The sequence below is a fragment of the Ochotona curzoniae genome, unplaced genomic scaffold (genome assembly GCF_017591425.1).
Source record: "Ochotona curzoniae isolate NIBS_2020 unplaced genomic scaffold, NIBS_Ocur_1.0 scaffold_1037, whole genome shotgun sequence".
NCBI lineage: Eukaryota > Metazoa > Chordata > Mammalia > Lagomorpha > Ochotonidae > Ochotona > Ochotona curzoniae.
In genome coordinates, this window is record NW_024467083.1 from 24,677,699 (window position 1) to 24,748,574 (window position 70,876).

Consider the following 70,876-nt stretch of genomic DNA (forward strand, 5'->3'; position numbering starts at 1 on the left):
TCTGACCACCCATACACTGATCACATCACCCATATTCTCTAGACCTCTAGAATCTTCCACAAGTCATTCTATACATGCGCAAGCATCTGTCACGTGAAGCCATGTCGATGGCAGTGAGTTTCTCTGGTATCCACTTCTTTCTGTGACGGGAGGTTTTATTACAATCTTAAGTTGCCCTCTCTGACGTTCATTCTCGACTTTTTAAAATGACAAAAGCATCTCACAGTCACCATGACAAGATAATAGCATCGATCTTGGAACTAAAACCTGTGCGCCTGTCCAAAGAGCACCTATTTCTTAACCCTCTCACCTTGAGGGGCTGAGGGATCTCCCACGCCAGGCTGTCCAGCACCGCCAGTTGGCTGAGGGGAGAGAGCGGCGCACACCTCAGCAGCCTGCGATCGTGTCTGCTCGGTGACAGACTGTGCAATCGGCCCCGCGAATTCCGTGGTTCCACCTGCCCCAGTTGCTGCCCCATGCCTCCCGCCCCAGAGATTCCCCGGCAGCGCCAGGCCGGGTGCGGACCCGACTGCAGGGTCCGCAACTCCGGACCAAGATGCCTGCAGCTTCTGGGTCCTCCAGGTGGATGGCCGTCGCCGCCCCGGAAACGTCCGGCTCCCCGGAGGCCCCGCCCCGGCCGGCAGCTTAACTCACCAACCCGGCCCGCCACACCCCTCACTTTATATTTGATTTCTGCGCGGGCCAAGTCATACGGAGGCTGTGATTGGTTGGAGCGGAGAAAATCCCCTATGTGATTGGCTGATCAAAGAAAGGGCGGGGACTAAGGCCAAGGGCCGCGAGTCACGGAGAGCGGGTTCGCAGGAGCTGAATAATGATTGGTTCCTGAGTAGGCCCCTGATTAGTAGTTCCTCCCTAGGGGCGGGGCAAAAGGCGGAAGTGGGTCGTGGGGTGCGGTGTTGTGGAAGGGGAGACGAGGTGCGTGATGGAAGGGGTGAGGTGCCCGGAGCACGGTAAGGCGCCGGGGTCTGGTGTCCGTCGGGGCTTGTCGACCTGGTTTGGCTGTAATCGTTATCGACCTTCTCGTCTCCTCAGGGACTCTGTGCTTTCTGAAGACCGGCGTCCGCGACGGCCCTAATAAAGGAAAGAGCTTCTACGTGTGCCGGACGGACTCGTGCGGTTTCGTGCAGCCGACAGAGTAGGTGTCGAGCTGGACACCGCAGCCCGTGACCCCCGGAGCATCCCCCTGGGGCCCCTAAAGCAGGCCGGAGGTGCCGGACAGTCCCGGCCCCGGGACCGAGCTGCCTCCCCTTCCTGCCCGGGTCGCGGGGTCCCCACCTGTGAGACGGGGTCTCCGCCGTGGCTGGATCCCCTCCTCCCCTGTCCGCCGGGCAGTCCTTCGCCACTCGCACGTGCTGTGGGACGACTCCCCACATCCTCTGTCCAAGGGAGCACCCGCAGCGGGCATGGTGGGCATGGTGGGCATGGTGGGCAAGCAAGTGTCCTGTTTTCCAGTGCTTTGGACCTGGCTGTTTTGTTTTGATTGTCTAATGTTTCAGGTTACAGCGCTGCAGCTTAGATAGTTAGACATTTGGTCTTTTTTGTTTGTTTAAGATTTATTTATTTTTATTGGAAACTCAGATATACAGAGAGGAGGAGAGACGGACAGGAAGATCTGTCCGTTGATTCACTCCCCAAGTGGCTGCAACAGCCAGTACTGCGCTGATCTGAAGCCAGGAGCCTCTCCAGGGTCTCCCACAAGGATGCAAGGTCCCAAGGCTTTGGGCCGTTCTAGGCTGTTCTCCCAGGCCACAAGTAGGGGAGCTGGATGGGAAGTGGGTCTGCTGGGATTAGAACCGGCGCCCATATGGGATGCTGGCAAGTGCTAGGCGAGGACTTCAGCCATTAGGCTACCGCGCTGGACCCAATCTTTATTTTTAAATGAAAATTCTCTACATCTAAATGGAATGAGATGACTAATACAAGGAAACTGATGTGAGCAGTTTGCCTTGAAGGAAGCCTCTGAGATCCGATCCAGGACTCCGGCTTTGCAGGCATGATAACTGAGAGCCGGAAATGTTCACTATCCTCGTGTCAGTGTGAAAAGTGGCCTGATCTTAGCAGGTGTTTGTGTTTTACAGTATCAGTGTCTACATTCTCTGTATGAAGCTAAAACTTTCCCATCATTTTCCATGTGGTGTGCAGAGCACATTTGAACATTAGTACTAGAAAGTCTTTTTTAAATACATTTTTAAAATATCTCTTCCCTCCTCTGGTTCACTCCATAGTGGTCCAAGTGGCTGGTGCTGGCCAGGGAGAACTCAGGAGCTTCGCTTGAGTCTCCTGTGTTGAATGTTGGGCCGTCATCCACTACTTTCCCAGGTACATTAACAGGTGGCCAGAATCAATGTGAAGTGCCTGGAACTTGAACTTGCACCCACATGGCATGCCAGCGCTGCAGGTGGCTGTTTAACTCACTAGCCTCACAACCCCAACAAGGTTTAACTTCTGATGTTTTCTTGACATGAGTTATACAGTTTGGACATTTGCGTTTTGCTTTGAAAAGGAGTGCAAATTTTTGCATTTTCCAGATCTAGAAAATAAATTTCTAGAGAAAATGTTTTCTTAGTACTGGAATTTTTTAAAGATTTATTATTTGAAAGAAATAGCCAGGATCCAAATTAATTAAATTCAAGATGATCTTCAGTGAAGCCGTGTCACATGTTAAAGAGACATTGATCAGAAGCTACTCAGGCTGTCTACAGTGACAGCACATCCTTGTATGAGCACTTGCTCTTTTCTAAGTGTGCACAGCCTCTTCAGCACCCTGCTCAAGTTTGGGGAGATAAGCATGTTGAGGTTGACAGTCATTAAGCGTTAATGGTGGCCCAAGCTTTCGCTTTGCATTAAGAAAAAAACATGTTGGGCCCGGCGCGGTGGCGCAAGTGGTTAAGTCCTCGCCTTGCACGCCCGGGATCCCATATGGGCGCCAGTTCTAATCCTGGCAGCCCCGCTTCCCTTCCAGCTCCCTGCCTGTGGCCCGGGAAAGCAGACGAGGACAGCCCAAAGCTTTGGGACCCTGCACCCGCGTGGGAGACCCTGAAGAGGCTCCTGGCTTCGGATCGGCATAGCATCGGCCGTTGCGCTCACTTGGGGAGTGAATCATCAGATGGAAGATCTTCCTCTCTGTCTCTCCTCTCTGTATATCTGCCTTTCCAATAAAAAAAAATAATAAAAATAAATCTTTAAAAAAAAAAGAAAAAAAACATGTTCTGAGGGACTGTCAGCTGCCTGAAGGTTGCCGTCCTGTCTCAGGTAACGCACGCAATAAGTTTCTTTTTCTTAATGATTCAAAATGTGCAGCTGTGCTGTGAAATGTGGCCTCTCCCCAAAGCCGTTCATGTGTGTGTATGGCTGTACGTGCGTGCAGTCGGGCTTCGCTGGGAGGCAGTTGTTTGAGAAACTTGACCTCTTTGGATTCTATCTGACAACCAGCATCTAGGCCCACAAGGCCGTCCCAGGTCCCAGGCTAGTGTTCTAGACTTCGCTCAGACTTACTCTCCCGTGCTCGACTTAAGTACATTTTCTCAAAATGAGCTGGGAGGGAGTAGTCTGGTGAGTAGCCTGTCCTTAGAGGCAGGTGCAGGACTAGCACTGCGCGACAGCTGAGGACAGCGGAAGGGCCGACAGAGAACTCGTGAGCCAGCCCCGAGATGCCACAGTATTGGGGTCCCATCTCACAGTATAATAGCTTCACAGTTTTGAGTCATTAAGAAAAAAGGCAGTGCCCTGTTCCACTTGAGGCAATGGGAGAAGCTGACAGCAATGAGCCCAGACCTCGGCAGAGCACTCGCAGGCCTCACTGTCCAGCTTGTGGGCCTTGGACGCAGACTCGGGGTCAGAGCCAGCGTTTGGGTTTGACTTGAGGACGTTATTTCTGTTCTCTGCCTCCTAAAACCAAATGTTTTTCTTTTGCACCCCTACTCTAGCGTCCAGGTCTCCCACTGCCTATTGCATGAGGACTTCGTGGTGGAGCTGCAGGGTTTGTTGTCATCAAAAGACAAGAAAGAGTACAGGTACGTGTCTTTGGAATATGTATATGATTGATATATGTATGTGTATATATATATCTCAATTTATATTATATATCGATAATATATTTTATATATATATATATGTCAATGCATGTGCTTTTTTTTCCAGTTCCCTGAAAGAGTTGTAGGTACATATGTTTCAGAGTTTTTTTTTTTTTGAAAGTTAACACCTTTTCAGTTCCCTCATTGCTGGGCAACTAGTTCATCTGAGAAGTGAGTCACTGGTTAATTTCTGAGAAAGTAGCTTCAGCGTGTCCCACTCCAGCTTTCAAGTGGTCAATAGTGGCAACCCACTAACAACTAGCTCGCCAGCTTTCAGATTCCGGCAGAAGAGCGGAGGCAGGGTGTAGAAAGGACCAACAGCCGTGAAGGACTCAGGGGGCCCTGGGCACCCTTGCTTCAGCGACAGCTTGGGGTGCACACGTTCCCAGGCGGGAGTCCCAGCTGCTCCGTGTCCGGTGCAGCTTCCTGCTAAGGCAGTCCTAGGAGACAGCAGAACAAGGCTTACCTCGCTGGGGCGCTCCTCCACTGGGGGAACACTGGGCGAATTCTGGGCTCTTGGCTGTGACCTGTGGCAGGTCTGGCTGTCAGGAGTGTTGGGGAGATCTCTGTCTCTCTGCCTTCTGAAATTTATTTAAAATAAAATAAATACAAATTGTAAGAAAACTGGAGAAGATGACTGTCCCTTCCTTTAATAGGGGACTTGGAAAGGGCAGGGAATTCTGCATGAATAAAAGCTGTTATTCATCATGGGTATTGAAAGACGGGTGGGAGTCCCCTCAAGTTACAGAAGCATCGTCTTGTACCAAGTTGTGTGTCTGCATGTACATGTTCCGCACAGTTTTCCCGTGTTTTTTCATGTCTCTACCAGGACAGTTACTCAGTTCCACAGCCCTGGCTCATTTCTGCCCCCACTCCTGGCAACCATGTGTCTGATTGCATTTCTGAAGTTTTGTCCTTTCAAAATTGTTACATAAATGGACTTATACAGTCTAACTCTTTGGCTTTTTTTTTTTTTTCTTTTTGGTAATTAAAAAAGTGTCCTTGTTTGTCTTTTTAAATTATTGAATTCCTTAGAAGAGTTATTTGTATATTCTCTGTACAATTCTTCGGCAGATGTTTGTATTGTGAATATTTTGTATTCATTTATCTTTCTTTTTTTTTTTTTTTGGTTTAAAAATGTACCTGAAGGCTGCTGCAGTGGCATAGTATGCTAAGCCTCTGCCTGTAGCACTGGTATCCCATAACGACACCAGTTCAAGTCCTGGCTGCTTCACTTCCAATCTAGCTCCCTCCTGATGTGCCTGGGAAAGCAGCAGAGACTGGCTCAGTTCTCTGGGGGTTCCTAAGCCCACATGGGAGATTCAAAGGAGGCTCCTGGCTTCAGATTGCCTCAGCTCTGGCCATTGTGGCCATGTGGGAAGCGAACCAGTGCATGGAAAATCTCTGTCTCTTCACCTCTTTCTTTTTGAAAGTCAGAGTTTATTCCCTAAATGGCTAAAGCGATTGGGACTGGGTCAAGCAATTTGCCCAGATCTCCTACATGGGTGCAGGGGCCCAAGTACTGGGGTCATCGTCTCTGCCTCTTTCCCAGGTGTTTAAGCGGGGAGCTGAATCAGAATTGGAGCAGCCAGGACTTGAACCTCTGCCCTTTTGGGATGTTGGTGTCTCAGGTGGCAGCTTTTCCCACACACCACAGGACTGGTCCCGATTTTCACTTTATTAGTTTTGAAGGAGTTTCTAAGTTTCCTTTCTGAAAAATCTTTGGTTACCTCAAGTCATAGATGCTTCCAGTACATCTCCTACAAGTCTTACAGATTTTTGTGTTTTTGCTTTTGTATTCACATTTATGTGCCTTAGATGAACTTTGTGTACTGAATGAGCTAGGGCTTCATTTATTTTCCATGTTATCAGGGTCTCGCTTTTCTATGTTTTGAAGACTTTTCTTTTTCTATTGAAATATATGACATCTTTGTAAAAAGGCAATTGATCCTGTATGTGTGTCTGTTTGTGGGATTGGTAATCTATTGCTTTTATCCATTTGCATGTTCTTAATACAAGTAATCAGATGAAATAGCATGAGTCTTCCAACTTTATTCTTTTTTATGATTGTGTTGGCTATTCTATGATTTTTTTTTTTAAGATTTATGTATGTATTTGAGAAAGAGTGACAGAGAAAGGAGGAGATGGAGAAAGAGATCTTCCATTTGTTAGTTTAACCCTGCAACAGCCAGAGCAGAGCCAAGCTGAAACCAAGAACGTGGAACTCCATCCAGGTCCCCCGCATGGGTGGCAGAGGCCCGAGTTCTTAGGCTGTCTTTTGTTGCCTTCCCAGGCACATAACAGGGAACCGGATTGGAGGGAGAGCAGCCAGGATTCAGTGTCCGCGGGATGCTGGCGTCAACAGCTGGTGGCTTAATCTTCCATATCATAATTCTGACCCACAAATAAAGAGATAACTAAAAATGTATATATTTGTATTAAATAGATAAGCCAAGGGGGTGATCTGTATTTTAAAACAGGAAAAAAAGAAAAAGGATTCGCTAAATATATTTCTTTCAGCCCAAATCTAAAACACTGTTAATAATAGATACCTACTGGAGATTTGAAAAGATTATTTTAGGACAAATAAAATTCAGTTCCTACCATACAGAAAATTTAAAAAACAAACATATACCTTGGTCGGAGGCGCATGTTGTGACTTAAACAGAAAGGAACAAACTTGGGAGCGACCGTCCTCAGCCGACAGTAAGGGTGTGTAGCCTTATACTCTGGAGCATGGGTGAATTTGTGTGCTTTTATGGGTTTTAGTGTATTTTTACACCCTGCAGTTAATACCATGTGTTTAGTTTACAGCCACGAGACAGGTGAAGCAGAGTAATACATGTAACATGGTGTAATCTGAAGCAGAGGCCGGCTGTTTGTTCCCTTGTTGTAGTTCTCAGGTTTAGACACCAGGTGGTATCACTCACCAGCATTTGAGCAGCTCTCAGCGTGGCCGTCTGCCCAGGCAAAGGTGAAAACTGGGATGGTCTGTAGAACCAGAAGGAAGAGACTGAAATGAAAGATGTGGTACACTCAGGGGTCACATGTTAACGGATTGTCATCCAGGTCCTCAATTCATGTTGTCTCTTTCTTTCTCTCATATTTAAGATATGAGGCCCATGAATAATTAAGACATGTTTTAGTGTTGTTATTTTTGGTCTCGATAAATTTGTTTTTAATTTTTTTTTCTGAGAAGCAGAGAGACGTATCCTCTGGCCTACTTCTCAGATGTCTGCCACAGTCGGAGCTGCGTTAGGCTGTGGCCACAAACCTGGATCTCAGTTCAAGTCTCCTACAGGGTGGCAGGGACCCAGTGACTTGAGTCATCACTGTCCCCTCCAAGATGTTCATCAGCACAAAGCTGCAGTTAGGTGCAGAGCCAGTCCTCACACCCAGGGGTGCCGGTGTGGGGTGCAAGCCTCCGCGGCCACAGCCCTGCTGCCACAACCAGATAGTGGGGTACTCGGGGTATGTATTTTTAAATTATTACATTTTAAGATATTTACTCATTTTAAAAGATTTCTTTGGAAATATGAGTGTTACAGAGAGGGGAAAGCAGAGAGACATGACTGGCCACGACTGAGCCAGGCCAAAGCTGGGAGCTTCCTTTAGGTCTCCCACATGAGTGATGGGTGAGCCTTGGCTGCTTTCCCCAGGCCATTATCAGGGAGCTGGATTGAAAATGGAGCAGCTGCAGCTTTACCTACCATGCTGCAATGCAGGTGCCTTAATTATTTATTTTTTGAGAGGCAATGAGAGGGAAATTGAATGAAAGTTCCACTGATTTATTCCCAAAATGTCCACCCATCCAAAGCCAGAAAACTCCTTTCATGTCTCCCACATGGATGATAAAAACGCAATTACTTGAATCAACATTACTGCCTGGCAAGGTCTGCGTTAGCACAACACTTATATTAGAAGTCGAAGCAAGAAATTAAGCTCAGATTCTCCAGTATGGGACACAGGCCTCTCAACTGACATCTTAACATCAGATAGTTTAATAACCCCTAAATAGTTTAATAACACAGCAAGTTTTGCATGTCTAGAAAACTTGTGTTGTTGGTTACTGGGTGAAATTGATGTACAGATTTTGTAGCCGCAGTATAACAGGTTGATGATAGAAGGGCGTTCAGGGATGGGCCAGACCTGTGCAGAAGCACCTCAGGCCCCACCAGTGTGTGAAGAATAGTGCTTAGTGAAGCCAGGACTTGGTGGTGTACAGTGTCACAAGTGGTGCTGTGCAGCCAATGTGATCCCTGCACATAATGGATTGGTTTGTGTAATTAACATTTTTCCTGGTTGCCTCTTGTCTCTTAGTTTCACATATAGTATTTTTGCCATTTCTTAGTTAAACTGACCAAATTTGTATTTTCACTTCAGAATTGTATGTCATACTATAAAAAGCCTTCCCTTTCGATATACAAAAAGATTGATCTCCTCTGTTCTGTTTTGTTTGTTCGTTTGTTTCCCCTGGAGCATTAGTTTTTTATTTGAATGGGAGAGGGACTTGAAAGGGAGAGGGAGAGGGAAAAAGAGGGAGGGAGATCTTCCAACTAATTGATCACTCCTGAAATGGCCACAACGGCTCTGGCTGGTCCAGGCCAAAGCTAAGATCCAGGTTCACAGTCCTAGACTCCCCTGTGGATGATGGGGACCCACGTACTCATCCATCACCCTGCCCCTCAGGTGTGCATTAACATGAAGCTGGAATTAGAAGCAGACCCAGGCCTGGAACTCTGGCTGTGCTGGTTGTGGGCTTCCCAGATGTTCTTTTTTTTAAAAAAAAAAAAAAAAGATTTATTTTATTTTTATTGGAAAGGCGGATATACAGAGAGGAGAGAGACAGAGAGGAAGATCTTCCATCTGATGAATTACTCCCCAAGTGAGCGCAACGGCCAATGCTATGCCGATCCAAAGCCAGGAGCTTCTTCTGGGTCTCCCACGTGGGTGCAAGGTCCCAAAGCTTTGGGCCATCCTCGACTGCCTTCCTGGGCCACAGGCAGGGAGCTGGATGGGAAGAGGGGCTGCCGGGATTAGAACCAGGGCCCATTTGGGATCCCGGGCGTGAAAGGCGAGGATCTTAACCACTGCGCCATCGCTCTGGGCCCCCAGGCGTTCTTAACCACAGCACTAAACATGTTCATCCCCCTGACACACACATCACTTAGAATCTGCTCTTCACATTTACTTTTTTATTTCATCTTGAATTTGAACATGAAAGACTGAGGTAGAGAGCTAGCCTTTTGTTTTTCCGATGCTGGAGTGTGTAAGGCATGGACTTGTAACTGTAAGGGCCCTTAGACGCAAATGGGCTAAGAGTTAGCCTTACCGATGGTAGGGAACAGGTTGATCTCACCTTACACTCTCTAAACTGAATATGTAATTTGTTGGTTTGGGAGACAGTGATCTGCTGGTTCATTCCCAAACATCTACCACAGCCAGCACTGGGTCAGGCTGAAGCTTAGGACCTGGGAAGTCTACCTAGGTCTCTGTCACCGGTGGTTGCAGCTACTTGAGTTATTACCTGCTGCTTGCCTGGGTGCACATTAGCAGGAAGCTGAAATCAGAACCGAAACCCAGGCGCTCCAAGATGAAATGCGGGCATTCCAACCGACGGCGTAACCACCAGGCCAACGGCTGCTACTGATTGTTTTTATTTTCACATGTGTTTACTATTTACTCATTACAATGACCATATGAAATTGCAGCTATTAATCTTTTATCCTTTTACAGAAAAGAGATTTTGAGTAAAGTGATATTTCAGAGCTAATTTTACAGTGGGGGTGGGATTTGAACCAAGGGAGAACAGTGCCGGAGCCTGGGAGGTTCCCAGCCTGCAGTTGTGGGGATGGTGCTGGTATCCCTTGGTTACCGACAGTGAGAAAGGAGGGGTTTTATTCTGGTAAAGGAGACAGGATTGATCTGGTTTACCCATCATTGTTATTTATAATCTGTGTTCTGGAAAATAATTAACATCCTGGAGACATTATGCAGGTCTTCATAGTAGAATCAATATTTACTTTCACGGTGAGAATATATTTCCACTGCCATCTTTGTTGATTTATAATTTAATAAACATAATGGAAGCATATAATGCTAAAAACAGAGAAGCCTGACCAGATTGATTTCAATTAAAAATATCAGTAAAGAGAATTTTTAGCTCCGTCCCTAGTACATAGCCTAGTACATAGCAGATGCTCAGAATGAAGTATTTTCTTCGTTCTCCCAGTCTCCGTGGCCTCGGCTATAAAATAGGTACTGCTCGTAAAATGGTCTCAGAACAGATTTGAGTACCCAGTATGCATCAAACAGCCACAGCATTTGATCTTGACTTATTTTTATAAGTAGCAGTATTCTCTAATGGTAGCCAGGACTTTGAATTTTATGCATTTAAAGAATTTCAGAAATTTGTGTTATATGTGCTCAACTTAATATCCTACTACAGTAAGAAAAATGACAGAGATTAGTACCTTTTTTTTTTTTATCATGAACTTGAAAGGGGGAATTGTATGAGAGGGAGAGGATGGATGCTTTCTTTTCAGCTTCAGGGAAAACTGGAACATTTGGGGCAAGTTTATGTCTGCTTACCTGCCTCGGTGCAGTGAAGACTGCAGAGTGGGGGACCGGAAACCCACGCAGGATCCGTCTAGGGATAGGACGCAGATTAGTGTGATTTATATTGTGCATCACGGAACATTTAAGAAGTTAGAAAATGAAGCTCTAAGGAACGCAGAAGGAAGGAACTTATGTAGCTAAAAGCTGAAGGAGTTAGAGAATCGTGCAAAGACAGCTATTAAAATCCAGATGCTGACCTGGTGGATAAAAGCAGAAAGCACACATTCACAATATGAAAAATTAGAAAGTCTTCTGCAGTTGTGTTGAAACATGTGAAACGACATGTACGCAATGTTATTTTTTTGTGACTTTGCTTTCAACAGTAAAATATTGGAAACAGTACAACTTTGGGATCTGGTTAAAAATAATGCAACATCCATTAATAGAAAATTTTATATCTGTGAGATGTATATGTATGAGGAAGCTTTTTTTTTTTTTGGTAAATGTGCTTACAGAACAATACCAAGGCATATTCATAAATTAAATGGAGTGGGGAAAAAAAAAAAAGAAAACCAGAGACGTGGTATTGTTGCATAGCAGGATCAGTCGCTGCTCTTGACTCCGGCATCCGTATCAGAGTGTCTGAGTCCCAGCTGCTCTGTTTTGGATCCAGCCTCTGCTGGTGCTCCTGGCCCGAGCACGTAGGGCTCTGCCACCCCTGCGCACAGCTGGCTGGAGCTCCGTGCTCCTGGCTTTGGCCTGGCGCAGTCCTGGCCATTGTGGCTATTTGGTAGTGAACTAGCAGATGGTTATCTCTTTTATTCTTCGTCTCTGTCACTTGCCTTTCAAACTTTTAAAAATAAGAGGCAAGATATTTGATATAGTTTGGTCATTCACTATCCAGAATGTCTGGGATCGAAAGTGCTTTTTGGATTTCAGGTTTTGAAATTGTTTTGCATGTGACTACATAGGGAGACATCCTGGCTTGGGGATGATATCTAAATCTGAACATAAAACTCATTGTTTCATGTACGTTTTATACACATGGTCGAAAGGAACTGTGTTCAGTATCTGTAATAATTTTGTGTAGGAAACAAACTTTTATGGTACAGCACTCTTCCCTTGGGGATCACGTGATGTGTAGAAGATTTCAGGTTTTGGAGCATTTTGGATTTTGGAGTTGCAGAATAGGTCTGCTCAGCTTGTAATACATTTATTATCCGTTTGCAAGGAGGAGGAAGAAATCCTGAATATGTATTTATATTTATTATAGATTGATATATTAAATATTAATATAGTGATATAATATATAATATATTAAATATATTATGTATATTTATATATATTCAGGCTTGAATATGCACTTAGACATCTCTGGTAAGGCAAGCAAAAAGCTGATAAGAGTGGCTGCAAGTTGAGAGGAAGGTTGAAGGCCCAGTGCAGTAGCCTAGCGGCTGAAGTCCTCGCCTAGCACTCGCCGGGATCCCAAATGGGCACCGGTTCTAATCCTAGCAGCCCTGCTTCCCATCCAGCTCCCTGCTTGTGGCCTGGGAAAGCAGCCTAGTATGGCCCAAAGCCTTGGGACCCTGCACCCTTGTGGGAGACCTGGAGGAAGTTCCTGGCTCCTGGCTTCAGGTCAGTGCAGTACTGGCCGTAGTGGTCACTTGGGGAGTGAATCGTTGGATGGAAGATCTTCCTCTCTGTCTCATCTTTCTGTATATCTGAGTCTCCAATAAAAATAAATAAATCTTTTTTTCTTTTAAAAGGGAGATTGATCAGGCGGATAGCCTTTTACTACTTATTGTATATGTCTTAATTAACTACATTATCTCTACAAATTGTATTTTTTTTTAAGATTTATTTTTATTGGGCAGGCAGGTTTGCAGAGAGAGACGGGGAGTGAGTTCTGGCCCCCACACGGGAGACCTGGCCAGCGGTGGTTGCAGGCGTTTGCAGAGTAAGCCAGCAGATGGGCATTCTCTTTGTCTCTCAGCTAACTCTGTCAGTTTGTGCAGAATAGCTGAAGCAGAGACAGTGGTGAGCAGTGGCTGCCAGCGCCAGAAAGGCAAGCAGAATCAGCACTGTTTGTCCTTGGGGAAGGGCTACACACTACCTATAAATTGATGTTGCCAAAAAGTTCCAGCCAAACTAAGCCAAAATACTAAGCTGAAATCTGGTTAAACCTCTAGATCCAATTACTAGTTTATGGGAAATGCAAACAGAAGAACACATAGAATGAAACACTGGAAATTTAATCTGAAAAATGTTGTCGGGGGGGGCGGAGAACAGAATAGTACAAAACAAACTGCCTCCTTCAACAATAAGTTACTGCAGAGAAAAACGGAGGGGAAATTTAACAGACCTAGGAGTGTTATTAATCAACTGCAGTTTGTGAATCTTATTCAGATGTTGATTAAAGCAAAAAAAAAGACTGATGACATTTATTAATCTACTCATAATTCGTACACTAACTGGTGCTTACCAGTGTCTGTAGTAGCAGGACCCTTTGATCTAATCCAGCCACTGGATGGGCTGTAAGCATCCTACCTAACACCTCAGCCACTCGGTCTCAACACCCATCCCTTGGTCATCAGAATAAGCAGAAAAGGCCTGTACCCACTCTCTAGTTTTGGTGCCATCTTTATCCTTTGACTTCCTAGCCTTTACACACGCCCTGTGTGGTAAGACTTACCTTATGTACCTAAAAGAGTAATTGGTTTCAAATGACATTCTGATGACAGAATCAAATAATTGGCAGATGTTTTGTTGGGTTAATGGCAAGCCTATCTTTTGTGGGTTTTTTTCACACCATTGGTTACTTGTGTTTTTTCTTTGCTAGGTTGTTCTTCCGATGCACCAGGAGTAAAGCTGAGGGGAAGCACTGGTGTGGAAGTGTTCCATGGCAGGTAGGAAGTACTCCTCTATTTTCAAATCTGCTGAGATTGTTTAAAATGTGGCATCACCTGAAAAGTCCTTCATGCCTGTGCAAACAGCTGGGGCTCCGTTAGTCCCTGGAAGTTTTCTTTAAGCAAGTTAGACCCCTTTGGGACTATTATTTCATAGAACCAAGATTTACCTTTTTTGCCTCATATTTTCAGTTAATGATTTTTCAAGGATTTAAAGGCAGTCATTTTTAGGAAAGATTTCTTGACCAACTCTAGCATCTTGTTTTTAGACCTGTATCTACTTGATATTGGTATGAATTAATTCATAAGCTGCTAGAATGTTAGAACTAGGAGAGACTGTAGGTACACAGTACATGAACAAGTATAAGCCTAGTACGTGGCAAGACCTTCTTGGTCAGAGGTATGGCTTAAGCTTGTGATTCTAGATCCCCTCCGTGAAATCCCCCTCAAGCCAAAACCAAAGCTAGCGTAATAGGACAGTAGTTAGGGTTGGGGCAAAGTTTGTTCCGAAAGAACAGTTTTCCTGGAAGATGTCAATTGTGGCTGTTGGGTTAGTTAGTTAAAGCACTTTGTTTTGGTCTCTGCTTTTGCTTGAGATCTGGAAAAACATGATCATGGTCCAAACAGGAACCAAGAATGGAAAACACTGTTAAGAAACTAATACTTTGGGGCCCGGTGTGGTAGCCTAGCAGCTAAAACCCTCACCTTGCACATGCCAGGATCCCATATGGGCGCTAGTTCTAATCCCGACAACCCTGCTTCCCATCCAGCTCCCTGCTTATGGCATGGGAAAGCAGTCAAGGATGGTCCTAAGCCTGGGTACCCTGCACCCTTGTGGGAGACCCAGAAGAGGCTCCTTACTCCTGGCTTCGGATCGGCACAGCTCTGGCCATTGTGGCTAGCTGGGGAGTGAATCAACAAACAGAAGATCCTTCTCTCCTTCTCTCCTCTCTGTACATCTGACTTTCCAATTAATTAATTAATATAAAACTCCAGCATTAAAGAAAAAAAAACCAACAGTTTATAAATTGGGCATCTAGTAACTTCTAGATGCAGAAGTATTGGGCTACTTTTAATGTGTTTCCATCTGCTCTTAATGTATTCTACTGTATATTCATTTCATTAAGACCCTAATTATTATATTTATTTCCATTGTCTTTAGGATCCTAACTACAAAGAACATTCTGTGAGCAGTAAGCCTCAGCATGCCCCGGAGCCATGCCGTCATCCTCTCCAACAGCCAAGGAACCCATTCAAGGTGCTGGACAAGAATCAAGAGCCGGCGCTCTGGAAACAGTTCCTCGAAGGGGACGCTGAGGACAAGGCGGCGGAGAAGCCCAAGGAGAGGAGTGAGGAACTCTTAGGGCACAAGAAGGAGCAGAAGCCTGGGTCTAACTGCCAGGCGGGGACAGCTCTGTCTTCTGGCGTGCTGCTGAAGAAACCGCAGCCTGCAGCTGCGGGGCAGAAGCAAGCCGAGAGAAAGGAGTTGCCGCGTGTAGCCAAGGAGACTGAAAGCACACACCAAAGAAACTTGCCCGAAATGAAACCCAAACAGCATCAGAGGAGTGAGTTAAGCAGACCATCTGCCTCTCAGGAAAGACCAAACTGTGAGAGTCAAGGTAGCCAGAAAGGGTCAGGAGCTCCGGGAGTGAAGGAGACCGAGCCTTTACCTCGGAACGTACCCCGACCGGACACAGCAGGGCAGCCCTGGAGAGGGGGCTCCCTCGGCAAGGAGCAGCCCGCAACGCCGGCGACGGCAGGGGCGAAGGGTGTGGGAAACACTGCAGTGCAGTCTCACCAGAAAGGGCTCTCCTTGGCACCTTCGCAGCCACCGTCCAAGTGTCCAGGGGCCACTTCCAAAGGGCGGGCAGCCCCGGGGCCGTCCCCAGGAGAGGGGCGTGCAGCTGCCACAAGCAGCGAGGATAGTGAGGGTGATGATGATCCTGTGAGCAGCTCTCATCCAGGCCGCCCTCTGCTCCTCGGTTCGACCCTGAACTCTGAGAAGGAGCAGAGCCTTCCACTGCCTGCTCCAGGGGTGCACAGCAAGCCCCCTCCTGCCTCAGTCGTCCCCAAGAAGGTGGAACCCTCCGACCCTGCAGCCCAGCGCAGGCGCCTGACGACGCAACTGAAACAAAAGAAGGTAAGATTGCATATGTGTTTTGTGTCTGAGGTCAGAGCACTGTCTGCTGTGCTCAGACAGGAGCCCCTCTGCAAGAGCTCAGTGTCTGCGTGTGAAGCTTTCACAGGTGCACCTCAGCCGTCAGCTTCTGCCTTTTCCTGTTTGTGTTCTCATGTTGGTGAGCCAGCTGAGTCAAACAAAAAAAAAAAGTCCTGGTTTCGCATACATACACGTTTAGCATGTCTAATCTGAAAGTCTACATTTGTTCTTAGAAGGATAAGGAGCAGTTCCAAACATCTGGAATCCCAAATTTCCTCCAAACTTTTGAATACAGACATCATGCCAACAAGAGGGAAATTTCACACCTGACTTGAATGTAGGTACTTGAACACTAGGTTTCGTACCCAGCACTGGCTCCTGACTCCAGCTTCCTGCTCTTGTATACCTTGGGGGGCAGTAGTTATGGCTCAAACAATATGGCTGTACACGGTTCCTCACTTGCATCCTGGGCCCTTGTGGGCTCTTGGGGAGTAAACCACCACTTGGGAGCTCCCCCACCTTCCTTTATCTATGTTGCAGCTTCTCAAATAACTACAAACATTGAAAAAAGTAAGGCTATATGTAGAAGGTATGTATGAAACATAAGTTTAGTGTTTAGACTGCAGTTCCATTTCGAAGATGTCTTATATGAGTCAACCTTAAGAAGTTCATGGCAAGGGCCCGGCAAGGTAGCCTAGCAGTTAAATTCCTTGCCGTGTAGGGCCCGGCGCGGTGGCGCAAGTGGTTAAAGGTCCTCGCCTTGCACGCCCGGGATCCCATATGGGCGCCGGTTCTAATCCCGGCAGCCCCGCTTCCCTTCCAGCTCCCTGCCTGTGGCCTGGGAAAGCAGTCGAGGACAGCCCAAAGCTTTGGGAACCTGCACCCGTGTGGGAGACCCGGAAGAGGCTCCTGGCTTCGGATCGGCATAGTATCGGCCCGTTGCGCTCACTTGGGGAGTGAATCATCGGACGGAAGATCTTCCTCTCTGTCTCTCCTCTCTGTATATCTGCCTTTCCAATGAAAAAATAATAAAAATAAATCTTAAAAAAAAAAAAAAAAATTCCTTGCCGTGTATGCACCGGGATCCCATATGGGCACTGGTTTTAATCCTGGCAGCCCCACTTCCTATCTAATTCCTTGCTTGTGGCCTGGGAAAGCAGTGGTGGACAGCCCAAAGTCTTGGGACCCTGCATCCACGTGAGAGATCTGGAAGACCTTCCTGGCTCCTGGCTTCAGATCAGCGCAGCTCCGGCCTTTGTATCCACTTGGGGAGTAAAATGGGGTGATGGAGAATCTTCCTTTCTGTCTCTGCTCTGCTCTTCTCTGTATTTCTGACTTTCCAATAAAAATAAAATAAGTCTTTAAAAATAAATAAATAAAAAAGTTTCATGGCAAATATGTATCATTTAAAATTTTTTTCTATGAATGTTTGAAGTTTCTTCATATATGCAGATGTTCCAAAATCTGAAAAAAAAATAATAAAAAACTTGACATTCTAAGCACTTTTGATTCCATCACTGGGATAGTCTGTTAAAAGACCATCTTTCACAGTTTGGCATGGGAGGCTGTTTTGATCCCCTGGTCTCCCTCTAACAGAAGGAGAGGAGAGGTGCATTTTACCGGGTCTGTTTTTCAGAGCACACTGGCCTCGGTGAATATCCAGGTCCTTCCAGACAAGGGTCAGAAGCTGCTCAAGCAAATCCAGGAGCTGGAGGAAGCACTCAGTGCTCTTGCCCTCTCTCCAGAACCAGGTAAAGTGAGCTGTGTTTCAGAACTCAGGCTTGCGTCAGCTCTAGGAGGCTTTGGGAAGCCATGCTGATAAACAGCATGTTGTGTATTCACCTTTCCATTTTATTATCTGCTTCTGAGCTTTTTTAAGTTGTCCTGTGATCTATAAAATGTTTCTCCTATCTCCTGAGCATCAAACTCTCTTTGCCATTGGTTGCTTAAGCACCTGTGAAAAGCCGTTCTCCAGGAAGCCTTGCAGTGGTGATGGTTCCACCCTCTCTGTCCACACTTCCATACCTGTAGTCCCTTTTCTGCTTTTCTGAACTGTAAACTGCTTTTTCTTGTTTCCTAAACAGAAACTGAGCAGAAGAGCAACACTCAAGTGCCACAAAAGAGCAACTTCACCAAAAGTACCACTGACCCTCCCCATTTGGTGCCTCCTCAACCACTTCCGTGTCGTGATCTCCAGCCCGTGGGTTCTCTAGGGCTAACCACTGCAGGCCAGGTGACTGCTGCTGGCCCTGGGCAGTCCTGCGGAGGTAAGGGCAAGAACTCGGTCCTGCTGTGAGTTCACTGCTGTCTATTGGCATCTCTGTTCCTCTGTGGAGGGAGAGATCCCATGTTTGTGGGTTTTGAGGAAAGACAAAGGGACAGATCTTGCATCCACTGTTACACTCCCGAAATGGCTGCAACATCCGGGGCTGGGGCAGTTTAAAGCCCAAAGCTAAGAGCTGATTCCAAGGGATCAGGGGCCCAAACACTTGGGCCAGCCTCTGCTGCTTTCCCACATGCATTAGTAGGGAGCTAGACTGGAAGTGGAGCAGCTAGGACTCAAACTGGTGCCCATGGGATGCTGGCATGGCAGGGAGCTGCTTAACCCACTGGGCCACAGTGCCAGGTCTGAGGAGCTGTTCTTGAGTTGTAGCTTGCACATGTAGGTAGAGCTTTGCACAGTGTTACTTAGATTCCTGTGAATGTAGGGATTGCGTGTTCACTTCTGTATGCCATCAATATTTGTGAATGAAAACTCTAGTTCCTGGTGTTAATGAGGTAGGTAGACCAGTAGCTACATTTTTATTTTTGTGTGTGTGTGTGTGTGTGTGTGTTTTAGGGCAAAGTAGAGAAGTGACATCAGTGAAGAATAATGGTTAATAGATTCACAGAGATCAGTAACATCCAATTTAGCCATATGTTTCCATCTTGAATTTTAAATACAGCCTTAAATTCAGAGGGAATGCAGTGGTGGCCAGTGGTGTGGTGCAGTAGATTAAGTTACTGATTCTGATGCTGGCATCCCCTGTTAGAGAACTGGTTCAAGTCCCCACTCCCCTGCCTTTGATCCGGCTCCCTGCTATATTATCTTGGAAGGCGGCAGTTGATGCCCCAATTACTTGGTTCCCTACCACCATGTGGGAGACCAGGATGGAGTTCCTGTCTCCTGGCTTTGGCTTGGCAAAGATTTGGCTGCTTTGGCCATTTGTGTAATAAATCAGCAGATGGATAATCTTTGTCTCCTTTCTGTTGCTCTGTCTTTCAAATAAATACATAAATCTTTAAAAAAAAAAAGTGACTGCAAAATAAAGATCCTTGATGGAGCCTAAACACGAGTGGATGCCGTGATTGGCCGCTTTGCTGATCAGGAATCAGGAGCGCAGTTTGGCTGGCAGTGACTGGAGCAGCATGAGCCAGTTCCAGCTGAGAACTAGTAGAGATACAGAAAAGTTTAAAGGGCATTCGATAGCAAGGGGGGACAGATAGTACGTCCAATGCCATTTGAAGCTAAGGTCACCATAAAAGGGAGAAAACATCCTTCCTCTAGTGGCATAAATACCCTGGGCTGCCCAGGAGGCTTTGGGGGACATTGCCAAGTTACACCATTATTCAGCAAACAGTGTTGTGCCCGAGTCACCCAGGGAGAATTAGGTTAGATTATTAAAGCAAGAATGTGTGGTTTTGTTTTGGAAAAAAATCCATACAGGTAGTTTTTCATTTTAAAAGGTTTGATTTAACATTTAAATAGTTTTCATCTGTTTAGAAACCTTTCTTTTTTTTTTTAAAGATCCATTTTTATTATTTTTTCATTGGAAAGGCGGATATACAGAGAGGAAGATCCTCCGTCCGATGACTCACTCCCCAAGTGAGCGCAACGGGCCGATGCTATGCCGATCCCAAGCCAGGAGCCTCTTCCGGGTCTCCCACGCGGGTGCAGGTTCCCAAAGCTTTGGGCTGTCCTCGACTGCTTTCCCAGGCCACAGGCAGGGAGCTGGAAGGGAAGCAGGGCCACCGGGATTAGAACCGGCGCCCATATGGGATCCCGGGTGTGCAAGGTGAGGACCTTTACCCACTTGCGCCACCGCGCCAGGCCCGAAACCTTTCTTTTTTTTTAAAAAAAAAACAACCTTTTAAGATTTATGTATTTGAAAGAGTTACAGAAAGAGGGAGGGAGAGAGGGAGAGATCTTCCATCTGCTGACTGACTGTGTATGGCCTCAACAGCTGAAGCTGAGGCAGGCCAAAGCCAGGAGTTTCGTCTGGGTCTCCCCCGTGGGTGCAGAAGGCTCAAGCACTTGAGTCATCCTCTGCCACTTTCCCAGGCACGTTAGTAGGGAACTAGATTGGAAGTGGAGCAGCTGGGATTTCAACCATAAGGCTGGTGGCACCACAACTGTATCAGATTAGCAACCTTGAAAACCTCTTATTTGGAATGCTTCCTCCTAAAAACGGTGCACAGCTGAGGGCCCTCAGTTGCTCATTTTTGTCAATGTTCTGTGCCTGGAGGGAGTGGATGAGCAGCACTAAATTATTTCCCAGTACCATTGCGGTGAGCTGGTGACCCTCTGGTGCTTGCCTGCCTGAGTCCTTCACCTCTGCGTACTCCCAGTGTGGCCTTTTCTCTCACTGACTTCACTTCTTTCCATCCACCTCTAGGGATTTTTCGTTCCTAAAATGCTGAATGGCATTACCTTTTCACCATAACTTCTGCACTACTCTTTGCTTAAATAGTTCTTCAGTATTAAAAATACCACAGATGATCTTATTTTGTCCTTATATTTTCTCTTGCTCTGTCCTATAATGTAACAAGAGCTGATGTGATCTTAAAAACAGGCGGGGGTGGGGGGGGGAGGGGATGGAAGAGCCTGTGAGACTAGGTGTCTATAGGCAAGCAGTATTAAACAACCCTATCCGTCATCAGACCATGAACTCGTTGCCTCTTTGCAGCTCTGGCCCTGAGATGTCTTTGGCTAACACCTATTTGTATACAGGCTATAAGAAGCAAGATTACCTTCACACAGTGTGGAAAATCACCAGTGAAGCCATTAATGAGCTGCATCGATCCCTTGAGTCCCGACCTGGTGAGGAAGCTGAGGCAGAAGATCCAGCTGGGCTGAAGGTGAGCCAGGGCAGACTTGGACAGGGAGTCCTGGCAGTGCCCAGAGCTCCTAGAAAGAGGCCATTGTGAAATGTCCCATTAGAATGCCAGCCGGACTCAGCTTTTCTGCAGCTAGAGAGCTGCTTTCCTTGCTGCATTTTCTCCTTTCACATGGAGCAGTGGAAGCAATAGCAAAAAATAATTTTTTAAAAAAATTCATAGCATCACACATTTCTGTAGCAGTAAAGGATCTGTTTGTTGAGTTTTGGTTGATGCCACAAGTATGCAAAAGAATCGCTGTTTACAGGCACTAAATGGGGTGAACATGCCTATCCAACATATGTGAAGCAGGGAATGACTAGCATAAAATGAAGTGTGCATTGCCATGTGCTATAGACTGAAGACTAAACACAAAAAGGATTCAGAATCAAAGGAAAGTCACTTTCAAGGCCAGTCGTCATTTGTGGCCTGCTTCCTTTGTACCCGAAAGGAACGGCAAGCCTACAGACAGCAGGAGGGGAGTAACAAAAGGTTTTAAGTGGAGGGAAGGGTGGTCAGAGGAAGATACAGAGGTGAGTTAATAGTTGGTGATCAGGTGTCATCAGTGCCCGTGCTGGGAGGAGCAGGGGAGGACTCCCTCGCTGTGGAGCCTGGCACTGGCAGAGAAACTCAGATGTGAATGGCTGGATGGCATCATGTGTTCCCTATACCATTTCAAGCAGGGATGTTTTGTGAAGGATTGTTTTCTCGAGTGTCCACGGGCAACTTGATTACAAAGCAGCTAGAAGGGAGAGCACAGTGAAAGGGCTATTGATATATATGACAAGCAATACAGATGGGGATGACTGCAGAGAGGAGAGTCCGAGTTAAGAGATGATCAGGAAACATCCACAGAATGGCTGGTGATAGTGGGGCGACCAGTCGGAGGTCTTAGTCACAAGTAGTAGAAAGTGACTTTGATGAAGCAGGCAAACCAGGACTCTCCTGGGGCTGGAGCGAGAGCCTCTCACTAGTAAGGCTGCCATTAGACAAAAGCCACAGCATAAACGCCCACAGAGCCACCCTGGGTCCAAGTGTGTCCCACATGAGAAGGACCCCACGTGAGTGGGTGGTATCAGGGACTGTCTGGTGAGGCAAGCGGCTCGTATGCTAACAACTGGAATATTGAGGGCATCTCAGATAGAAGATGAGGGCATGAAGGGATCGTGTTGCCTGGATCAGGCCTAGCCTCTCAGTAAGGATGTTCCCCTCACATCTGGTGATTGCATCCCTCAGGTCCCTTTGCTGCTGCACCAGAAGCAGGCACTGGCCTGGTTACTTTGGCGGGAAAGTCAGAAGCCACAAGGAGGAATTCTGGGTAAGTGTACCACTGAGAGAAGTGCCATCATTCCTGGAATGCCTTAGTACTGAACATTGTTCATTGTTTCATTCAATCCTCCCACACCTCTTTGGGGCAGGTACAAAAATGTTCCATTTACAGATGAGGAAACTGAGGTAGAGAAATCCTTAGCTGGCTCAGACTCCCACCGCTGTGGGAGGTGTTGGCTGTTAAGCAGTAGCAACCAGATCTGGCTGATTAAGCAGGGGAGGCTTCTATTCTGTGGTGACCCCCAAATTTTTGGGAGGTGTGTAATACCAGGTTGGCACCCTCATTTTGAGGAGCAATGGCCATAGCCATGTCACAAACTGTTCTAGGAAAACAGCCTGGCTCTTTTGCTCTAAATAGCAAAGGAGACCATTGCCACCACAGAGTCAGACTCTCCATCCCCACCCCTTCCTGCAGAAAGGGTTTTGCACAGAGCCGGTTTTGCATCACCACTTCCATCAGAGTCCTAGAGCCATGTGAATACTCCTGGTATGAAGACCCAGGCCATGTGGCCAGTGCCTTAGTTGCCACAGAAACTAGAAGATAATTCCATCCTGCCTGGGGACTTGTCAGACTAAAATTTCCCAAGCACAACAAATATTCTCTGTGGCTAGAAAGTGACTGTGTGGGGGGTCCCCAGGACCACCCCCTGGCTCACTGATTTGCTAGAACAACTCGGAGCTGTCATTCTGGTGAAAGGATTGAGACCAAGTCAGCACCAAGGAAAGGCACCAGGACCAGGTCCAGGATGATCCAGAATGATCCAGGGCAAACCATGCACCAGCTTCCAGAGTCGTCTCGGAGTAGTGACCAAGTCAGGCTTCCTTGCAGTGGTGGGCTGTGACAGCAGATGTGAAGTGGTCCTCACTGGAGAGAGAAGCTTGTCAGAGGTTCAGTGCCCACGGTTTTTATGGGGAGCTTCTCACGAAGGCAGATTTATTTAACCTGGCATATACCAAAATCTGAGAAGGACAGCAGGTGGTTAACAGAAGTTCTGTTGTTGATACAATTTCGGCAGAGCTCTAAAATGGTGAGAATTTTCCTGAACTGGCAGCTGAGTCCAAGCTAGTGAACAGGTTCTCCAGAGGACAATAGAGAGGCTTGCGCTGGTGACGGTTTTGTCCAGGGGTAGAGCCACAATCAGAATGGGGCCCAGGCTTAGACATTGTACTTGTCTTACCCCAGAATGATTATTTTGGATAAATTTGATATCTTTATGACTTAGTCTCAGTGTCATCATCTGTTAAAGTGAGCATTACAGTTCCCTATAGGATGTAAATATTAAATTAGATAATCTCAGTGACAGGCACAACGATACTACCCAAGAAATGTTCCTTTATGTCCTTTTCTGATGATTAAGGTAAGGGTTTTGAGTTATCTCTTTAACTCCAGGTATGTGGTAGCCCCAGTAGAGTAGGTGGTGGGGTAAATCTACTGGACTTTGGCTTACTTTTTCAGTTAGCAGATGAAAAGAGTAGGCAGCATCATCAAATTGAATTGGTACTGATCTCCATGCTAGGTAGGTAACAATATAACATAGAAGCTAGGAGTGAGACCCAAATTAATAGTTCTAAATTTTATAGGAGTAGTAGTGAATGCTTTTGACCTATATCTCAAAATAAATTGCATAGAGGTAGAATTTGTTTCAGTAAGGAAGAGAGAGGATCCACTAGGACAGGCAAAGAGCAGTGACTTGGATGGGGCGGATACCAATGGGGGGAATCAGGGGGACTTGCCTATTGGTGGTTTCTGCTCTCATGCTGGTTCTTTGCTGTTAGTAATTAACTCCTTTAATTTTGTGCTTCTTTTCCAGCGGATGATATGGGCCTGGGAAAAACCCTGACAATGATTGCACTCATCCTGACCCAAAACAATCAAGAGGCCAACAAAGAAAAGGACAAAAGCTTGGCTTTGACATGGCTTTCCAAAGATGGTAGACAAAAAGTGCCTTATGTCACTCCTTCATCATTTGAGCCCCCAGAGAAAGGGAGCTGTTAAATTACACAAGGATACCTTGATCATATTTAATTAATGCTGGAAAGCCTGTATTAGATTTCTTTCCTATGATATTATTTCTGATACTGAGTGTGCTAATTATAAGTGGTCATTTTTTTTTTTCCCTTTTAAAATAAGCTTAGCTTGGTCTGTGATTAAAATAATATAGAGAAAGCTAAGGCTCCAGAAGACTTAGTTTAAGCATAATAGTTATTATTTTTGTTCATATTAATATAAAACTACGTGGTAGATCTGAATTAATGTATTATTTTTTAAGGATCCACTGCAAATTCTTTTAGTCTCTAGTAGAGACTGTTTTCCATGCTTCTGAAATTTCAGACATTTCTAGATTATAGATTGTTTCTTAACCTGTGTTTTGAAAGTGTAATAGCGTTAGAAGTACCTTAAAGACCTTGTTTATTATATATAGGTAACAGCACTAGCAGGTCGTCATGTACACAAGGACAGTTTTCAGGTGGTTAGACAGAGGGGAGCCCCAGGGCTGTGTGCACTGTAGATGTGGGGGTGCTGGCAGAGCACACAGGCACACACAGATGGGAGTGAGGGTCGGGGCGATAGCCCTACCACTCTGTCACTCACTGCTTCTAAAGTCAGCTTTACATATCTTAGAAAAGGCGTTTGTACTTACACTTTAATGTATGAGTGTAATAATAAGTTACTCTTTTCAGAAAAAAAAGGAACAGTACCCCAAGATGTGACCAAGGAGGATCAGGGAACGATCCAGCATTCTTGCTGTGGGCACCGTGTGAGAGCACATTGCCTACTTGGTCACTGCTTCCTTTAGCTTTTTCTTCTACTTTCTTCTTTAGCTTTTTCTTTCTTGTTGACACTTCTACAAAATAAATACTGAATTGTTTTGGTTTAAAAGACCATCTTCTGCGTTTCCTATTCTGTAGACTGTGTGTAGAAAGAACAACAGTTAAAAATATTGATTGTGGGAATAAAGCCAGTAAGGAGAAGAGGCAATGCTTTTAAGAAGTTAAAGGCTATTTAATGAGGATAACTAGGTATTGATTTTCTCTGCCTCTCAAGACTCGGCTGACTTTATCTCCCATGGAACGCTGATCATCTGCCCTGCTTCTCTGATCCATCACTGGAAGAATGAGGTGGAGAAACGTGTGAACAGCAGCAAACTCAGAGTCTGTCTCTACCACGGGCCGCTCCGGACCCAACACGCCAAAGTGTGAGTGCATGAGCATCACATGCAAACTTGTTGACGTTCCCACTCTTTCTCTCTCTCTCTTTTTTTTTTTTTTTTTTTGCTTAGTCAATATGAGTGGTATTTTGTGAAACTGAATGGCCTTGACCCTGGGCTGGGAGAGCAAATGGTATTCTTTTTCTCTGTGATTTGTCACTGTCCCCAACAAAAGCTGCTGTCATGTGAGCAGGGCTGCAGTCCCTGAGTTGTCAGCCAGAAGGCAGTAATATGTCCTGGCAGACAGTGTTCTGCGGGCCTAGTGGCCCAAGCTCTGAATCCAAATTCACATTTGTTTTCTGTGAGTGAGACTAGAACCAACCCAATCTAACAGAGCATTGGGATATCATACTCATGATCAGTTGATATTGGCTGGTTGTGTATATTTTTGTGGCATTATTTTTCACACATCTAAGAGGCTTTAGGCTTACATTTATGGTATTTAAAGTCAACTGTAAATTTTTGAAGGGGGATACTCACAAGAGAAGAAAGGAAATGTTCCCCAGATTGGAGTCTGAGTTGTAGCCTCCATCTTGGTCTTTCAAGGAGTTCTTTGCTGTTGTAATTGTGCTGTGAGGATCAGGGGTGAGAACAGGGTTGTTTCTGAGTAATCTTTGCTCCCAGCCTCTGGTGATGGCTGTTTTATCTCCTAAAAAACATGGCAGCAGTCCTTTGGAAGTAAGCTACCCCACCTGTAACACTGGCACTCTCCTACTGGTGGTCCCTGCAGCAAACAGAAGGTCTCAGGGCGGCATCTGGAGGGGTGCACCTCTTCCCTGGTGTAGGGTACCATACGGTGCTGGCCTTTGTTCTAAACTGTTTAGGGTGAAATAGAGCAGCACTCACTTAATTTGTGCTTTGAGCACAACTGGTTTGCTATCCAGAATACACTGCAGGTCAGGAATCCCTTATCTGATGCTCAGGCCCTGAAGTGCTGTTTTTTGGATTTCAGAATATTTACATAGGTCATATTTGCAGTGTTAACACTCAGAAATCCATTGTTCAGAGCATTCTTGGTTAATATGATCCGAAGGCAGGTTGCAGACATCGCTGTCTCTCTAAATTAGACATGCCATGCTTATCAGAACTATCAAAGTTCTCTGAAATGCACAGTATTAAGCTTTATTAGGAAAATATCTGCTTTTCATTAAGAACCTTTACATGTAAAGGATGGAGGGAAGGTAAGCTGGTAGCTTACAGTAAGCATGCATTTTTAGATGAGCTGGTTTTCACAAATGCACTGTAGAGTGAGGCGAGGGTAGGGAAGGAAGCACTGCTGATATGATGCTTGGAGGGTTTTCTTCTTCCCTGCAACTGCAGTGTCATCCATCTCAAATTAGTATTAAATATTAATTGCCAACCCTATCCCACGTACTGTCCTGGCCAGAGTATATCAAGCTTAATATGACCCTAAGCAAGAGATTTTCCTTTCTGACTCATTGGCTGGGAAGAAGGAGGCTATACTAGCCAAATAGTGCGGTGAGCTACCTGTAAAAATAATCAGGGGTGAGCGATAGGGAAGCCAGCTGGATTAAATTTAATGATTCCAAAATCATGTATGTGTGTGTGTAACAGACACACAGAAGTTAATGAATGCTGCTGTCTGTCCTTCCAGCCACAGGCATTTATGTGGAGAGGTCAACTCCATCTCCAGGTGTCGCATTCTGTAGAGGAATTGTTTACTGCTGCTTTGTGTTGTATCTATGCAGGCTGTCAACATACGACATCGTGATCACTACCTATAGCCTTGTGGCCAAGGAGATCCCTACAAAGAAGCACGAGGGAGAAGTTCCAGGTGCAGAGCTGAGTATAGAGGTGAGGCGTGGGGAAGGCAAGGGAGGTAGAGCTGGAGCCACATGTCCTTTGATGTAAGGCTTTTCATAGCCTTGCCATGGCGAAGGTACCTTCCTGTCAAGTCAGGAATGCTCCAGTCGTTCTACCTGTGGAATGAACAGTTCCTCCCCATGTCCAGATAACCACATCAGTGATGAGAGTTGTAGCTCTGGATATGATAAGGCTCAGTATTCAGTTGTGTTTTAGAACAAAAGATAACAAACTGCATTGCAGTGATGGTAATACATAAATATAGGAAAACCTCTCGTTGCTGTTTTTGTTTTAGAGCATTTGGGATATAGTCGCATGACATTGTTTATTGTGATATTAAAGTTTCATTTCCTGTCTCTCTTCTGCTTCCCAGAAAAAGTCATTGCAAACACTTGGGGCTACAAATGGGCCAAACAACTGGGGCTACACCTGTGCCAAATGATAAGTGATATGGCTAAAGGATAGCCACAGAATGTTGAAAGTTTATCAATGGGTCCCAGGCTCTCAGATGTGCAATGGAAATATTGTGAACCAAAAACTGATCTTCTATATAAGCTTTTATTTTCAGTACAATAAGGTATTCATTGATTTCTCAGGATGCTTCTCTGGCTTATGACCAATTTGACTCCTTCCAGATAAAGAGCCTTCCAGATTTCTCAGTGACTCTTTGTTGTTCTGTGACGTTTTAGGCTCCTCTGCTCGATCCTCCACCCTCTCCCTTCTGTGGCCCTCTCATGCTCAACCACTCCTTGCTGTTCCTGTTCTCCCTCTGAATGAAAGGATATTTATTTTACCCTGCTTCAAGGATCCTTTCTGGATTACTCTCCCAACTCCCCCACAGTTTGCTAGAATGCCTCATCTAGTGCCTCCTGTTTACACAGGTCACACATGCTATTTGGTCAGTAAATGTTGAGCAGTGTGTGAGATGTCCTGTCAGGAATCAGGGATGCATTGTGGACAAACACAGCCAGGTCCCTAGCGCTATAGCTGGAGCTTCTTGTGAGCAGCAAATGGGTCATACACCTGGAGTAAACTTTTAGCACATTTGTAAGGAATTTTAGTGAGATTTAGTAAATATTTTATTGATTGAGTGAATTTTACACACAATGTAGTTCTTACTTTTAGCTTTTGCTCAAGTGTGGGTTTAAAGAATAAATAAAAATTCAAATTTGAAGGTCCTTTACTCTCTGACGTTATGGTCTGAGATTTAAAACAGTACATGTCTACTCTTGGCTACTTTTCCTCAAAATAAATGAATAAATAAATGGAAATGCAGAGAGAAAAGGAAGAAAGAGAGCACCTTTCTGCTGATTTACCCTCCAAATGTCCACAAAGGCCAGCCAGGGCCAGGGCTGGGCTAGAGCCAGGAGCCATGGACCATATGTGGAGCAGGATCCCGGAGCCAGCACCATTGCCTGTGGGAGCTAAGAGCAGGGTCAGGAGTCCCGGAGCAAGCACCGCTGCTTCCGGGAGCTGAGAGCAGGGTCAGGAGCCAGAGCCAGCCCAGCATCCCCAGGCACTTTGGTGCGGAACATGAGTGTCTTAACTGCTAGACTTAGCATCTGTTCCCGTGATTGGCTTCTTACCTCTTATTAAGTGTACCTTGAAGGTAAGAGTGGGTCCTCAATATGTGTTATTTCTCCATCACCTTGAATACCTGTATATTTTCCCTATTGTTCTTTGGTTTCACCTGTGTTTTTCCAGGGCACCTCAACACCTTTGCTTCGAATAGTCTGGGCTCGGATCATATTAGATGAGGCTCACAATGTGAAGAATCCCCGAGTGCAAACATCTATAGCTGTGTGTAAGCTACGAGCCCGTGCCCGTTGGGCCGTTACTGGAACCCCTATTCAAAACAACTTGTTGGATATGTATTCCCTGCTGAAGTGAGTAGTTTCTTTGGAATTATGTGAATGTGAACCTTGTCCATACCCTGCATTGCTGCTTCCTCTCTCATGATGACTCCAGTGTGTGCCAGATGAGTGCATGGAGCAGATGGCATGCCTATCAACCTTGAAACAGCAAGAGAATTAATATTTATGCAAAGAGATCTGTTAACTGACTGCCTGATATAGGACTTTGATTACATCCAGCCCCTGAATATGCAAAAACCTAGGGACAAATTGAATTAAAGGAAACAAAAGTCACTCTTCTATAGTCCAGTGAATGTTTTAGGCCTCTCCGCTCCAAAACACATGGCGTAGGGTCAGTATGACCGTTTATTCGAAGCTGATTTTCAAATGCTTCCTGTTATTCAAGTTAGCCTACACAGAATATTGAATATCTTTGCTAGCCTTTGAAGCTACAGGAATAAATTCTGGCTGTTATATCTCCTGTTGTGAAGATAGAGACATTGTTAAAGGGAAAACTTGGTGTTTTTATAATGTGGTTTTCATTATTGAGTTGAGTCCTTTTGATCTGGGTAACAGAGAGCTTTGCTATGAAATGCAGTCTTAGCAATGGTTAGATGACAGATGTAACAGAAAATCTGATTTGTTTTTCATCTTGTATCTCACTTTGAACCTTTACTCTTTCCTCTGGTACCTGTCCTTCCCTACTCTGCGTCCTTCATCCACAACAAAAAAGATTTCTTCGTTGTTCTCCATTTGATGATTTCAGTCTGTGGAGAAGTCAGGTTGACAATGGTTCAAAGAAAGGAGGAGAGCGGTTAAGTATTTTAACCCAGAGCCTTTTGCTAAGGAGAACAAAAGACCAACTGGATTCCACAGGCAAACCTCTGGTAATCAAATGTGGACCTGTCCTTGCCAGGGGGAGATTGGTGGGGAGGAGGGTGACACTGTTCTTGTCCGTCCTGACTGGGACAGCAGCCAGTTGCCATGCTTCAGGAGCCCAGAGCCTCCCATTTCTCGAGCAGACCCCAGGCTGCAGTTGTGCCTTGATACCGGGGAGCTCTTGTGCTCTGTGTCAAAGTGGCCGTGATTGTGGGCAGGGGTGGAAGCTGCTTGGCAGGGCTTAGCTGGGTTTCTAGTGTCAAGTCTGGGGAATTTGCTATGCGAGATTCAGTCAATTTATGTAAAATCACCTTCCTCCAGGTGATGCTGCCGCAGCGTAAATTTCAGTTGCACCAGTTAGAGCTTTCTGAAGATGAAGAGACTGTATACAGTGTCCTATATGCAAGGTCAAGGTGTGTACAATGACAAAACCCCCTCTCTTTGTGTTGTTTCATTCCTATTATCTGTTAGAAGTGAATCAAGGGTGAAATTAACATAAACCATATTTCTGATATTATTAGTAGGTTGAAAATCTGTATTCCACCTGTTTTTAGTTCCCCTTTCTCCCTCCTTCCCTTCCTTGTGTGTCATACGCACCCTGAAGGCAGAGTTTGGAACCTATTCTTCATTAGTTCCTTGCATGGATATCATAGGCAAGACACCGTGCAGTCAAACTGTGTGGAGCTGCATTGGAGAAGCTGACCTTGGACCGGACATCCAGCGTCTCACTGACACTTAAAGAGCTGCCTTGCTATCCTTCATATTGTCTGTTCCCACCATTTTCTCTGGAGCTCTTGTCCTGTTTTGAATTCCAGCATTATTTTCTCCTACCTTTCATTTCAAGTATAAATATGTTTTTCTGTTTCCTACTTTTTACTTACTAGCTCATTTTTAAAAAGTTTTTGTTTTTTTTAAAGCAGTTGTTTCTTGTGCCTCACCTGTGGGATGGCCATCATTCAAAAATCCTGCCACAAGCACAGTTGAATAGTCCTCACTGTAAACCTGTTTGATCCGTGTTTTTTCTCTCTTCTGATGTGAGGCAGGTCAGCTCTACAGTCCTACTGCAGAAGGCAAGAGAGTGGAAGCAACCAATCAGGAGGAAGTCCTGCTAATCCCTTCAGCAGAGGTAAGCTGTAGAGCTGTCATCATACATTTGGCCGGTCAGAGAAAGCAGGAATCCTTGGTGTCAGAGAGATTGGAGCTTAGTGCAGAATCCTAAACCAAAGTGAAATATACTCATCTGCAAACTTCATACCGGGTGACCAAAACTTGTCGTCTTATAGTACAATCAGGTTTATACGGACAGTCAGCATTTCATTTGGTTTTCTTGGTCTAGAAGTGAGTTAGAACCTGCCTTCTCTGTGTTTCTCTGTGTTAAATCCTGTACTATTTCCTGTGACATGTTTCCCCTCTTGGAAGTGGCCCAGGAGTTCGGGTCCAGTGGGCCAGGGTCCTCCGTGGCTGCAGACTCACCAAGGTCCAGCACCGCGCACATATTGTCCCAGTTGCTGAGACTCCGCCAGTGTTGCTGTCATCTTTCTTTACTGAAGTCGGTAAGAGAAACACCTAACTCAGAGAGGACACTGCAGAAGTCTGTTTGTCTCTTGCACCCAGCATCTGGTCTGCTGGGTCAGAAGAAGCGCTGTTCTGGGTTTCATGGTGGGGTGTTGAGAGCCTTATCATCTAGGCATATTGAAGTCATTTTGAATATAGAGAAATGTCAGTGGAAAGCACCAGCTAGCAAAGTGCAAGAGAAACCAAGTTTTAAGATACCCTGTGGTTTACAAGTCATTTAGCAGCTCACCCTGCTCTGATCACCCTTGGTGCTCATGACAGGATGTTGGCTTATGCCCTGTCTGCTGGCATCCTCTTGTGAGCATAAGGGGGCCTGGGAAATAGCTACCCAAACAGAGTTGTGAAACCATACCCTAAGCTTATTTCCTCTTTCCCCGCACCCATAGTTCCTGTTTTGCAGATTATAAAGCTCTGTGTAAAAAATAAAAGTTTGGTCAACTTGATCAGACATACTGTCTTGCTGTCCGTTTCTTGTGTCTCTTGTCCCCCATTCATTCCTAGGTTGGTTGCAACCCTCGTTGACTGTCCTGCTGGATAGGACAGTGGGGAATAGAGGAGGGACGTTTATTTATTCCATCAGTCTTTGTTAATCTTGATCATTCCCATGGCATGAGAATGGTGTTTTTAATGGTTTCTCTTGTTTTAGACAAACTTTATCTTAGACTGGAAAATGGCATTTTGTTCAAAAGGAAGCCATTTCTGAATGTTTTTTGGCATATCAGAAGGTCATCAAGTTGATTTAGTTATAGGTGTTTTCTGCCTTTAGTTGGTACGGGGATTTTTATGTGTAAAATTCAAATTATTATAGAAAATAAAAAGTTAGCTTCGTGGAAGGAGAAGTATGTTATTTCAGGAGCCATGATAATGTATTTTGACTATCACCAGCTTAATTAATTATATTGTTCTAACTGGGAAGTAACAGAGTCATGTAATCTGGCAAGTTTTTTTAAAGTTTCATCATTTGTTTATCTTTAATCTGGTTAAAAAAAAAAAAACCTACAACAGCAGACCCTCCATGACCAGGGTTTCTCTGGGGATTTTCTGGTGAGGAATTGCAGGACATCTTGGTCTATGCCATGTTGTACAGTGGGAACCTCTGCAGCAAATAGGAAGTGTTGCTGCCTCCTCCACTGCCCAGCTGTCCCTGTCTCTCCATCCTGCTCAGGCCCTGGATCCCACAGAACTAGAGAGCGAAGGCCTCGTCCTCTCCCTGGAAGAGCAGCTCAACGCTCTGACCTTGTCCGAACTCCATGGCCCAGACCGATCACCTACTGTTTCCCTTAATGGCACCTGCTTCAAAGTGGAGCTTTTTGAAGACAAACGAGAGAGTACCAAGGTACTTGTATCACCTTGTTCTGGTAGGGACTAGGATTGCTCCTGCATTGTCCTGTGTGAGGGCACTTCAAGGAGCTCCTGTTGTGCTTATAGAGCTGCAAATCTTAAACTCTGGGTGATGAGATCCTCATTTCATTTCATAAATGACCCAGAAGCTTTATGGCATGGCGGGCATTCAGAGAGAGAAATTCAGGATAATACCAGCTGGCATTAAGGCAGGTTTTCTGTCCTGGGTCGCAGGAGGAGCCTGCCACGTTTATGCTGGGATAGGTTGAACAGAGTAAGCAATTTGTAGAGGGAAAGCTGGAAAGGAGAGCAACAAAGGCTTGATCCTAGGGATCATGTGATACATGTACACGCCAATGGCTGTGGCTCGTTGGAAGGCCTGCATCCACAAACGCTGTGTCCCACATGACCTCCTGTCTTCATTAGTCATCCTGTTTCCAGCGGCACTTTGTAAGGCTGCAGAATGAGGCAGCCTGAGCTCTGCTGAAGCCGGAGTCCTGCCCTGCGTCAGTTGGGAATGTGCTCTGTTATCCTGCATGACCTCCAAGTGAGGCTTCTCTCTCTGTGCAGATCTTAAGCTGCCAGTCCCAGTCTCAACCTCTCTTTTGAAAGGCTTTCTGGAAAAAAAATGTAGCTGGAAAAGAGGTCACTGCCAGGGGAATGGCATTATTTCAGAAATACCTTTTAATTAAAAATTTAAGACATTTACCTGGGTCTTCACTGTGACTAACAGAGAGAAACCTAACAAGCACCAGATGTGATCAGAGTCTATGTTCCGGTGCTTTTATAGCCAGCTGTTGAGTTAAAATGTACATTCCTAATAATGCTATGTTTTTTGTTTAATACTTGAGAAATAATATTCACAAGGCTTCTTCATGTCAGCCCCTAATGAGAGCAAATCACTTATGACTATTTGAAATACAGAAGGTATCTTCTTACCAAAATTTGACCCTACCTCATGAACCATGAATCTACCCCAGGGATGTGGCTTTTCAGAAGCAGGATCTGGTATGGTTAAAGTGTTGTCCAAGGAGGGCATGGGGAGGAATGAGCAGTGCCTAGCACAGCAAGGATCTAGTTTGTTTTTTGTTTTTGTCTTTTTTTTTCAAAGTTAATGACTAGACTTTATATGATGTTTTAAATGTCTGTTTATTTTCATCTGTTTGCAAGGCAGAGTGACAGAGACAGAGGCTGCAATATATCATCCATCCAAATGCCCACAGCAGCCAGGGCTGAGCCAGGCCAAATCTGGGAGCCCAGAACTCCATCTGGGTCTTCCACATAGGTGGCAGGGACCCAAGCACTTAAGCCATCATCTGCTACTTCGCAGCATCCATTTGCAAGAAGTTAACTCAAAAGCGGAGGAGCCATGATTCAAAGTGGCATTCTCATGTGGGATGTGGATATCCTGAGCAGCAGCTTAACCCGCTGCATCAACATCTGCCCATTTCTAAGGAGCATCAAGCCATGGAAGGCGCCTCAGCCAGGGAAGCAAATTAATTAACAAATTTACAGTTCAAACACAGCCTTCTGGATGCAGAGAATGAAATAGATAAGACCATAAACATAGGGGCTGCATTTAGCCAGGCAGTCAAAGCCCCTGGCTCTGTTTCAGATTCTAGCTTTCTGCTTAGTAACTACAGACCGTGAAGACAATGATGCTCAAGTGATGGGATCCCTGCCACCACGTGGGAGTCTGAGTTCCTGGCTCCTAGGTTTGCTCAAGCCCAGCCTTGGTGGTTTCAGGTGTTTGGTGAGTGAACCCATGAATGGAAACTCTTTCTGTCTCTCAAACAAGTAAGTAACAAGGAAATTTAAAAACAAAGACGAGAGCATAGATACAATCCAGGAGACTGAGTGATTTAAGTGAGAGAGCATGGAGAATGATGAATTACTTAAAACAATGCTGTTAATCTAACCTTTTCCCAGATAACATCTCTGTTGGCAGAACTGGAGGCAATCCGAAGCAATTCAAAGTCCCAAAAGAGGTAAATATATTACTGCATCATCCAAATATTAGTAGTAATGAATTAGGAACAATTGGTATTGCCGATAGTCACAAATCCTGTCTTTATTCATCAAGGACCCAAGTCGTGCTCAGCAAAAGACCACTGAGCTCATAAGCCAGCTCCCGTGTGATTTCTAATTAAGATATCCTGTGGCACAGACTGGAAAGGCCCTCCATGGAGGGTGAGGCGGGCTTAGCATTTGGAGAAGCTCTTAAAGGAGAGAAGTGCAGGGTGCAGTCAGAGCAAGGGAGCAGACGGGCAAGTCCCTGAGAAGCGCCAGGACTGCTGCTCATGTCTTGAGCAGGCTGCTTGGATACAATGGGGTCTGCTTCATCAGTTGTTAGACTTTACATATATATGCCACATCTGCATGTGGGGAACAGATATGTGAAATACTTATGTCTAAAAAATGTAACATTTGGATGATAACATTGCCTTGGGGGCTGGGGAAGCTCTAGCCGCTTGTTCTGGCTGGCATAGGGAGGGGCTGGTGCACCTTTCCTGTGGAACCACAGGTCTCTGCATAAGTACTGGGAAGCAGAGCTGGAGCTGTCACTTTAGCCACCACTGTGATCTTATAGTGGAACCCAAGCACGAGCATTTCCCCATGGGCAGCAGGGTGACAAGGACCGCAAGGCTGTGTAAGGAGTTTGATCTATTTTGGAAGCATGTTTTTTTTGCTTGTTTGTTTTTAATATTGTCCTTCTTTCCAGTGTTATTGTCTCTCAGTGGACCAGCATGCTCAGAGTTGTAGCATTTCACCTCAAGAGGCATGGACTGACTTATGCCACCATCGATGGTTCCATCAACCCCAAACAGAGAATGGATTTGGTGGAAGCATTTAACCGCTCCAGCAGCCCTCAGGTATCAACTGGCCACATCCGAGCTGTATAATAAACAAATTGTTCTCAGAGAATCACATAGTGACTCAAAGATATTCACAGTATAGGAACTGGCATGTGGCACATAGGATTAGTCTGCCACGAGGTGCCAGCATCGTGTATTAGAGTGTCAGTTTGAATCCTGCTTGCTCTGATCCAGCTCTGACCCTAACTAATGCACCTGGGAAAGCAGTGGAAGCTGGCCCAAGTACTTGGACCTTTGACATCTGTGTGAGAGACTAGTTTGGAATTCCTGGTTCCTGGCTTCAGCCTAGCCCGGCCCGGCCATTGTGACTGTGTGGGTCTTGAACCAGCAGATGGAAGATGTAAGACTCTCACTCTGTGACTCTTTCAAGTAAAATAAAATGAAAGAAAAAGATGTTTATAGCCCTGGACTACAGTGTTTCCAATTTATTAGACAGCTATTGCGTTGCTTACCAAAATGTGCAACTACTATAAAGAGAATAAATATGAAGATTAAAAGGTGAAGAGGAGCAGAATTGACGAGGATCAGGAGAAGCATTGAGGAAGAGGCAAGCACTGATTTCAACATGAGGAAATAATGAAAGAGATGGAAAGCAAATCCATTTGACAGTAGATAATAAGGATTAAGAAAGCATAAATAGGCAAGAAAAGTATTCTCACAATGGAGGGGAAGGGACTAATGGAACAGACATATCTGGTTAATGGAAAGTTGATTGGCCTGACAATTCCCAGGACTCTAAGTTACAGTATTTGTGTATTTTGGCAGACACAAAATATATTTGGGAATTGACAACAACAACAACAACAAAAAAACACATGTGATGTGAGAATGTTTTCAACAGTGAGACATGTGAGATGACTTCTTAATGTTTCAAAACATGCATGTTTGTAAAAGCTAAAGGAAATTTGATAGGAGCACGTTGATCTTGGATTTGAACCTGAAACAGAAGAGGGATGTATTGGGAGAATGAATCTTTAAAAAGTTAATAGTGTTTTGTTTTGTTCTGTTTCGAAGGTTATGCTAATCTCCCTCTTGGCTGGAGGTGTTGGTCTAAATCTGACTGGAGCAAACCATCTTTTTCTTCTGGACATGCACTGGTAACAATGCTGGCTGGTTCTTGAGTTGTCAGAGCACAGCGGGAAGGCCAGCGGTCTAGAGGGATGATGGGCACTGCTAACCTGTCACAGTGAAAGTGCTCTGTGTCACGGAGATGTCTCTGTGCAAACAGGTCTAAACAGAGAAAAGGCCTAGTTGGCCTCACTGAATTCCTGAGCTGGTAAGCCTTCAAATGGCTACTGAAAACAGCTTGTCCACTGTATTGTTGATATAACGTGCTTCCATGGAAACTGAGAGCACAGCTTTCCTTGTGGCTAAGAGCTATCACCACCAAGTTTTACCTCTTCTACAGTACATCATATTCCAGCCAAATGTGTTGAGTTCCAAGGGCACTCAACTTTAACGAAGAGGGAAAACCAGTACTGCCCAGGGAAAAGGAATTTTCTAATTCTATTAAGATACACTAAATACATATTCCATGGATTTGTTGTGTGTGTCCGTATCTGGAGCATATCTGTTCTGGATAGAGCATGCCTGAGTTCATGGATTGCAAGGGGAGAGAGTCATATTAGCCCACAATTCTGGGTTTTAATTGTACCCCCCCAGGGATTGCAGACACTTTGGGGTGTCGTTGGTTCCAGTTTACAGGAAGCCCAAATTGGTACAAACAGGCCAGCCTGGCATTACTATGCAGAAGAATGTCTTTTGTCTGACTAGAACTCCCTCATACCTGAAAGAGAGAGAGAGAGAGAGAGAGAGAGGAGAAGCCTGCTGAAGAAGGAAGCAAGTTAAATCTCTTTAGTTGAATCGTAGGATATGAAAGTTTGAAAAATGTTAAGTATCCAAGATTATTTGCCTTCACATTTGTAAGGAGGCATCCAGAACCTTCAGGTTATGTAACTTCCCCAAGGTCATCTAGGTAGCTGGAACAGATTAGAACCAGAATTGAATCCTGATTCCTCTCTCTTTATTGATTATTGTCAACCAATGGTAGGGTGCTGAAAGCTATTCATAGTAGGATCCCAATTTCTCATTTGAGAGCAGGATGATTTCACATTAGTCTGAAGCCAGTTTATCCCATGGCAAAGGTCAACAAACATTCTGTAAATATTTCAGCCTTTGGAAGCTATATGGCTTTCTATCATATATTTTTTGTGTTCTACTTCATTTCCTTAAGTCATCTTAAAAATATAACAAACACTCTTCGCTGAAGATCCATGCAAAAACCGTGTGTGTGTTGCCATCCCTAGTCTAGGATGTCAGCACATTTAAGCTTTGCCTTTCTGCGACAGGAACCCGTCACTTGAAGATCAAGCATGTGACCGAATTTACCGAGTCGGGCAGCAGAAAGATGTTGTCATCCACAGGCAAGTAAGGGCCCCATGACGCTTCCCAACTCTGCTTATTGTAAGGGTCTTTCTTGGGAAGTGCTGCCATGGGTAGAGTACGTGATGATCGCTTACTGAGGACGCTCCTGAAGCTCCACCCCAGACTTGCAGCAGTCAGAAGGGAGACAAGCAGTAGGGCTAACCTTGGAGCTGATCACCGCAGAAGAACACATTAGTGTGATGGTGAGCTGTAACTCAGTCAGGGTGGCCCATGAAAGGACCCACCTGTCTTTTAACGTTTCATTTCATACATACAGAAAAGTTGCAAGAATAGTTATGAGAAATTTGCATATGCTGCCTGTATGTGCATAAACTTTCTGGGCTTTTTGAGAGTAAATTGCATCCAGAATTCCTCCTTATTAAGTACCTTAATGTGTATTTACCAACAATATGGATTTTTTTTTACATAACCACAAAAAAAGATGATCAAAGTAAAGGCATTGGCATTCATGTATTAAGGTTCTCTTGTTTTGAGCTGTCCTTCTCAGCAGAAAAAAGCCCAAATTCCTAGTAGGGTACAGTTGCCAAGCCTGTCGTCTTGGGTTTGAAATCCTAACTCAGCTTGTGTGTGTGTGTGTGTGTGTGTGTGTGTGTGTGTGTGTGTGTGTGTGTGTGTGTGTTGACCCTGGCAGTTTTGAAGAGCTGGTTCCAATGCTAGCTATTTTTATAGACCATTCCTCTGAGACCCTCCTGTCTTTAAAAACAATAAAACCTGCCTTAGTGCTATAATCTACTCTTAATGGCTCTTCATCCTTTCCATTGATGAAGAAAGTTTTCTGAAGTCACTGTATGTCTCTGCTAGTATATCTCCCATCCACTGCTTTGCCCTTGCAAACCACCCTTCATGCTGCTCCAGTGAAACTGCCCTTGTTGAAGGAGAACAAAGACTCCCAACTTTTGCAAAATGATGACTGGTATCTTTCCTATCTTCAGCTCTTACCTCTACTCACTCCGTATGCCTCCCTTTAAAAATTCTGACCACTCCAGTAGGTCTAAAATTTGCATCTCCAGTTCCAAGGTCTCCTAAACATCACCTGCTTGGATATCAGATCCCTGCCAAACATCTGACTTCAGTTGCCACATTCTTATCCATTACTCGTGCAGTCATCATGTATGCAGCTCAGACGACCTATTGAGCACTGCTGTTGAGCACACAATTACATGTTTCAGGGACTCAGGCTGAAATTGTTTCTTTCATCCTATCACCTTGAGTCTATTCTTCTGTACTTCTTGTTGTTAGGAATAATATTCCTGCTTCTCTAATCATATAGCCAGAAACTAGATCCTACCTCCTCACCTTTCATATCCCAGGTCTTTTAATTGTATTATCTAAATGTTTCTGATAGTCCCCTCTTCCCCAGACCTGCCATCTTCATTTTTCCAGCTCTGGTGACTGCTGTTGACATCAGATTGTGTCATTCCAGTCTTTACATTCTTCAGTAGCTCTCACTTTTGGATAAAATAACTGTCTTTGATGACATGCACAGAACTCAGTCTGCTATCTGGAAAACCTTTGTTTATCCCACAAATCATACATTAAGAGTAAACCCATACCTCTGTAATGGAGCCTTCCCTGAAATGCTTTGGGAAAATTTCCTTTGCTTTCTTTTGTACATCGGACATACTTCTGTAATATTAACCACGTCATATTATTCTTGTTTAATTTTCATGTCTGTCTTCAGAGCAAAACATTCTCTGTTCCCATACTCAGCATGGTATGTGGTATATACCAAATGCCTAATCAGTACTTGTTGAATGATTGGAAGAATGATAACAGTGGCATTTCCTTGGTTTGAAAAGCCTGTTTTCAATATCAAACAGCCAAAAAATTAAACACTGTACTTATTAAACTATTAGCATAGATATTTAGCAGGAATTTAACAACCTTTGAGGCATCTGGCCTGTCAAATAGAATTTTTTATGTGAAAATTGACTCTTTGCTTTTACATACTTGGGCTTCCTTAATTACCTTTATTATAGAAAGAAATTAAGGGACTGGCATTGTGATGGAGCAAGTAAAAGCCGTAGCCTGTGATGCCAGCGTCCCTTATGGGTGCTGTTCATGCCCCAGCTGCTCTACTTCTGATCTAGCTCCCTGTTAATGTCCTACAAAAAAGCAATGGAAGGTGGCTCAAGTGTTTAGGTGGCATCCATGTAGGAGATCAGGATGATTTCTAAGAGAGATTGGGAGAGAGAAGTGAGAAGTATTTCAGTCCATTATATGGACATGTATTTAGTCCAGGTTATTTGGAACCCATAAATGTGGAATTCTCAACTAAGCTGAAGAAAACCTGAAGAAACCTCATTAAAAGCAAAAGTTGAAGTTTGGATATGTTACTAGATATGCTGCTTTGGATTTTTGATAGTTTATAAAACAAAACCATTGTTTTTCAGATTTGTGTGTAAGGGGACAGTGGAAGAGAAGATTTTGCAGCTCCAAGAGAAGAAGAAAGATTTGGCCAAGCAGGTTCTATTAGGTTCTGGAGAATCTGTCACCAAGCTCACCCTGGCTGACCTCAAAGTCCTTTTTGGCATATAACCATGCTTCCTGAGCATGTAACACTGCCGTCGCTGGCTTGCATTAGGACCTGGGAATGACCACTTAACCATGGTCCTTGGGTTTTGCTCTTGGCATTCTGTTTCACCTTCAAGCCTTACCCCCTCCTCAACATGAAGCATAATCTAGAGCTGAGAGTACATGTTGGCTAGCCAATCAACATATTTAATGTGTGGCACAACAACCAGTTTCTTATTAACATAAAGGGAGATATTTTGGAGAACAACTCTGGCAGAACTGTAAATAAGCCCCATGAACACCGCAGGTTGGCTTTTTCTTCTCACCTTTTGGGAGAGCTGGTGTTGTTACCATCTCACCCCATCTCTTGTCTCAGCTTGCCCAGCACACTGCCCCCATCGTCATCTTTTGGTGACGGGCAGAGTAGATCACTATGGCCAGCCAGCCATTTCAATGCAGCTGTCTCAATCCAGGAAGTTAGTTGCTCCTCCTGGGCTGAAGATCAAGGGAATTCTTTGTATGAAGGCACTTCAAAAATTTGTGGAAAATGGAACTAGAATATGTTTATTTTGGTGCAAAGATGTTTGAAATCTGTGCATATTTTTTCATAATGGACATTTCCTCTGAGTTTTCTGAAGTCCCTTCATGTACAAACTGCGTTGAATATCATTGTATCATCTACTGTCAGGGTTATCATTTAGTAGTGTATCATCTTGATATTAGTGTGTGTCACTAGTAGTATTGGTTACCATCATGTCACTTAACATCATTGCACTATTTAGTATTTTTATCATGTAACATGTGGCATAATTTAATATTTTTATAATCTAACAGTATTTTTGTTACAAGTTTACAGTGTTTTTAGAATTCAGTATCATTTCCTTTTGTGTCATTTGGTGGTGACATCATTGTGTCTTTAGTATTTGTATTATCATTGACATGATTTAATAAACATCTCTGACCATGTAAACAGGGGCAGTGCTGTATGTTCACTCCATTTCCTCCTCTTCTGGGCTACTCAAGAGGTTCTCCCAGTTGTCACTGCAGCCATGTTACCATCCTGAGACTCAGCCACCTTCTACAACTTTCCAAATATGCTTCATGTTGTTTCTTCCTTATCCTGCTGGGTACAAAGGAACTAATGGAAGACTAGGACCCTCAGGATGGTGAATCTATTGGCTCAGGGGTTCTTAACTAGCTCTTAGCTGTGAACACTCAAGTGGTATGCATAACAAAGCTTTCCCCACATGCACCCCCCTCCTTACTTCACCTTACCTGCATTATCATGACACAATTGAGAAGTAATTTTTTTAAGCTACTGAAGTGAGGTATTTGAGTTGTTACATAGCAATTAGCAATCTGACACAAACATTTGAGACTGTTATATTTCAGGATGCTTTAGATTTTCTTATTTTCGTTAGAAATCCTTCCCCCCCCAAAATTCTTAACCATTACTCTATCACACTGGGCCCGCCCCCCCAAATTCTTAATTCCAGGGCCAGCATTGTGGCACAGTAGGCTAAGCTATCACCTATAATGCCAGCATTCCATATGAGCACCAATTCAAGATCCAGCTGCTCCACTTCCATTGCAGCTCCCTGCAATGTGCCTGGAAAAGCAGAAGATGGCCCAAGTCATTGGACTTCTCTTACCCATGAGGGAGACCCAGATGAAGTTCCTAGCTCCTGAATTAAGTCTGTCCTGGCCCTGGCTACCGTAGCCACTTGGGGAATGAATGAGTAAACTAGCAGAGAGGAGCAAAGCTCTCCCTGCTTCCTCTCCCTACCTCCTCTGTAATTCTGTTTTGTTTTTGTTGTTTTTTTAAGATACATTTTTACTTTAAAGGTAAAACTACAAAGAGAAATAATTCCTCCTCAAATAAAATATTTCTAACTTTGAGTTGGGTTAGGAGAAAAACTCTAAGTTAGCCTAATCCCAGCATAGTCCGATGGAAACACTGGAGCCTGTTTAAGCAAAGATTCCCGAGAACAAGATCAGAAAGCTTATAAAGTTAAGGACAATGTTTGGTGGGGAGAATTTTTGGTGTGTAACTTGGGAAGAATATGAACTTTTCTGCACTTTGCTTTCCTTATTTGTAGGATAGTCCTTGCTTTCGGAACTCAGCAACTACACTGTGGACCCTGATAAATGCAGTAAAGGAAAGAGGTGCAAGTGCCCTCTTAAAATGCTGTTACATCAACATAAGATGGACTCACCTAAGAAGCACAGCTTACAAGCCAGTTAGAATGTACAAACCTGGTTCAGCCATTGCTAAAATTATATAAAAATAGGCTAGTTAGATTCCTTTGGCATCTTGGGCCTTCCATGTGTAAGCTGTGTGGATTAGCATGTATGAGTGGTCTTCACAAGTTCCTGCAAACCACATTATGAAAAAGACTACATTGATGTAAAAATTCTTTTGTGCCAAAATAGCTCTTTTTCAGACAGCTTCACATCTCATATTCTACCAGAATTTAATAACACTTATGCACACTATAGCTTGTTTACCCAGGTAGATTAGTAGTATTGTCAATCAGAAGCTAGCAAGATGACCCTTATCAGTGTCCATTTGTTTAGGGGAGAGGATGTCTTAACTTTCAGGTTCAAGTTTTCTGGCTTCTGGTTTGGAGAGGCACACAGGAATTACAACTTATAACTTTTAAGATATTCAGAGCCCACTGACACAGGTAATCTCTAGAAGATGGATCGCTCTAGGAATCCAGGTATTAGATAAACATTTCTCTGAATGTTCTGATTGTAAGCTAGCAGAGCTGTCTAATTACTGTCTTGAGTAGGTGAGATGCTATCAGTGTCATTTGGATGAGGAACAAGTTGGCATCATTGTCCTGAACGGAAAGAGTGTATCAAGTGTGTATTTGATCCCAATCCTGAGATGTAAATGTCTCATTATGAACTAACAGGAGTGTCATTCTGGTGTCTGTCTCAGGTTTGTGTTTGCTTTAGTTGGCCTCTGGGGCAATTTCTCGGGGTCTGCCTATGACAAGGCAGGTCTTTGCACCCTCTAGCCTTGGTGAGCTATTGCACAGAGATCTGCCAGCACCAGCTTGCTTGCCTGTATGTGACACCACTACTGCTGCATTTTTATTTCACCACTACCTCCCCAGGTGGGCATGGATGGTGTGCCTTTGGGGACAAAAATGCCACTCAGTGGGGCCTGACATCAGAATGCCTTGGGAGAACTGGATTTACAAGGTGGGATGTGGTGCTGGTATTTGTCATACCCTGAATATCTAGGAAAGGGAAGGAAGAAAAAACTGAACAGCTAAAAATAATTAGAATAGAAACTCAGAATTGTTTAGCACATAACCCAGATTTAAATATTTACATATTTTCATTCGTAAAAATGAAATCAAGGTCATTTACAGTGCAAAGTGCTTTAGGAATCAGCTTGAGAATGAAGATGGAGCTGAAAACAGCCTAACCCCTAGGAGGGGCACGGAGATGGGTACGTAGCTATATTGCTATCTGGAGTCCTTTTTACCTAGAATCCACAGCTCAAACTTGTGTTGACAGAGTATGTAAGAAAGGAAGAGGAGAATCCTACTTCTGCTGTTTAATTATTCACACACTAGTTTAAAAATACATAATGAGTTTATTATGTGCCAGACACTAATGGGCTGTGGAGATGCTAGGGTATGCAAAACTGACATGATCCTGTGTTCCTGTGGCCTGGTGGCCAGTAAGCAAGACAGGCGAGAATGAAATAGTCACAGAAGGCTGTGAGACAGGATTGTGATGGCAGTGATAAAGTGTATGGAGCCAGAGCACACAGACAGGTGTGTCCCAGGCACCAGAGGTCTTTGGAGAAGTGATTAACTGCAGTCAATGCATAGGAGCTAACAAGACAGACTACAATGCCTTTTCCTGCATTCTGTTCCTACTTAGCACCCACTTCATCAAACCACCTCTTAATTTAATCAAACCCAATACCCAGGTATGCATCTTTGGGCAAAGTTGAGCTCCAACTGCATTTTTGAGATCAGAGAACAGATGGACTGACAGGTTTATGTGTATATTTACCATCCAAGATGATTGAGGTGTTTATCCTGTTAGAACATCCCAGAGGACTGAGGCTCTAATTTGTAGCTCTTTTCTCTTACCTGTTACACTAGGGGTATCCTCAGAACTCAAAGGCGATTTCTGAGGCACACTGCTAAGATAATTCTTACATACTCACCTTCCGCACTCCTCACCCTGCAGTCTTGAATTTATCCTGTTAGAACATCCCAGAGGACTGAGGCTCTAATTTGTAGCTCTTTTCTCTTACCTGTTACACTAGGGGTATCCTCAGAACTCAAAGGCGATTTCTGAGGCACACTGCTAAGATAATTCTTACATACTCACCTTCCGCACTCCTCACCCTGCAGTCTTGAATTCTGGAGATCAGTCACACTGGTCTTTCAGCTGGCGGGGCAGTTGAGTTGAGACTTCACTGGGCAGGCAAAGGAGCAGCCTCCATGTTTCATTCCCATAAACTTCAGATCCTGACAACATTTTACTGCTTAAAGGCTAAGGCATCAGCTAGAAACTCAAGGCCTTAAGCAAATTTTCTATAGTAGTATTGTTGGTTACTGAAACTAACTGAAATAAATAAATGGTGGCTTTTTTTTAACCTTTTTTTTTAAGTCGGTCAAAGATACATGGGGAAGATGATGTAATATAATAAACTCTTCATGGCAAGCAGTTCCCTAGATGGCTGACGTAACTGGAAAAATCAAGGCTAGTCCCTCAGGTGCATTTAATTTATCCAACAGGTTTAAGAGAAGGCTTAGGTTTTCTCCCAAGTGGTCTTTGGTTAAGTGACAAATAGTGCAGTGTGGGAGAAGGAAGTGTGGTTTTTGAAAACAGATTATTAAGGAGATTCCAACTAAGACACAGCAATAGCCAATGAGATGGGAGAATTAAGAAGCACAGAGCTGGAGCAGGTGCTGTGGCTCAGCAAGCCATAAGCTGACATCCGCAGCACTGTTATCTCGTACTGCAGTTCAAGTCCTGGCTACTCCACTTCAGTACAGCCTCCTGCTTGGGTGCAGGATGGCCCAAGTAGCTTGAGCCCCTGTACCCACATGGGGAACCTGAATGAATCTTTTGGCCCCTGGTTTTAGCCTGGACCAGCCCTGACCATCCCATTGCAGCCATCTAGGGAATGAATCAGCAGAGGGAAGATCTGTCCCTCCCTTCCTACAGATACCTCAGGCTTTCAAATAATAATGCAAACAAATCTTAAAATAATACTGATTCTGCATAAACTAAGAAAATGTTTCCTAGTGGGGAAAGTGATCAGCTGTAGTAAATGCTGCCAACAACACACTGTCACATGGACTCTAGTGGTGATTTTAACAAGGCTGTTTCAGTGTAGATCTGGGGAGCAAAGACATGATTAGAGAGCTGAAAGGAAAGTAAAAACAGTGAATAATTCTTTTGAGATCTTTTTAAAAGGGGAGCAGAGCAATGACAGGTTGCTAAAAGATGTAAATTTGTTCTGGACTTTTATTTCCTCCAAAATGCATAACTAGAGCTCTAATCCCTAGTGTGGCTCTGTGTGAAGACAGGGCCTTTAAGGAATTAACTAAGGCTAAATAAGGTTCTAGGATTGGGGTCCTTGTAAGCAGTGGCAGAAATACCAGGAGCATATGCAAAAGGGGAGTGGCCAGGTGAGGATGCAGCAAGAGGGCTACTGCCTGCAAGTCAAGGAGCAAAGCCTCACCAAACACCATCCTTGCCAGCACCTTAGTCCTGTGTTGTGGGCTAAGGAGTTGGTTAGTGCTCGTTAGGCTGTGAACTGGGCTTGTAGCTAAAAACACCTAGACTAATTGGATTCATCTGTATCCAATATCCTGCTAAACAAGGATGTGGAGGGGAAGAGTATATAAGGAGAGGTGAAGGAGCAATAAAGGGGCACTTCGCAGAGACTTCTGCCATCATTGGTCTCCTGTCTGTGCTTTACCCCAGACCCTCTCCATGTCCATGTAACTGGCTCTGCTGGTCGGAGCAGTCCTAGACTTCCAGACTCCAGAACTGCTGACTGAGCCACTCAGTCTGTGCTACAGTCAGAGCAACTCCAGAAAACTAACGGAAAAATCTCAGGAAACTGGTGTTTGAATGATTGTAGCATGTTTATTTTCTATACTGAACACTCCTGTGTGCCGGACTACGAGGGGTGCTGGAGCAATGTTCCTGGAGTGGGATCTAGCAGACAGTATGAAATTTTCACAGGAATAAAGGTAGACTGGTAGAATGTAGAGACAGGGAAATTGTCTTTTGAATCCTTTCTATTTTCAAGGTAGAACAGGAAGCAAGGTCTTAAGTGGACAAGAGAGTTGGGGGCTAAAATTGGAATTTAAGAAGAATGATTATTTCAGGAGAGTGAGAGAGTAAAACCAACCAAAATTAGTGGTCATAAATCTAGAGTGAGGCAAGTCAACATGCATTGTGTTTTCCTGCAGGATCATTCATTTGAGCAAGATGGAGGGCTGCATCTGATCTGGACTGGGATTTTGCCAGGCAGGAATGACAGAAGTGGACTATTCCCAGGGGAGTGACAATAGTGATGGTGGAATCAAAGCTGAGAACAGGAAAGCAAAGGCTATAGGGGAGGTAAGAGGAACAGTAAGTAGGCAGTGGAGCCAGTGTGTTGTGGGTTTCCAAGAGGCAGCATTAGTTATGTCAGGATAGTACAGTGTGTGGGTCAGGAGGATGGGAGACTGTAGGATGTCTGAAATTAAAATAGTGCAGAGGATGCATTGTAATTAAGGCCTTAGGTGTGGTATATGAGAAGAGGAAAAGAAAACTACACTGGGGAATGGCGATAGAACTAATTCCTTGTAATTGTAATCATTCCAAGATTGACAAGGAACAGAACTGCAGTGACAGTAAGCTAGGTGTCATACACTTCAAGGATTGAAGAAGAATTACCTGGGGTTCTACAGATGGCCAAAACCACTGGGCTGGGTGAAGACAGGAGCCTTTAGGCAGCCTGTCCATTTTTTAGAGATGATGATCTAGAGTCAGATTTCTCAACTGAAATTTGGGATGGAATAATTTTGTTTTGGGAAGCAGTCGAGCACTGTTAGCATTATTGACCTCTACACAGTAGCACTTTACCTCACTAAAAACAATCATTTCTCCCCAGAGTTTGTCACCTGTTTCCTGGAAGGCAAAATCATCTCTGAGAACCAGAGATCTTAATGCAACAACGAGCTGAAAGAACACCTTGTTAACTCTGGGCTCAGTAATGGCAGAGTAGTATCACTGAGTGATAGAAAAGCAATTGGCTAATAAGTTGGAGGCTGAGAAGCAACAGTGTCTTCTGGAAAGATTAGATTTTGGACATAGAATGAGGCTTAAGGGAATGTTCCCAGAAAGGGTTAAGAATGTGGAGAATATCCTCAGATTTTTGGCTGTGGTGTACTCCACACTTGCCAGTTTCAAGGAGGAAATTACTCCATGAAGCCCTGACAGTATCTAATTACTTCACTCTTTTGTCTGACCCAACTTAAATAAGTTACTCACTTCCTAAGGGTCTTACAATGGAGATTTAAAGAACCACACACACACACACACACACACACACACACACACGATTTTGCTCGAAAAAGTTACAGGATGTGGAAGAGATCTTCCATCTGTTGGTTCACCCCACCTAAAAAGCTGCAGTGGGTGGAGCTGTCTTTATCTGAAGCTGGGAGTCACGAGCTCAGAACTTGGGCCATCCTCTGCTGATTTCCAGGCCATTGGCAGGGAGCTGGATCTAAAGTAGAGCAGCTGTATGGGATACTGGGGCCACAGGCAGATTTTTTTTTTTTTAAAGATTTATTTATTTGTTATTGGAAAGTCAGACATACAGAGAGGAGAGACAGGGAGGAAAATCTTCCGTCTGCTGATTCACTCCTCAAATGGCCACAAATGCTAGAGCTCAGCTGATCCAAAGCCAGGAGCTTCTTCCGGGTCTCCCATGTGGGTGTAGGGTCCCAAGGCCTTGGGCTGTCCTTACTTGCTTTCCCAGGCCACAGGCAGGAAGCTGGATGGGAAGTGGGGCTGCTGGGATTAGAACCTGTGCCCATATGGCATCCCAGCATGTGCAAGGCAAGGACTTTAGCTGCTAGACTACTGCGCCGGGCCCAACAGGCAGATTAACCTGTATTCTGCACCCCCCCCCTCCATTATGGAGATTTTAGTAATAATATTTGATACTTGCTGAGTTTGTTGCTCTAGAAGAAACAAAGAGTCCTAGAAGAGCACAAAAAAGCCCACAGTGAAGACCTGGGCAGGGGTTCAGGTGTTATCACCACATCTTCTCCAAAGAGTTCTCTAGCAGCTAAGAGCCACCCTAACTTCCAAGCTGTGAGGTTCTAGGTATGAGTATGCAAGTAATCTTTTAGAAATCCCCTTGTATACGCAAAAGCAAAGACTGATAATTAGACTTGAGATCTAGATTGCTTGGCATGAAGAGAATTGCAATAAATGGATGGTGTTCTGTTTCAATACCAGTACCTTTATTAACTTTGTATGCCCTTGAGCAGATAATAACCTTCCAGGCTCAGTGTAGAGAGGGAAGAGGTGCTACCCATTAAAATAGCAATATGTTATGAAGCTCATGAGAGCCATTTATCAATAAATCCACTGAAAGTGTACTAAAAGAAAGTGGACAGAAATATTTTATTTTTTGAGGGACAATATTATGTAGTTCAGTGAAAAATAACATAGGCTAGAATGTATTAGAGGCAAAAACTAAATTACCACCAATTCCCCCCACACACCAGGTTCTCTAAATTCCAATGGTACAGATACTTGCACACTTGTACAAAACAGAAAGGAGACTCCTGTATCATAGAAAGGACATTCCAAACTGACCCTTCAAGAGAAATGTCTTTTGTTCACAACCACCCACAAAAGCAAGCAGTGAGTAACTCATAAAAAAGCACTTGAACTCTAACATAAGCTAAGGCACTTTGTTTTTAATTCCATCTGTCTCTTTGGAAGTAATCAAGGTCTGGGGTACTCTGATAATTTGGATTCCCCCTGGCTACAGCTTGAACAGGCCAAGAGAGTGTCAGAGTGCCACAGTCCTGAGCAAGCTCCTTGGTGTACTCTGCCCACTCGTGTTTGTGCATTCGGACTTCTCGGTAAACTTTCCACAGCATGACCAATGGGGACGACCTGGGTGGCCTTTGTGTCCGTGGCCACAGCCTTGGTACCCACCTATTGATGCAAAAAACAAAGGGAAAAACAACCATTAGAATGGAGTCCAGCAGTTTTCACGGACATTAAACCTCATGGCAACATCTGGCCTCAGGAGAATGAAAATACGAAGGAGAAACCTGACAAGAGGAACAAGCCATCTGAATCCTCTACCATCAAGACTCCCACCCAGACCAAGTATAGCAAATCAGGTAATGTTAGCCAAAGTTCTAAGATAGTTTTAGAGAATTTATGGGGCCTAGTGTAGTGGCATTGCTAAATAGCTGCTTATGATGCCAGTATCCCATATGAACTCTAGCTTGAGTTGCAGCTGCTCCACCTTCATTCCAGTTCCCTGCTGATGCACACAAGCATTAGCATGTACAATGGAAGATGACCCAAGTCCTTAAGCCCCTGCCAGCCTTGTGGGAGACCCAGATGAAGCTCCTGGCTCCTGACTTCAGCTTGGCCCAGCCCTCACACTGCAGTCATTTGGGAGTGAACCAGTGGACAGAAGACCTGCCTCTGTCTCTCCTCTCTGTAACTCCTTTCAAATAAAGAAATAAATCTGGAAGAAAAAATTGCTCACAAAAGGAGATGAATTAGTTCTGAACATGAATTGTAAATGAATTGGTTTGCATCTTAACTGTAAAGTGCTTAAAAAAAAAAAAAAAGAGGTGAGTAGAAACTTTAAAAATGTGGGGAGGGAGATCCTGAAATGTGCAACTGGCTATTTTACGGCCCACCATGTTAAAGTTATTTATTTATCTACTTTTAAATAATTACATATCTTGTCTGGTTGGCCTCCCTCCACTCCCACCCATAGAAGTGGACTAGACTGGCTTGGTTTATTATCCACTCTCCAGCCCTAGCTGCATCCGGAAATCTCTTTCATATTTCCATTTAAAACAAAGGATCTTAATGAAACTTAGAGCACTGTTATCTCTCTACATATACAGAATGTACTCCCTAAAATGTCCTACACCTTGTGGTTGGTGACAGTGAGGGGTTGTCACCTGATTCTCCCTGCTGGCTGGCAGGCCCAGCTGGTAATGACCATCCTCCTTACCTGGCATGGTGCCGCCACAGGCACAGCGGGCAGTCTTCTGTCCTCCACTGGAGCAGAAGGTACAACAATGAAATACACCTGTGTGGGGGCGGTGCTTTCTCCTCACGGTCACAGTGAATGGCGAGCCCTTCAGTGTTGAGAGCAAGAGCAAAGAACAGCACCATATGAATGAGCAGCATTTGCTGAGCATCACTGCGGATGCACAGTCTGTCACACAGCCTTCCCTTGGAGGGTCAAGGACAGCAAGAGGGGGATCACAAGACCTCTGCTCAGCTGGGTGGGGGAAGATAAAAACGCAGTGAAAAGAACCAAGCAGTGGGGCCAGTACTATGGTGCAGCAAGTTCAGCTTGTGACACTGACATACCACATCAGAGTGCTGTTTGAGTTCCAGCTGTTCCACTTACAATCTAGCTCCCTGATAACATGCCTGGGAGAACCATAATTGTAGCTCAAGCACTTGAGCCCCAATCACCCATGTGGGACATCCAGATGGAATTCCTGGTTCCCGGTTTCAGCCTGGTGCACTCTGAGCCACTGTGCCCATTTGGGGAGTAAACCAATAGATGGAAGATCTTTCCTTCTCCCTACTACCCCCCCCCCATCAGTCTCCATAACTGTGACTTTCAAAAAAAAAATCTTTAAAAAAGAACCAAGCAGTCTGTGTAGCCCTTCCACCATGCCTTTCACTGCACATTCTAAAGACTCTGCACAATCATGAATCCTTCCCTTGTAGCTGGATGTGCACAGCTGATTCAGACACCAGGTAAGCTCTTGTTTCAATGACATCTGCCTTAGCAGGGGCCTGAGCACCCAAGATGAGCGGAGGCCAGCTCCACAGGAGGGTTAACTGTCCTGAATGGATTCTGTGTTACTTGCATGGAGTGGAAGCAGGTGGACCTATGACACGTCAGTCATCCAATGTGTGCTCTTGATGTGATTGACTCTGCTCTGCAATTCTGAGGAATCTCAGGGGATACAAGTAGAAGGTTGTGACCAAAGAGGGAGGATGGCCTGTAGGCCTTTGTTCAGTTTTGTAGACAGGTGCCGCCTCTCCTCACATACCGAGCTAGCTTCTCTTTCCACCTGTTTACCTTGGACTCAACACACCTCTTTACTCATCCTCCTAGTCAGGAACTGTGAGGTCACAGGGGACAGAGAAGGGTTAGATATGCATAGCCAACAACTGTCAAATCAGTACTGTTTCATCTGCCTCTTGTCCTTCAAGGATAACTTTACTTCTGTAGTCTCCATCCTATGTTAAATGAGAAATACCTACTAAGTGTTGTAATGTGTCTGTCACTGTGTGACAGCCATGTCGTTTGAGAGAACACAAAGCACACAGTCAAACAGGGGTGGGGACCCTTTGTTTCTCCTGAGGGCCATTTGGATATTTATAGCATCATTCACGGGCTATACAAAATTAACAACTTAAAAATCAGCCTGCCGTAGATTTACAAGTCCCTCCTGGCCTTAGCACTCCACTCCTGGCCTAGAACTTCAGAAGCTTTTACTGATTCAGTCTAGGTGATATCCCTGAGTAGTTCTGAGGAAAACGGAAAAATGGATGTAACCTGTTGCCATTTCTGACACCGCCATGTAGCTATACTGAGCATGAGTCTTTCTAGGGCACAAGCATCAACCACACGAGAACGCCATATGCTGTTGTATTGTTCTTGTCAGGGTGATTTCTGGCTGCAAGGACTTCTGACTACTCCGATGTCAGCAGAGAAATATTGCTGAATATGTATTATGCAATTCTCAAAGCTTCACAATCTCTAAACCAGAAAGTTATGCTTGTTTGTGGAGGAGGCACAGTCATCATGGCAATAGACAACCACATCTCTAAAACAGATTGGAGAATCCCATGGTTAGGCAGACAGATGACTGGTCAGCTGAGAGGACACAACCCTTCCAGATGCTTTTCATTAAGTTCACAAGCTGAACAGAACTGGGAAACGCTGAGCCTGTTTATCTCTTGAATGTGCATGCTTGTCTGCTATTGGACTGCATCCTCAGATCAACACATCTTGCCCAAATTAAGAATTCTAACAAACCCACCATGAGAATGGTGAAACATAAATGTAACCACTAGGAAGCAAAACGGGATAGCTTTAATGGTCATCAGCATCTTCTAGCAGGAAAATGAGTAGTAAAATCTGGGCCATTTCTGTAGTGATGAGCAATGAAGAAGAGTATCCTATTCATCTCTGTATTCAGCTGACCCTGTGATAAAATGACTCCAGATCCTGAGACAGCAGAACCAAGGAGAGACAGGGGAAAGGAAGGGAAGCAAGCACAGGCTCAGGTGGTACTCACCTGCACATGCTGATCTTTGACACAGACCCACACGGTGTACAGACCAGGCTCCTTGGGGGTATAGGAAACAAAGTATGTCCCATCCTTGTTATCCTGGACCACTGTTCTGACTGGACTGGGAAGGGATGGAAGTAAGAATTCAAAACACCACTCATGCCCCTGGAGCTACGTCAGTTCCCTGCTCTCTTAGGATGTGAACTCCATCCCATCCCACTCAACACTGATTTTAAATATCCCCCTAACAGGATGCTTCTTCCCCTTGCCTCTGAATTTAACTGTATAATGGAAGGTAAGTAGCATAAGTTCTACTTTAGTCTAATGTTCAGCTGAATTCCTTGAAAATGTTATTGTGGGACCATCAGGGGCCTCAGATATATCTTGTTGTGCTCTATCATTCTTCCTTACCAAATGCAGAAGTAATATAAATCTATGCTCCTGGCACAATTGAGTAGCAAGGGAGGGATGAATTTTGAAGGCATCACTTAGCCCAACAGGAAATTTCCAGTCTAATCCAAACCTTGGGGTGAACACATTAAAGGGCAGACTCATGTTGGAGAGAACACAACAAAGACGTAAACCCACCTAAGACAACCCATTTGCATGGCTGGTCACAACATGTGTCTTTATAGCATCCCAGGAAGGGAAGATGAACCACTGCCTCAAAAGACCTCATGTTCCCAGTTTCCACATTGCTTATCCGTGACATACAACTGTGTGATACAAACCTGTCTTTCTTATCCTTAGGGACAACAGCAACACGAATGTTGTCTCCGCCTCTTCCCATGTTCTCTCCTGTGGCATCCTTACAGAGCACGGTGAAAGAAGCTGTCTGTTTCTCTCGGGCTCGGTGGAGATCTGCAAATGACAAACACTCATCCTCACTTGAAGGCAAACTGCAATGATCACATCCCCAGACCAGACTCCCTTTGCTTTGTCTTTAGAACAAAGGGCTGTGCTTCCTGTTTATTGCAATGACGCAGTTGTCTTCTCTTCCCCTCGGTCTCCCTCTTGGGAATCCCTCCCAGCAAGTCACGTCATCTCTGAGCCAGTAGCTGCTCTTGGATCAGATGGGATTCTGGACCTTACTTTTAGTCACAAAGCAGCCCTGAAAAACACTCAGAATTTACCCAGAGAATTGAGGAGAAAACCTATAGAGAGGCTAGTATCACCCAAAGCTATCCTCTCCTAACTTTGGATCATACTGGAACAGGCAGGAGTTCAGCTGACCAGCTGGGACTCTGCCTGCCACAATAATCCCCAACTCTGTAGTTCATGCCAAGGTTGTAATACCCAACAGTTATAGACTTATCAAGCATTCACATGGAATAGGGTTACTTAATCTAGGGTTCATGAACTACCTATGAGTCTATGGAGAAGTTTACAAAGGGTCCAAGACTCTGCTGGAATTGTCCACATTGATAGGTGTTTCTGGGGAGACAATATTTTCAAAGGGATCTGTAACTTCCCAACAGTTACAAATTTATGTACCAGAGCCAGGATGACTCTAGGATACAATTTTCTCACCAAGACTGACTCATGAAATATACCTTTGAAGAACATGCTTCCTTTAGGGAGAGAATATGGGTCAAGAGAAACCATTTTCTTCCTCACTAAACATTTACCACATCCTTTTAAGACCCACACTATGAGGTGTACACAAATCAAAAGAAGCATCAAACATAAGAGAAACACCATCTTGTCTCATGTCTCCCTCATTCTTCTCAAAGTCCCTTTGGAACCTGATATAAGCAGGTATACCACAATAGCCTAGTGGCTAAATCTTTGTATTGCATGTGCTGGGATGCCATATGGGCACAAGTTGGTGTCCTGGCTGCTTCACTTCCCTTTCAGCTTCATGCCTGTGGCCTGGGAAAGCAGCAGAGGATGGCTCAAAGCCTAGGGACTCTGAACCCACGTGGGAGACCCGGAAGATGCTCCTGATTCAGGTTTTGGATCAGCTCAACTCTGGCCATTGTAGCGTTTTGCGGAGTGAACCAACAAATGCAAGATCTTTGTCTCTCGCTCTCTCTGTAAATCTGACTTTCCACCAAAAATAAATCTTATAAAATAAAAAAAAATAAAATAAAAAGAACTTGACACAAGCAACTCAGGGCCTGCCACACCCACCTCTGAGCAGGCACGACTCTCTCTGACATGCTCAGTGATGATTTCTCCTACGGGCATTGTCCCAGCCCTGTCACCTGACACAAACAAAGCATGATGCCTTGGTTCCTTAGTGGTTGCTCCTTTCCTAAAGTGAGAAAGTGTCCAGCCCCCAACGACACTGAATAAGTGAATCTTGCCTGTCCTCTAGGACCAGAGCGAATCAGAAGGAAAGGGGCCAGGAGATGGTGAGGGGCAGGTTTATTGCCCTTTAGATCCTTTTAGCAGGTCACTGCCCTCTTGGTGCCAGCAAGAAAGGCCCTCCTACCTTCTCCTTGAAGAACACATTTGGTGGGATCAACCTCTTTGGTATTAATGGCCCCATAAACTTCATAGCCACGGCACTGGCCTGCTTTCTCCTGAGGAGAGAAGTAGATCTTATCGTTCACTCCAGGACGGACACTGTACTCAATTTTGTTGAGCTTCCTGAGCCGTTCTACCACCACACCCTTGGTGATGAGGATCTCCAGGTCCGAGCCACTGGTCAGCAAGTGCTCAGTGAACTCCACTCCAGTCCGCATATCTGCCAGCAACTGTTCCAGCTGTGCCTTCTGCAGGTGCAGCGAGTTCTCCTTCTGGGCCCGTATGTCGTCCAGCTGCTTCAGCAGCTTGTCCCGGTGCTCCTGGATGGCCTTGATGTAGCCCTCAGAGAAGGTGCGGATGTCGGCGGCCACAGCCTCCACCCGCTCCTGGAGTGCACTGCTGAGATCTTTGATCTGAACCAGTGCTTCCTCCAGGGCCTCCACGTGGGGCTGAGTGCCTCTGAGAATTTCCCGTACCGAGTCCCCATGCTTGTGGATGACATTGCTGGTGAAGTCACAAGGATGCTCTCGGTGCTCCCCGACCACACAGTCCCGGCACACAGGACGGTCGCAGCGCTCACAGAACAGACTCAGTTCCTCGGTGGGGTGAGTAGGACATGGGATAGGCTTCCCAATCCGGCTGTAGCCTTTCAGGTCTTTGAGGTCCACCATGGTGTGGTAAGTGGTTTTCTTCTGCCGCCTAGGGGCAAAGTCAGAACAGGACTATTATGGAATAGGCTCAGCAGAGAGGTAATTCCTTCCTCTAATCTCTAACTAACTGCTTTAGCCTCTCTGATTGTGTTTCCTCAGCTGTAAAGTCGTGGGAATAATATTTATATGAAAAGGCTGCTGTTGAAGAGTACATTAGGGCTGTCTTGTTGCAACAACACTCAGCCTAAACACCTCCAGAAAACCCTGCCCAGAGTTCATGTCGCAAATTTAGACACAAGCTATAGCCTGCTCCCTACGTCAAGCTAGAACTGACAGCACGATGGAAAACCAACACTAAGAGATGGAAACTGCTATATGACATAATAACAACCCAAGCAATTCAAAAGCAGCTAGCTGGGTCTGACAGCAAAGTATCACCAGCTGCCATTCAGAGTACTATGAGGCATTTCCCTTGACCAATAACTCTATCACCCAACTCAGCAGGCTACAATGTCCCTCAAGTCATTAGCATTATTAGAAAGTGAAATCAGGGGACGGCCAAATAAAAGCTCTCTTTCAATTCCCTTTTCTGGAGGCCTCCAGAAATTCAGAGAAATTCCTAAGAAACCAGTGACAGCTCACAGTTTCTCCGTTAGCATCTTATCAACTGGAGGCTCATGTGCCTGTCCAGGCACCAGAAAAATGGCTGCAGAGAAAACAGGGGCAGCTGTTTAGCTAGACGCAAGGTAGTCATAGTTACAAGCTAAAAATAGAAAGACTGAAGACTACTCAACCGTTCTGTTGGTGAGGCCAGAAAACAAATGGAAGCCAGAACTTAACAACTGTTTTAGGGTAGTCCTAAACCCTGGCTCACTTTATAATCTGATGTCCTGGAATGGGTAGGGGACAAGGGGTTGGAATAAGGACAAAGAATGATCTGTCTGTACACTATTCACCAAGTGTAATGAAAGGCATCATCTGCCCCATTCAATTCACCTCAACCAGCACACTCACCAAGTTCCAAAGTGACTCAAGGGCACGGGGCAGCCTACGTGAGGGCTGCCTCTCAGCACCTACACGGGGAGGGCAGCACAGGTCTGTGCTGAGCCGAGATCATAGCCAGCACAGGATCTGACACGGGGCTCCACTTGACACTTGGTACCAGCTCTGCAGAGCCCAAATAACATACTTAGTTCGTTCCCTCAATTAATAATGGAATAACAATTGTGCTCACCCTTCTGTAAGAGATGTAATGACCAACTGAGACGGGGGCAGAGTTATGCTATTGTATTCCTCTTCCTGTTTCTCCAGAACCCAACACATCCATTTACTATATAAATGCTGATCACTGAAAGGAACTGGTGAGCATCCTTTAGGTCTATAAGAACTTTTACTACTATTATGACTACACGTACTCTACCAGGCTGACCAGGGTTAACTATTGCTTTAAAACACTTGCTGTCACACCATATATTGTTCATTGGCATTCAGTTGTGTTTGAGGAAGCTTTCCTTTTCATCTGCTCGCTAACAGATTTCTGTATCTGATCCCTCTGTTCTTTGCTCCTAAGCCACACCCAGTAGGGTTTCCCATCTTTACCTATGAGCCTGGCAGCAGAAGTGGCAGAGATTGGCTTTGCAGGTCTGACACCTCTTCTCCACTTCCCTGTCGCTGCACAGGTCACACACCAGGCCCTGGCCTTCCCCACGCAGGCTCTCCAGCATCACATCGTTCATGGCCAGGTGGTCTATGGTCAAAGCCTTCACTCCACCCTTGGGCAGGTCCACCTGAGCATCACATACCGGACAGAGGATGCCAATCTGCGGTTGCATGCTGCGTGGCTTGAGTTCCTGGAACATGGACCCTTCAGAGCTCGTGTCTGAGTCTCCTCCTCGGATGTCCACTACCGAGAAGGGTTCCAACTGCTCCAGACACTTGGTGCAAACCGTGTGCAAACAAGGCAAGAGCCGGGGGGCTTGAAAAAGCCCCAAGCAGGAAGGGCAGTGCGTCTTGCCTGAATTCCCGGGTGCAGTCCCACTAGGGAGTTTGTGCACGAAGCCCAGAAGCGGCTTCCCGTTTGCTGACATAATCCCCAATTATCAGAATCAACCCTGGGTCGTTCTAAAGTAAAGGAGTCGCTGAGGAAACCCACCCAATGAGAAAGTTTCCAGAACCTGAACAGAAACCATAGGAACTCTCTTCTCTGCAAATAAAAGGGCACCCGGTAGGAGGCCTCCTCGAAGGACCCACCCACAGATCTAGGCAGGATCTGTGGCGAGGACCCCTCCTTTCCACGGCATCCCATACCAGACCCTCTGCCGCCCTTCTCGGCCGCCCAAGCCTTCCTTGGATGAGCTTCCAGGTCTAAGCCTCACGCTGGTCGCGCAGCCCAGCTCCCTGACCCCTGCATCTTACACCCTTCACCGCCACCCCCTCCAGGTGCCCTCCCGCCCCACTGGCCCCACGCGACAAGCGCCACCCTCTCCCCTACACCCCCAATGCAATGAGGTAGGGAGCCCTCCGTGGAGGGCGCGCGGGGGGCGACAGAGCCGCCACACCCCGCGTTCCTCAGCGGCCACAGCAGCTCTGCTCCTGGGCCCATGAAGGCCGGAGAAACGCGCCTCTCATTGCACCAATACCAGCCCCGGCTGCTCCCGCAGGTCCAATCACCGTCCGAGAGGGGCGGTCCTCGCCGCTCAGGGCCCCGCCTTCCTCCAGAGTGACGCTACCACCATCCAATACGCTTTGGAAATTCCACATCTTCGTCTGTCCCCTCCCACGGGCGATGGGATCGAACTAAGGGCCGGAGGTGGGGCGGCTGAAGAACTTGGAGCGGCGGAGGGGAAGGAAAAGAGCGAGGCAGGGAGGGAATGACATAGTGTAGGCAGCGTCACCATGTTACGGAGCCTGTCCCTTTCTCTAGCTCTGTGGCGACCAGAGGCCTCAGGCCCACTGAAACAGCCGCGCAGGTGTGCCACACACGGCCTCATTTCCGCCCTTGGATTGGCCCCAACGCACGCAGGCCGGGCTCTCCCATTGGTCCGCGGCGCCGTCAGTTCCCTTCGGACGTGCTCCGCCCGGAGCTTGCTGGGAGTTGTAGGAGGTTTTTTTTTTTTTTTTTTTTTTTCTGGTCTGGCGCTGAGATGTCTTCTAGGCCGAGGGCATTTCTCTTCGCCTTTGCTGTGCTGTGAGCCTCGGGGGTTCTTGCGTGGCCTTGGGGTTGTTTTATTTCAGGAATTCCTCAGGCCTAACTTGCGGGTTACAAGGAGCTCCCAGGTTCGAGGTTCGGTCTGGGGACCAGCCAGGGAAGCCTTTAGGTAAGGCTTCACTGTAGTTTGGCCCACTAGGGAACAGAGTGATGGTGACCTGAGAGGTGAAGTGTTTGTCACCTGGAATCCTACACTTCTGTGTAACGGAAACCAGCAAGCAGAGCCAGTTTGACGCTGCTTTTACCCGTCAGCCAAGGAGTGGTCACAATGCGACAGTGGAGGATGTTGTCCGCGAGCAGACAAGCCTTTGTGGGCCCACGGGCGAATTGGGAAATGAACACGTCTAGCTCCTTTCAGTTTGATCATTTTGTTGTCTTCTTTGCGAAGTGTACTCTTGATTTGCCCTCGGAGGGCTCTGCCACACCTGACATCTGAGACCCCTATCTCGCCTATTCCACAGATGGTACCAGCTTGCTGGCTGCCCCTGCCCGACAGGAGGTCTGCCGTGGCCCAAGCCTCTGAAGAGGCCAGACTGCCTCACTGGTCATGACATTCCTGACTGGATTTGGAACCCGTGGACAGCTGGGTAACTGATGTCTTCATTACCCATTTTGGGCATAGTGCCTGGAGCTTTTTAAAAACATAGCAGGAGAACGGCAGAGATGAACTTGATACAATATGAAAACTGATGAACTTGATACAATATGAAAACTATCAAACTACTGAAATGTGGCTGCTTCAAAAATAGAACATTTCAATGAATTAAATGCCGCTTTTATATGCCAATCACATGTATTTTCCAAATGTAAGCATGTCTATAAAAGCCTCAAATAGTCCTTACCTAGACGTTGTCAGCCTCTGGTCCCTCTCCACACCTGTGCTGCCTCAGGAGCTGCAGTTTCTCTGCTCAAGCATATTGGACTAACTTACTAAACCACGCCTGGGTGTGCTATATATCCTTGCTCTGAACTTGGACTCTACCCTCCCAGGTACTTGGCTGTACTTTGCTTCATCTTTTATTTATGCTGGGTCACATTTCCAAAGGTAGGAGTTCCTCACTTTTCTTATTAAGAAGGGCTTTGAATTTATGGGTGCGTTGTCGCAGTTTCTCTTGGAACAGCTTTTGGAGGCAGTTGTCTCTCTCTCTCTCTCTCTTTTTTAATTCTCTTTATTTTGATTTTGTTGATAATCTTTACATAGTTGATTAGGGCACAAAGGGTCAAGGGATAGGGGAAAATGAGGTAGACCATTGTTATCTCATTCTTTTTTCGTTCCTGCATCTAGGGGGGCAGGAGAGAGACAAAGGGAAAAGCCCCACCCAGCCTCCCAACCATCCCAGGATCCCCGATGTGGGGCATGCTCCAAGGGCTCCGCTCAAGTGGTTTTGACAGTTCAACTGTTCTGAATTGCTGCCATTCTCTCCATTCCAAGCACGATGAAACCACCCTAGAATCCACTGGCTGATATAGTCCACCTTAGAATCCATTTGCCTAGATTGTCACTGTTTGAGGCAGTTGTCTTAAGAGAAGTTTGGTGACCAGCCCATGGTAACCTGACTGGGACTTGAACACAGTCTTGGGATACCCTGTTGCCTCTGCTGCCTTTTTCAGCTTGTTAAACAGGCAATCCTGGACACTCTGAGCAGCTGCATCCAATTGAGGAAAGACAGGGCTGTCTGGAGAACTCCTTCACCTTTCTACTTCAAAATCTGTGATTCCTCTCACCTCATCCCTCTCCTGATTGCTGTTTTTCTCTTCCAGGGTTGGCCCCTCAAGATCTTTCTTTGCTCATCCCGAGCTCTCCTGCCTCCTGAAAACTGTTGTGTTTTCAGTGAGTCCTTTACTAACATTTTGTTAATAAAGCCTGATGCTTTCTGAAGGGCGAACAAGTCTTCCCTTGGCCTCACCCCTTTTTCAACTAATTCAGTTTGGGGGAATCTCATCACTGCATTCCTGCAAAGATACTCTCAACTCTGTTTTTGTCACCATTTTCTCTTTCTTACCATTACTATCTGATTATCCCTTACCTCTTTTCTATTGAAACTTGTAGCTCATGAGTGACCGTGTTTCTGACCATTTCTCAATCATTTCTTGAGTATTTTTCATGTCTCCTCAACCTGGAAACCTGCTTCTTCTGATTTCCTGCCCATCCAAGCCAGGATGCTTCTCCAAAGCTTCATCACCAATTCTCCTTCCTGCGGTTTCCCCTCCTTTTCCCATCTTCTTGGGCTGGTGATTCTGAGATTGACACTTTGAATAGTGTCAATCCTATTCCCAGTGGTTTTGTCCCAATCTTCCATAATCTATACCCAGTTATGTCCCCATCACTGTTAGCCCCACGTCTTAATCTTTCCTGGACTCCTTGGCTTACTAAACTGTCTTCTGAATGTTCCTGCTTTATTCTTTCCAGGGTGCTATCAGTCTCCCTTCTCTCCAACTTGAAACCTTACAGTGCCACTGGCCTACTTTTCCTTTTCCCATGTCTAGGCAGGCATAGTGTTGTGGTTTTTTTCCCCCATCTCCATTGCCAACTTTATTGCGTAGAGTTTTAAAGATGATACAGGGCTTTATCACCATCACATCAAGTATTACACTGGTCTCTAATGATCTACACAGTTATTCCACATTCACTGTAAAAACATTATGTAAGTCAGTCTTCATCCTGAAAACCTCCAGAGGATGAGATCTGGATTCCCTAATGGAACCATGAAATTCGTCTTAAAATTGTTCAAGCACATTTAAGGCCAATTTGCCTGGAACATTTTCCTATCTTTATTACTTAAATCTACCCTTCCTTCTAAGTCAGGCCTGCTTCCCATTGCTTCCTGAAGCTTTTCTCATTATTTCAAGGATCTACATTTGAACTCTCTTAGCTATTTTGCCAGTATTATTCATTTTGCAGTTTGTGTTATCTTGTTATATTGCTTTGACCTATGTATGTGTGTATAATATCTATATGTCATAAATATATATACACATATGAAGGCTATTACTTATCTTTCTGTTAAAATGAAATATCCTTGGTAGCCAACCTTGCACCCACACTGGAGGCATTTAGTAAGGGTCTGTTATTGATAAGACAGAATGATAAACTCAAACAGTGGAAGAACAACAATCCCATATTGATGGGAAAGGGAGCAGCCGGGATGTGGACTGGTGCCCATATGGGATGCTTTATTTGCTGTGCTACATTACCACCCTTTTCTTCCTTTTTGTAGCCAAGATTCTTATCCTTCAATTGTTGCTGTTGTTGCATTATACTCCCGAAAACAGGGAAATCTAGTGTCTGCTCTCAGCTATGCCCCTGAAATCATGCTTGTCAGTCACCAATTACTTCCTATTTGCTAAATCTTGTGGCTTCTCTTCATTGCTTGCCCCACTGAGTTCACTGTAGCTGACACTGACATATGTCTCAAAGCTCTCATCTAGCTTGCTATCCACTAACCCTAAATTTCCTTCCATCTCCTTCTCTACCCATGCCTGTTTTTCCCTGCAGTGTAGTACTTCTTCCACTGGACTCAAATGTTGCTATTTCCCAGAGCTATTGGCCCTCTTTTGTTGTAACTTTTTTTTTTATCCTTTCATAATTGTCTTGGTATTTGGAGGTGAGCCATAAAAAGCACCAATCTGTTTGCTATCTTGGGACTCTTTTTACTGTTAGTATTTCTATAATATCTGAATTCAGTTCCTCCTCTCCATCCATATTCCTTATTTTAGCTCTTTTTATTTATTTCTTTATTATTATTATTATTTTGTATTTATTTGGAAGGGCGGGTTAGAGTGTGGGAGGGTAACAGAGAGAGAAGAAGAGCCAGTTAGTGAAAGAGATATTTCCCATTTTCTGGTTCACTCTCTAAATAGCCAAAGCAGCCAGGGCAAAACAAGGCCACGGCCAAAGACAGGAACCAGGAGCTTCATTCAGGTCTCCCATGTTGGTAAAGGAGCCCAAGGACTCAAGCCATCTGCTGCTGCTTTCCCAGATGCATTAGCAAAGAGCTGGTCCAGAAGTAATGCAGCCGGTACTAGAACCTGCACCCATGTGCATTGCAGGCAGTGGTTTAAATCACTATATCATAACGCCAACACCCAGCTCTTGTTCTTATACTTTGTCTGGGTTCTCTATTCAGTGTCCCTACTTCTGATCCACTCTCTTTTATCCTGTTAGTGATTTTAACTTTTTCTGTTCCTTGTCACTCTTTAGTACCTTCATTTATTCATCATGTATGATTCAACTTATAATGTGTTTTTCCAGATGTCTTCATGGCTTACTTCCAACAAGAAGAGTATATTCCATGATGAAAGGGACTTTTGACTGTGTGTTGGGCACCAGATGTGGATCTGTCATTGTTGGAGCAAGCAAAAATTTCTGCTCTTGTGGGTATTGTCTTCTAGGATGAGAAAGCAGTGAATAAACAATGAGCATAGTGACTCAACTATACACGGTGTCCAAATATGAGACGTGCCATGAAGTGGAGTAAGGGACATCTGCAATATGGGATGGGCTGGGGTGCAATGGAAATGGAGTGATCAGGACAGTTGTTATTGAGGTGGTAATATTTGAGCAAAAATTTAAAGGTGGAAGAATGACTCAGACAGATGATTGGAGGAAAGGTATAGAGAAGAGTCTGTAATTATTTTTTAAAAAATGCCTAATGCATTCCAGCAGTGCATGGGAGTCTGGAGGCCAGGACAGTCTGAACAAGATGAGAGTAGAGTTGACATCAGGGTAGAACTCCATGGCTGTGTATGTTCCCCTCAACCTACTTCTGCCAATGCCAGCCAACCTCATTTCTTGCATTGCCTTACCCCAACCCCAGTATGCATCCTGACCATCAACTGCCTTTTGTGCTTGTCCAAGCTACTTGTTCTGCTTAGAAGGCACCGTGGTAACTGTCTTTTAAAGCTCAGTTGAGAATCACCTATTTACCGGGTCTTCAGTAGGCATCCCTCTGTGCGCTACCCACGTTACCATTAATGTCTACCAATTTTTTGTATTTCACTTTTCTACTTGTGTGATTCTGACTTCTGTCCTCATTATTGTTTCACCACACTGCAATAGGACCATGCCTGTCTGTCTGGTTTGTTTTTTAAAGATTTTATTTATTTTTATTGGAAAGGCAGATGTACAGAGATACAAACGGATCTTCCATCTGTTGATTCACTCCCCAAGTGGCCCCAACAGCTGGAGTTGAGCCAATCTGAAGACAAGAGCCAGGAGCTTCTTTCAGGTCTCCCATGCTTTGGGCAGTTCTCAACTGTTTTTCTTTTCTTTCTTTGTAAAGAAAATGCGTGATTTAATTATTAAAATAGAGTCACGGGGAGAGGGTAGAAAGGATGGAGGAAGGGAAAAAGAGAGACAGCCTCTGATTCACTACTAGAATTGAATTCCATCTGATCTCCCTCATGGGTGCAAGACCCCAAGTGTATGAGCCATTCTGCTTTTCTATGTGCATCAGGGAGTTAGATTGGAAGTAGAACAGCTGGGACTCAAACTGGTACTCTTACGAATTCAGACATTACGTCTGATTGGGGACACAGAACGACATGGTCCTGCAGCTGGCATTGTGGGCTTAAGAAATGTTCAATGAACAAATAAATGGTTGATATTAATGTTTCATTCCTAAAGAGTGGATTATAATGACAAAGATAATTTCTGCTTGTGATTTTCTATTTAAAAAGGGCATGGTTCCTAAAAAAAATGAATCTTTAGTGCCATCTAGTGGGTGGCTGCCATGAAAAACATATAAATTATGTTTGCTTCTGTGTTTTTTTTATTCTGAACTGAGTGGAGGAAAGTCATAATTGCATAGACTTCACAATGCATTGCTTTATGGGTGTTTGGAATTTTAAATTTAAATGTATTTGAAATGCCAAGTAGGAGAAGGATGAAGATTTTCCATCCATTCGTTACCAACCCAAATGCCTACAATAGCTGGGCTTGGGGCAGGAGAGAGGCAGGAGCATGGAACTTAAAAATTTGGGGTCACATGGTATCTGCTCCATTGCCTACTGTATCTCCTGATGGGCATTGGCAAGCAGCAGCCACGGGGAACAGACCTGGGCTCAAATGGCATCTTAACTGCCACAGCGAATGCTTGCCTTGGAGATTGGGTTTTTATCTAGAAATTCATTATGTCCAGAGATGATTCTGACTGTGGTATCTAATAAGCATGAAATAGACCTTCATTTATACAAAATGTGGCAAGTTGCAGGTACAGATGAAATAGCTAGAATACCGTAGTTCTTAAGTTTTCTTGCATAACTTCTTTCAGCTCAGACTGGAAATATACAAGATATCAGTTCCATTATTACTTAACTACCTACTATTTTAGAAAAAAACTTCTACTGTGTTGTTCAAGCGCTTCTAGCTCTTCTCATTTCACTCCTAGTTGTCTGACCAAATCTTTTCCATAATTCCAGACATTCTATAGTTAATACAGTGTGGGAACCACACCAAATCTTTGTTTAATATGAATTTCAGTGACTCCTAGACCGTGTACCTTTATTTTCTTGGAGAACTCTCTTGTTTTTGTTTATCACAAATAGAATTAATTTTAACCTATTTTGAAATGTTTTTAAAAGTACCTGCTATATTATATTAATACATCTTACTAAAAAGTAAATGTAGTGAGCAGGCATTTGGCTCAGCAGTTAAGATGCCTGAGGTCTCTATTGCAGTGCCTGGTTTGCTCCTTAGCTCTGGCTTCAGACTGCAGCTCCTCACCAATGTGGCCCCTGAGAAGTGGTGATGGCCCCGGTCTTTGGATTCCTGGGACTGATGTGGGAGTTGAGGCCCCAGCTCTCAGTTCCAACCAGTATGAGCATTTGGTAGTGAACTAGCATGTGGGAGCTTGTTTGCTTGCTCTTTCTTTTTCTCTGTCTCTGCCTTTTGAATAAAAAAATTCTTTTAAAAATGGGGATAAATGCTCCCTGTTTACATGATATTTTATATAAATCAATTTTCCGTATAAAACATAATAAAATGGGTAGTAATAGAAAGAAATAGCACAGTTAGAGATTGGATTTCATGCTGCATATGGCAACGTGCGTCTGGTTAAAATTAGAGCAGCAGCTGGGAGTGCTCATACTGCTGTGTTAGAACATCAATTACAACATTCATGTTGCTAATATTTTGAGAACATTGCATTACAACTTGACATGCACTATTTTTTTTTTAGGATTCTTTGATTATATTTAGTAAGTGTGTCAACTTTCAAGATTAGTTATGCAAATTTTTGTTTAAAAGGGGGCCTTTGTGAAGGGGGTCTACAATATGTATGCCCCAGATACGTTCATGGCTTGCTCCTTACCAGAGTGGTACATCAGTGAGGGCAAAGACTATTGTCTGTTGACTTTTCTTTGCATCCCAGTATTTAGGTGCATATCCAGCCCATAAATATTTATTAAGTGAATGCATGAAAAAAACTGAGGCATGGTGAGGCATGGTGAGGCACTGGCTTAAGGACACATGAAGCTATGGTAGAATTAGGGTAAGAATCCAGGTCAACTATGTCATTGAATTGTTCAATATCACACCTGTCTCCAATCAGCACAGCTTTTAGATCCCTCTCCTGTGGCCCCTGGGCCCTTTGCTTTTTTTTAAAAAAAGATTTATTTATTTTTATAGCAAAGTCAGATATATATATATAGAGGAGGAGAGACAGAGAAGAAGATCCTCCGTCCGATGGTTCACTCCCCAAGCGACTGCAATGGCTGGAGCTGTGCTGATCCAAAGCCTGGAGCCAGGAGCTGTTCCAGGTCTCTCATACAGGTGCAGGGTCCCAAGGCCTTGGACCATCCTCGACTGCCTCCCCAGGCCACAAGCAGGGAGCTGGATGGGAAGCGGGGCCCATATGGGATCCCAGCACATTCAAGGCGAGAACTTTAGCTGCTAGACCACTGTGCTGGGCCTGCCCTTTGCTTTGAAAAGAGCCATCCTGGCCTTTCTTCAGCCACACGACATTGTATGGGCCAGAGAATTCCAAGAATACATCTCTTGGAATATATTTGCTAATTTAAATGTTATCTGTACATAAGAAGGCTGAGACATAATTTGTTCAAGAACACACTGCTAAACTGTGTGCACTGTCAGTGTCCTCAGGAAGTTAATTCCTCTGCACTGACCAAATTACCTATGTGTGTATTGAGATATCGGCTGGTCCATTGAGATATAGGCTGGTCTGCCGGATATATACATTTTGACATTATACCTAAGGACTTAACCAAATGTTGATTAAAATATGGTATTTTTAAACTGTGTCTATATTGAACATAGATTCATTTTTGTTATTATTCCATAAATAATACATAGCCACTATTTACAAGTTATTTATGTTGTGTGAGGTTTGAGTATTACAAATAACTCGAAGATTTAAAATATACAGGTGGAAGTTGGTTAAATGTAAACCCTTTATATAAGGAACTTGATTTTTTGTAGATTTTGGTGTGTACTGAGAGTCCTGGAACCAATTCCCCATTGATTTCCAAGGATCACTGGGTATGCTATTGGTGTGTACACTTGGCCATATATATATGTAAATATATATAATTAAATATATATATTTAATTGAGAACAAGTATTTGATAAAACATGCAAACAATTTTTAAAAGCATAAGTACATAGTAAATCCCCTGTAGCAGGTCCCAGGTCTGAAATAGCAAATTAACCACGTTTTTTGTTAAAAAATATCCATGCATTTAAAATTTTTATGAGCAATGCTTAAATTTTTTGGGAGGGTGACACTATGCCTATGATGTAGATACTTAGTATTCTCCACTCAGCTGCACCAGTGCACAACATTCTGTCCTTGTCTAACATGCTTACCCACCTTTTTTTTTTTTTTTAAAGATTTACTTTTATTGGAAAGGTGGATTTACAGAAAGAAGGAGAGAAAGATCTATCTGCTGGTTCAATCCCCAAGTGGCTGCAACAGCTGGAATCGAGCCAATCCGAGGCCAGGAGCCAGGAGCTTGTTCCAAGTCTCTCTTATTGGTGCAGGGTCCCAAAGCTTTAAGCCATCCTCTAATGATTTCCCAGGCCATAAGCAAGGAGCTGGATGGGAAATGACACAGCCAGGACATGAACCAGAGCACATATGGAATTCCTACACTTGCAAGAGGGAAGATTAGCCAATTGACCTATCAGACTGGCCTATTTCCTCAACTTTTCCTTTTGTTATTATTCTCTTTGCTGGTGCATTCTCAAGAACATCCCAGATACTGATTTGATTTAATTATGGTGAGGTTATTTTGAGATGATTATTTGTAACTGGATATAAGGTTGGAAAATATTTTGCCTTTAATTTTTAAAATTTCCTACTTCATTGCAAAGAAGACTCATTGAAAGTCAGGTCTTTAATACTGACTTTATGAGGGCCCAGCACAGTAGCCTAGAGGCTAAAGCCCTCATCTTACATGCACAGGGAAGCCATATGGGTGCCAGTTCATATCCTAGCTGCTCCACTTCTCATCCAGCTCCCTGCACTCGTGGCCTGGGAAAGCACTAGAGGATGGTCCAAAGCTCTGGGACTCTGCACCCACATAGGAGACCTGGAAGAAGCTTCTGGTTTTGGATTGGCTCAGCTCCAGCTGTTGCAGCCACTTGGGGAGTGAACCAGTGGATGGATGGAAGATCTTCTGTCTCTCCTTCTCTCTGTGAATCTGCCTTTCCAATAAAAATAAATGAATCTTTAAAAATAATGACTTTGTAGCACTTACATGCATGCACATATGTATGTATACTTGTCATGTCCTGTTGCTCATGTCACGCAGGGTTTTTTTTTTTTTTGCAGGATTAGGTGAGTCACATGTCTTTTTATCTTACAGGCAGAGACACATGTCTTTTTGTCTTACAGGCATTCCACTCTGTGTTTCCATTTTTTTTTTTGGAAGAGCTGTTGAAAATGGCAAGCAAATAAATGCCTTTTTTCCTCCCTTACTTTTTTTGGGGGGGGGTGACAAAATCTGAAAACGATGACTGTAAAAGGGCAGATGATGATTTAATGTAGGGCCCTAATTCTAACGCCAGCCTACTTTCCTGAGCTACAGTGCACTCACATCTTGGTAATAGCACTAGAGCATGAGTAGGTAATAATATATCATGGCACATACAGAAGCCCATGCATTAGTTCCAGGAATGTTGCTAGAAAATAATGTCTCTGGTTGCAAAGAAATATAAATAACCCTCACCTACAGAGCCAAAGCCTTGCTGATTATTTATGTATTGACAGTAACTTTTTTTCCCCCTTAAGTATCTGTTTTCTCAGTAACATCTAAATCTTTTCTGCACTTTAATAATACATTTTTCATTCTTCTTGCGCAGTGTGCCAGACATGAAAACCCTCTCCCCATTTAGTCATGAGGAGTATGTGATATTTTCAGGAAATTATGATGTGATAAAGTTCTCTTACTCCTCAGTATCCCTCACCTCTCTTTTAGAGTTTCATCGAGCAAAATCCTTTGAGTGGTGATCTGCAGCTGCACTGCTGGCAGGGTGTGGGAGATGATGTACCTGCATGTCTGTTGCCAAGAGAGAACGGTCAGGGAAGGATGAGATTGATTTGGCAGCTGCGTTTGCAATGCAAAAGCACATTTCCCTCCTACCTGGATCCAGAGTAGCTTGGATTGTGAAGTAGGAAGAGTAGAGGGTCCTGAACTGCCCGGATACTGTCACCGTATCAGACTTGTACTGGCTAACATGGAAGCCAGTGGCCAGAAGCGGCTTTTAGGCCCTTGAAATGTTAAGGGTAACACAAATTAAGGTAATACTTTTAGTGTATAATACATACTGATCTTCAAAAATGTATTGTGGGAAAATAGATACTTTATTAATAATATATGTTAATTGATTGTTAAAGTAATAATATATGTTACATTTTGAAAGATTTACTTATTTCTTTGGAAGATAGAGTGACAGGAAGAGAGAGATACTGATCTTCTATCTGCTCGTTCATTCCCTAAATGGCCAAGATGGCCAAGGTTGGTCCAGACTGAAAGCAGGAGCCTGGAACTCCATGTGGGTCTCCTCTTGGGTAGCAGAAACCCAAATACTGAGCCATCCTTCTCTGCCTTCCCATGCACATCAGCAGGGAGCTGAATCAGAAGGCTGTGACTTTACCAATGCCGTCTCTTATTTTTATTATTTTAAAATACAGACTTTATTTTTAGAGCAGTCTCAGGTTCACAGCAGAATGCTCACGTACTACTTCTGAGACACAGGCCCTGGCTGCTGCACCATCAACACCCAGTGCTGGAGCGATGCATATGTTA

At 44.6% G+C, this 70,876-nt stretch overlaps 2 protein-coding genes across 3 annotated transcripts; one reads left to right on the top strand and one right to left on the bottom strand.

The window, feature by feature from the left end:
- Positions 1–913: 913 nt before the first annotated feature.
- On the top strand, positions 914–41,667 carry TTF2 (transcription termination factor 2). Its single transcript, XM_040999250.1, has 23 exons — positions 914–971; positions 1,054–1,156; positions 3,948–4,034; positions 13,492–13,558; positions 14,721–15,698; positions 17,353–17,467; positions 17,801–17,983; positions 20,707–20,834; positions 22,089–22,170; positions 23,993–24,112; positions 25,228–25,378; positions 27,100–27,205; positions 28,919–29,100; positions 29,801–29,954; positions 30,268–30,359; positions 30,990–31,072; positions 31,366–31,499; positions 32,687–32,857; positions 34,792–34,850; positions 35,585–35,735; positions 36,753–36,835; positions 38,087–38,161; positions 40,577–41,667. Exons 1-23 carry the CDS (start codon positions 944–946, stop codon positions 40,719–40,721), a joined length of 3,477 nt encoding a protein of 1,158 aa, XP_040855184.1. The 5' UTR covers positions 914–943; the 3' UTR covers positions 40,722–41,667.
- Positions 41,668–49,655: 7,988 nt separating this feature from the next.
- TRIM45 (tripartite motif containing 45) lies at positions 49,656–58,965 on the bottom strand. 2 transcript variants are annotated; one of them, XM_040998683.1, is made up of 6 exons: positions 58,000–58,965; positions 55,771–56,449; positions 54,010–54,140; positions 53,285–53,399; positions 50,968–51,094; positions 49,656–49,919 (listed from the first exon to the last, which is right to left on the bottom strand). In XM_040998683.1, the coding sequence occupies exons 1-6, from the start codon at positions 58,485–58,487 to the stop codon at positions 49,771–49,773; spliced, it is 1,689 nt and encodes a 562-aa protein (XP_040854617.1). In that variant the 5' UTR covers positions 58,488–58,965; the 3' UTR covers positions 49,656–49,770. The 2 variants fall into 2 exon arrangements, with proteins under 2 accessions (XP_040854617.1, XP_040854616.1); XM_040998682.1 differs by having other exon boundaries at positions 54,010–54,139; positions 55,716–56,449; positions 58,000–58,963.
- Between the last annotated feature and the right edge of the window lie 11,911 nt (positions 58,966–70,876).

What these genes read in the sequence shown, in the direction of transcription:
- TTF2 (XM_040999250.1), top strand. Translation starts at nt 944, where the DNA reads ATGGAAGGGGTGAGGTGCCCGGAGCACG. An exon ending in GGTTTCGTGCAGCCGACAGA is followed by an intron (nt 1,157 to 3,947) that starts GTAGGTGTCGAG and finishes CCCCTACTCTAG; the next exon opens with CGTCCAGGTCTCCCACTGCC. An exon ending in ACCGCTCCAGCAGCCCTCAG is followed by an intron (nt 35,736 to 36,752) that starts GTATCAACTGGC and finishes TCTGTTTCGAAG; the next exon opens with GTTATGCTAATCTCCCTCTT.
- TRIM45 (XM_040998682.1), bottom strand. Translation starts at nt 58,487, where the DNA reads ATGTCAGCAAACGGGAAGCCGCTTCTGGGCTTCGTGCACAAACTCCCT. An exon ending in TTCTGCTGCCAGGCTCATAG is followed by an intron (nt 56,450 to 57,999) that starts GTAAAGATGGGA and finishes CTTTGCCCCTAG; the next exon opens with GCGGCAGAAGAAAACCACTT. An exon ending in TCAAAGATCAGCATGTGCAG is followed by an intron (nt 51,095 to 53,284) that starts GTGAGTACCACC and finishes TCAACACTGAAG; the next exon opens with GGCTCGCCATTCACTGTGAC.